This window comes from Perna viridis, chromosome 10 (genome assembly GCF_037379345.1).
Source record: "Perna viridis isolate PV_CMFRI_1.1 ecotype Kerala chromosome 10, ASM3737934v1, whole genome shotgun sequence".
In the NCBI taxonomy this organism is placed as follows: Eukaryota; Metazoa; Mollusca; class Bivalvia; order Mytilida; family Mytilidae; genus Perna; species Perna viridis.
The window spans coordinates 24,672,212-24,744,300 of NC_142454.1; the positions used below are offsets into that span (position 1 = coordinate 24,672,212).

Consider the following 72,089-nt stretch of genomic DNA (forward strand, 5'->3'; position numbering starts at 1 on the left):
TGACCAGTACTGCACTGCAAGTCTGCTAACTCCACATGCCATTCTGAGGATTGTGAGCTGACATATGTAGAATCATGCTGATATATAGTCCTCTGCAGGTTAAAGTTAAGGTAAAGTCCAGAGAAGCCATTGAATATTGTGAAATTAGCATAGAAGCCTATGGAAAGTGGAATTAGTGGTTTTTAGCCTAGGAGCTATAAAGGTATCTAAATATCACTATGAAGTTGATGAATGGGAGGGGTGCACGGTGGACCCTCCCAGCCCATGGACCACAGTAGAAACAACTATAAAGATCATTTCTTCAATTGCTGTGAATTCATGTCTTTCCAAATTAACGAAAATTAAAGTCAAGATGAGTTATGTTCGAAGAGCTTTGAAATCATTTGTTATTCAAATATTTCCCTCCCCTTCTTGTTTTAAAATCATTAAATAATAGAAATAATACATTGAACTTTACTTCGGAAATCGGACAACAACGTACCGCTAATGAACGAAAGTTTCATATGTCGTGGTTACGGTCCGTTACTCATGTAATTGCCGACACGTGCCGGGAAGACTTGAATGAATTTTGTTTAAATGAATTTAGTGTATCAAATACCTTTCCGCTCGCCCTGTCCATTTTCATTACTTTATTTTGCCATGACAAAAACATCTTTATGTCGGTCTTAGTGTGCTAAGACCGGTCTTGACAGTTTTTTAGCTGGACACATAATTACTTAAAACATGTTTATGTAGAAGTCTATAATTATATAGAAGAGAATGTTTATTTTAAAATGCAACCTGAATATAAAAATATCTACAGTCGCATCATTTTTTTTTATTTCAATGCCATGAAAACCGGTAGCGTTATATACACATTTAAAAGTAATCCGTACAAATAGTTACCACCTCTGGTAAAATCTCATTAATAAGTATTAAATGTTTTTTTTTCTACTGCACTCAAGTATAATAATATCTTTTTTTTTTCTTCAGCAAAAGCGACGAACCTTGATGGACAACTGTAGTATAAAATAAAATGAAACTGAAGAACATTTTATTAAAGCAAATGGTAATACCAATTCAATAAATATAAGAAGTCAATTACATCTTAACTCGGGTATGTAATCTTATATAATTTTCTTCAGTCCAAATCAGCTCTCCAATAATTCCTTAACTTTTAGTTTTATCCCTCCGTTACATCTTAAATTTGCAACCGTGGAAAGTTTTAGATAATACCACTAGTAAAAATGACATTCAAAAGCACAATCTTTAAAACCCTGAACGCAAGTTTGAGAGTAAAACATACGTATAAGGAACACAATATATTATACAAGACAATAACCAGAATAACGCTATTTATATATTTTAGTCATGAATGCTATCAGTTTAAGTCAATTTAATAATAAATGCTATTAGTTTAAGTCAATTTGTTAATAAATGCTATTAGTTAAAGTCAATTTAGCCAATTTAAGCAGGATGTACCTTTCACACATATATTTTATGCATCGTTTAATATGAAATACAACTTTGAGTACTATGATGAGCTAAAATAATAAATTAAAAAAAAACAGAATAAATACAAAAACAATGACAATGACTTTTCAGTAGCGTAAAAGAAACATATCAGCAATAATTTAATTTGTGTTCGAAACAAAAATTCATTAAAACATGCACCATGCACTTTATCCTAAAATACCAATGGCAAATACTGTTTTAAAATGTCTTCATGTTACTTTAACACCAAGAAAGATTTTAACTCTACCACTCGTGGACCTGAAAACGCAGTATATATATTAAGAGTTTTAAATATTAGTTTGTTCTGAAAATGACAATAAAAGGTATTCATTTTTGCTACATTATTGTTTTGTAAAAGCAAAATCTGATATGTCTTTAACACATGCCTTGTATATTTAACCCAATACTTAGCAGGGCCTAACGTAAAATAGCAACTGAACGTATTCCCATATGTTAGCTCAACCAGACCAAGAGGTCTATGTGAAATTGTATGCTTTTATTTGGTCGTCATAGTTGAGAATCATTGCCCTTAGAAGGCCTTAACTGATTTTTTTTCAGGTCTAGTAAACTTGTACATATCTTCAAACCATTATGATGGAACTTTCAAATGACGAAATGATCCCTAAAACAAGGTCTACTCTGGTTTTAAAATGGAGAGGATGTACATCATTTTGTATGAGGTTTATGTCTATGAAAGCCCGAAATGGGTCAAATATATATGACGACTCACTGTTAGAATCATGAAACTTGACATTCCAAATCACTGATTGTTTCGATTCAGATAACCTTTGAATCACTGAAAATGATCTATGTTACATGTACTAGCTCTGTCTACAAAAGTCTCAAGGATAAAAAAAAATGTACGAAAACGTCTTCTTTGAAGAACGTTTCTTACAAAAATACAATTGATTAACATTGCAGATACCTCTACCAATCACAAAATATTTGTATTGCTTAAAAGTTTTGTTTGATGTACTGACACAAAATTACATTACTATTCCATCATATAATTTTCAAAAAAGAAATTATGCCTAATAAAATCAAATATAATAATTTTCGAAATTAAAGAAACAGAAAAAATATTTCCTTCGTTTGTAACAAAACATTATAATCATAGTAAACTAAATATATAATAAAACTAAATATTTACACATTATATCTTATACCTTTGTACAGTTTTAACATCCTGAAAACGGAAGTTTTAAAATACATTTGGATGTAAATGTCCAACATGATCTTCTTCCACCTAAGTTTAAATTATGTAAAATCTGTAAAGTTCTTTTAAATTGATGTACACGATTAACTTAGTGTTTCTTTGATTGTTTGTTCTTCTTTGAGAACATGTCACCGACAGTCTTAAAACCGGTTTTAAAAAAATCCTTTATTTTAGAAGTAACGGAACCGTTTTCATCTTTCAATATCTCATCAGCAACTTCACCTGGTGCAATCGCATTTCGCGTGCTCCGAATTCGATCTTGGAAAATCTGGACAGAATCACCATACGTTGCTCTTTTTTTACATTTTTCCAACGCGTCGATTCTGTCTTCGAATCCTGATTTCTTTTCTCTCTTCTCGCTCTGTATCATTAATTCAATGTATTCGACTGTACTGAGAGGATCTGGCCGGAGTGCGATTTCTTTTAACCTATTGTTCAGTTTTGATATGACTTCCATCATTATCTGTACCTGGCCCTCGTTTCGTGAAACATCCTCAGCCATTTGGTCCAGCACTTGCTCCTGTGATAACGATTTCTGAGTGGCTTCTTCGTATTTTTTCTTCATATCATCGTACCTTTTTTTGACTTTCTTTTTCGACCATTTAATTATGTAAGGAGTATTGTGATGGTTTGTCCAATGACATGAATTTGGACATTGGTTGCATTTGCCTTCTCTGTTCATTGCACAGCATTTTGCTTTGTCGGTGTCATTGGCGTAAGCACAGTTTTCGTGGCAGGTGAAATTACAGGTCAGGCAGTTAGTTGTATATTGCCCTTTTCCTGTTAGATCGACCTTTTCTTGGTAATCCTCATCAACCTCGTACTCAAAGTCCTTGTTTGCTAGAATTGCCTGTGCATTCTGCGTAAATATCTGAATTTCTTTTTCGAGCGTATTAATTTGAGACAGTCCAACTTCTATTTCTTGGTGGAGATGCATGATAGTAGTTTCAAGCTTTTGCCTCTTCACAAGAACTTCAGTGGTCAATGAGAGACTCCTTGTTTGAAGATTACTTACATGATCAAAAAATGTCCTACAGCTCTGGACACCCATATCCCAAAAAAATGAAGATAGATTGTTAGGAGATTCCTGGGTGTTGTCAACAAAGAGAGCTGAATTATTAAACGTGAAATATGTGTCATAAGGTAATGGAACGCCATCTATTGCCTGTATTCCAGCTAAAACAGGTGGTCGTTGTCCATCGGCAAATGTGACCAAGGTACAGATGTTATCTTTTATGTCATTCCCGAATAAAGCCAATATAGACTCGAAAATATAACGCTGTGTTGCAGTCAGTCTTGCATCTGGTGCCTTTAAGATGAAGCAGACAGCATCAAGTGTTTGGACACCTTGCTCTCCTTTGGCGGTGAAAAGTTGTCTTATTTGATCTATGATAACTTGGTCTTGGTCAAGACCTCTTGTGTCTCCAAAACCGGGTGTGTCGATTAAATTAATTGTGTAGTTAATTCTGTCCGAAACATTGTTATGGATGGTATAACAAGTCACCCATTCAGTCTGTGAAAAAGCCTAAAAGAGTCAAAATAGTTTTCTTTCATGATTCTTTTAAATTACTATGGTTTATCTCATAATCCTGTGTAGCAGTTCATCCAATAAGAGTTACATAATAATTTCAGGTCTTAGTGGATTGATTTTAAGGTGCATGCATCGTTTCGTACTAATAATAACAATATCTAGAGCAAAAGGTAAATCAATAATTGTACATAAATAAACATCAATTATCTTGCTTTTTCTGAATTAGCTAAGCGAAAAATGATGCTATTAAAATTACTCAAAAATAGTTTCATTTATTCTGCCGTAAATAGAGTTTTACCTGGTTGCCTTCTTTTTCCTTTTCACATGCCTCAAGATTTATTAGAGTAAATCTGAATGGATCCTCCCACGTTACTCCCATGATGTAATTAGCCATACCGTTAATTAAAGTGCTTTTGCCGCATCCAGTTGCGCCTACTATCATAATGGTTCGCTCTGTTGGAAGCAAGTCACTAGCTGGTTTTCCTGCGAGAGAATACGACAAAGGTCAAGTTCGAATAAAAAAAAAACATTTTTCCTGATTTTAAATTCAATACGCCTGTAACATTGGTCTTTGATAGTCGTTTGAAGGCGTTTCAACTTACTCATTTAGATGGGCTACTTACAACAATACCTTTAAAGACGTTCCCGTAGGGCTAAAGTGAGATTTTGTTATCACATTTCAAATAGGAAACGGTACAAATGTACCATGTGAAATGTTCCTAAAAAGCAAAACTACTGTTTAAAGTCTCGAATTTTCAAAATTTAATTTACGGTAGAACATAAAAAATACCTTTTTTCTAGAGTTCCATATTTTACTCATCATTAATGTTTGGTAAACATACTTTTGAATCTAGATTTTTAAGAGAAACATGTCATAGACTTGATTTTGACAAAATTTTGTCTAAATTGGAGATCTTTTGTATTTATTATATAGGGAAATTACCATCGTTTAACACAACAAAAGCATTTCATCGAAATTCTTTGAACAAAACTTAATATCTATCATGAACTAACATTGTACAACATTATCTGACAAAAAGTAAATGATACTTTTGAATGTGCTAAGCATACTTCTTAAAGCTTATTTAAAACATAGATTTAAAATCCCTTAAAACAAGTTCAAAATTGCACCAAAAATAAACTAAAAATACTGTCATGAAGCTCACAAAGATAATACCCGCGTTTTAAATGGACTTAGATGTAACACGCTTGTAGGATTTTTTAACTTAAGAGTCATCAAGCAATAGCAATATATTTTCATTCATGCTTATCTACATATGATGCCAAACCTTTCCAGAAAGTATTATCAAAATCCCTTGCGCGGTTAAGGAGGACCTTTAAAGTCTTAACATATAAAGCCCTTAATTTTGATTATCAATTGTTGAAGTCCCCCGACAGTAATTATATTTCAAATGAGGCAACATCCCTTCAGCATCTGCACATGGACTGTTCATATCACAACTCATACGTTATGCCATAGCTTGCCGAAACTACGCACGCATACTTTTTGTATCGCGTTAGACTTATAACAAATAGGCTTCTTGGACAGAGTCATCACTACAGAAGTTTTATGGTCGTCAGCATGAACCTGTGGATAGCTACAGTGTATCCATCTACGCCATGAAATCTGATTTGTTCAACGTGTCATAGCTTTCCTTTCCTCTTTCCCCGGACATGACTTTTTATTAACAACTCGGCGGGTTTTTCTAGAAAAAAATAGGACGCTTACCCTACCGGTGCACCTGGTCCATGCTCCCAGTTTTTAGTTTTTAGTGAAGTCCGAGTTGCTCATTTGCTTTTTGTTACTTTGTATGAATGATTTTAGTTGCTTTATGTTCTTTGTAATGTATATCTGATCTTCGTCCCTGGATTACATTCTTTTGATTACCGCTATATTCTTGGTTCCCTTGATTACTCTTTCATGCACATCTACATATAATAACCAAATATTCCTATGCAATTTGTTCAAAATCCTTTGAGCGGTAATGGAAGAGTTCCACTGGCAACAAATGTGGACAGACGGACTTTCACAGGAGTAAGAAGTCCATTTTTACGCAGCCCTTTAATACCTAAAAACCGTAAGTGATATTCGAAAAGTAATTTAAAAAAATGCAGATAGGGATTTTCATGAGGGGTCTTATGAAAAAAATCAGGCCAGAGATAAGACGGCTGACTATTAAAAGTATGTCAGACTTAGCCTGATATTAATAATTGTTCTTTTGAATCCCTTTACTATTTGTAAAACAACACTATATTAGAAACCAATTTAAAACAGAATTTTCAGAATTGAATTAGATGTAAACCTTTTTATAAACTTTAAATCAACAATTTTACACTTGTTGATGCCTTTTTGCAGAACAGTGAAGTCATTTTCAAGCATTCCCAATCAGCAAGTACTGATATATCAAAGTTCATGACATTTGGTTCACTACAACAAAAAATATTGCATGGAAACGAATAAGGTATCAGTGACGACGACGAAACAACACCAACGAATGATATTACCACAATTGTTTTGTGGTCGTATAAATACTTACATTTAGGTAAGTCTTGCACAAATAGAGAAATAAGTATGAAAGTGTCTGATACCAATTTGAACATCTTTAAAGCAAACACTATATTTAAACTTGTTAATTAATATTTCATATAAATACGTTTCTGGATATTTATTTGCCAAATTGGTTAGTAATTAATTCACCTAGATTAAATTTCCTTGTTTTTGCTTTTTCATTTCTAGCAGTTACATTTTCTCGTATTGGGAGCCTATAAACGTTCGGAGGACCGATTTCAATTTTCTCTGCATTTCCCAAAATATGCCTTGCAGGTGACGGTTTGGTAGCAATCGGATTACTTTCTTTCGTGTAGGAACCTTCTGCTCCTCTTGCATCATCCATTATTCGAACTTTAAAGACATACGAAGTGTCAGGTTTAAGGCCAGTTATTGTCAGTTTTGGTTGTGTACAAGCATGTTTAGTTGTATAATGTTTCCATTTCCCATCTGGATGTTCTTTAAACATAATTTGATAATTTTCATTTTCATTCAGTCGCCTACTTGTCCGCCATTGAAGAACTAATTCATCGGATTTGCTCTCTGGTGCATAAGGTTGTCCCATATCGTCATCAAATGTTTCCTGTTTAATATTGTATAATAAAATGCACAATTAATTGATCTGCAACGTTAGAGTTCAGAAGTGCAATACGCCTGTACATTAATTGATTAGTTAATTAATTCCACCCAAAAACATTACAAGATACAACATTGCATTTTTATCGGAATAACACATGCCCCAATTTGTGCCTCTGTGCCAATTAAAACCTCCTTTTTGTCGAAAAGCGTAAGACATTACAATTCATGTGTATTTTTATCTGCTTTGGTCTTTTATGGACACCAATTTAAGCTTCAATGCTATAAAACACGTTAAAGTTACCTTAGCCGATGGTTTTTCAGAGGTTGTGTCGATTTTTTCAAGTTTAGGCTTGATATCCTGATTTTTTTTCGTCATTCTGAAAAGACAACCATTGAGTAAAATGTGCAAAGCTTTAAGTATTTCAATGTTTAAACTAAAAATATAAACAGAAAACGAAAAAGGACTTCAAAAACTTAAAATATTTTATTTGGAACAAGTATCCAAATCAGATAGGAGAAAGTCTTATGTTTCGACTATCATTTACCATTTGAAGTTCTAAGATGATTTTTGTCCAAGGATAACGCGCCACATGTTACCATGTAGACACATGTCCTACAACAATATAAAAGCAAAATACAAGCATTTTAAGCATGTATGAAAGAAAAACTTGTCGTTAGAAAAAAATTTTCAAAGCACTTTTTTTTAAACTATTAACATAATTCTGGCGCAAATCTTATACGTAACAAATACATTCCGTTTTCAATTGGTAATAGGTGATCTAATCTACATGTACATCAATGAAATGAAGGTAAAAAAAATAAAGTTATATGTGGTTTGAACATTTCGAACGTTAAACCTAACCAATCATGAAAAACAAGTATTAGAATGCTTTTTTGTCTGAATAAAATATATAAAACGCACAATATTTATATCTTTTTTGTTTTATGTATACATTAAGATTATATTCTCCAGTTGGATATTATATAACACAGTCTTCTTGCTATCGGAAAAGATGAAATTGAATAAAAAATAACACTAAAGATCATTTTATTTAATTCAATACATGTGTTTAAATATATAAACAACTGTCATCTACTTTGGTCACAATTTTGACAAATCGAATGTTATTTATCGTTTGGTAATTTGAATTGCACCTGTAGTGTTGGATTAAATACCCACATCATTACAATAGAAGAAGGAACATCTTAACATAGTAGAAATATTTTGGCAAAAAGAAATATTCATTGAAAAATGTCCCATTTAGATAGGTTATTATTTCAACCAGAATTCGACCTTTTTAGTTAGTCGTATAGTTTAGAAAAAACTGCCCATTGGCAATAATAGTGGCTACCACAAATTGTTATTGAAAAATCTTTAAACAAATGCAGCATATACCTTACATTGCTATAGTTGAAATATTTGCATAATAGGAAGCTAGATAAATGACCACTCCAGAAAAGAATTCACAAAAAATACTGTTATATCAATTTAATGCTAATTTATTATAGCAAACTATTATACATGAAGACGTTACAAGTAAACCACGAATAGTTTAATGATTAAATTTTATCAGCGTTTTACAATTCATCCGATCATTACCTTGGAAAAATTCAAACCTCGTCTGATTTCAGGTTAATTTAACTGCCACTGTTTAAGAATATTTTATAATATTTATCTATAATAATTATTGAAATGTTCTTTTTATTTTATATGAAATACTTCACTCTATGCATAAAAGGGCAATATACATGCAAATAGTGATGAAATATGTGACTGCAAAGAAACTGAGGCTTCTCAGTCATTTTAAAAATTCATTTTTTTAATTTATCAAGTCTGTAATTTACAAACTAAACATATTGCATCCATTTTTGTTTTACCTCAAGGTAATAACCTTACTTAACTTTTAAATTTTGATTTCTGAATATTCTTGCAAAAGCAGTCTTTTCGACTCACCTAATTTCCATTACGCTCGTAGAAATACATTCCGGACCGAATAAATAAAATGTGTTTGAAATATACAACAAGCAATGTAATTTAAACAGCGTCTAAGCGAAAAACAAATTCTGCACCTGTATAGCCGTGTTAACTTATTTATATTGTGATAATCATGAAGCTCATCAGAATCTCATAAAAGTTTAAAAGTCACATTAACAAATTATTGGTGGTAGCTGTCTTTTTCATTTGTAAAATAACTCGCATGTTTCTAACCAGTTTCTAGCTTGCTAATTTTCTTTCATATTCGAATATATTGTGAAAGTGTGTTAGTTTCCGATTTTCCGTTTTGGTTTTTTTTTTTTTGTTTCGATATTTCAAATATATTTCATGATAATTTTTTTAGCGGAAGAAGCGTTGAAACTTTTGACAGAAACCATGATTTCACGGGTTAATGACCTCTCTTTGTAGTACAGCTTTCGATTAGCTGTAATCAATCCAACATACAATAGAACTTGTGTCACTGGACACACAAGTAACTAATCTTGTATATAAGCGATGGCAAATTTTCAAACTGATAATACCATGCTTTATTATTTTGTCCAATATAGTTCTGGTATAAACTTCATATAGTGAAGCAATTTGAATATATCATGCTGAATAGCATGGGTTGAAAGGGGTTTTGATATTATTACAATTTTATAAATAATCAAATCGGCATTAATATTTGTAGCTTGAATTCAGGCGATTAGGAAATCAAATATCTTAAATCATCACTGTGAGTAAAGCCGTAGATACAAATAAGCAGAGGGCACATTTTATTGAAAACTTGCTATCATTATCATAGGAAAAAGGATTAAAGTGTGGTAACAAACTTTATTATCTACCGTATTTAAAACTTTGCGTTGGATTGACGCATATGGTATTTTCAAAACACCAAAAGGACATGTAGTTAATCTGAGTTTATGAAACAACCTTAACACAAAATAACAAAAATTACAATTCGACCAACTTTTAACTGCATGTGCAAAAGAGTAATCAAAGGAATCAAGGTTATGCGGTAATCAAATAATACCAAAACAAAATAACACAAAACAAACGAAAAGAAAGTGAACCTAGAAGTTCTAAAGAGCATAAACCGTTCACCTTCTTGTTCGATTAGCAACATTCTGTGTTTGTAATTGTGAGCATTTTTTGGTATCTTGGATGACAATTCCTGACGTTCATACCTAAATAACAATCATATAAACTCTTATTAAATTCTTAGGTGATTTATTTAAAAAGTAATAATATTTGAAGTAGCAAATAAATTTCAAGCTTTGGCATTACGTGTGAGTTGTGATATGAACACTCCAAACGCAGGTTTGAAGTTTTCATTTAAACATTTCCCTAATTTGATCCAATATATATATAGAAAGGTCTGAAAAATTCCCAACGATGTTAGAACAGTCAAATGTGCCATGCAAAGTTTTGGTCGTTCCCTCCGCGAATCTCGAACTCGTACCGCTGTGACATCTATGGCAACACCGCCTGCACTAAGTCCAGCGCCCTAGACCACTCGGCCAGCTAGGCTATAAAATATAGCTTTCGCTGGCCGGGTCATTCCTCCTCGTAGGATTAATCTAGGGCTGTAACTTTGTACACGATGTATGGTAGTACGGGACAGTTCATCTAGGTGTTATTATGTAGGATAGAGGATCAAATTAATGATGCATGTCACAACAAATCAATATTATACAATGTCTCAGAGGGAACGACCAAAAATTTGCTTCGCAAATTTGACAGTTCTAACATCGTTGGGAATTTTTCAGACCCTTCTACAAGTTTACGTTATCTTCCCTGTATCAATTTGATCCGATGGAGCAGTGTAGCGAATAGAGTCGTCACATTCTGAGACGTTGTATATATATATATATATATATATATATATATATATATATATATATATATATATATATATATATATATATATATATTCCTATTTTTTTATTTATTTTTTTTCATCTTTTCATTTACCTCCTATAATGCAACTAAAGTATCGGTTTTAACGCATCATCGTTGCACATAGTACGTCTAGACAACAAAGAAGCTTTGAGTGTTTTTGTTTAAGATAACTTGAAAATTAATTAAACTGTCAATATATTAATCTTTTAATCTCGGGTATTTTGATACATATCGAGTGGGTTGTCTTTGATACATAACCATTCAAGGTTAACAAATGTACATTGTAAACAATGACTAAAAATAGACAAAATCGGTCAAAATTGATATGATTTACTTTGTGGTTTACTTCAAGAAGGTTAAAAGTTTGTTTTAAAACTTCAGCACAAGGTCGAACGCTATTGATTTGTAGTGCATGATTACCAAGTTGTCATTGAAAACTCTTTGTGTACGTAATTTTTATTATGTTCAGGTTAGTGGAAAACACTTGAATATGATACAATAAACATGACACGCCAAACTATGTATCACATGCAGTATTTGCCATTGACTGGATTCTTGGGTGATATAGGTGTCTCGCGTTATAGCACATGCTACAGATTTCGACATGTTACATTCGGTATTTATTGTAACTGGGTATACAGTCATTTCATATTAATGAAGAGACAATTCCTACATGATTGACAATTACACATATATTGTAAAAAAAAGTATGTTGTATTTAAAGGAACCAACTCAAACAGATAATGCATTTCTGTCCGAACTAAAACTGAATAAAAAATAATGTTTACAATAAAACGAAATGAACATGTCAGAGGCTTCATCGACAGATATTGTTTAAAACTTTTGCTATGTAGAGTATTTGTTGCCAAATAGCACAAATTTCCGTAAATGATAAAACAAGATTTGATGGAAATATCAATGATTAATATCCGTGTTCTTGACAGGAAAGAAGCCATGGCCATCGCCACTATACGTCATCTAAGTAACATTATGTCTACATAGGTTGTCTCCTTCCTTTCATACAAAAATTTATTTGACTTCATCACACTGGAACCAACTGTATTCAATTCCTCTCACTCTACTACACTCCCCTCACAAAACAAGTCATAACTTGTGGAATTCACGAAATTTATTACACTGGGAATATTTGATATTACACTGCTATCTAAATAATAAAATGTATTTACTCTTCTTAATGAAATAACATGTATGAGTGTCAACTAGACTAAAAATCAAAATTGATTGATAAACACAGAAGAAAAAAACTGTTAGGAAATTGACTGCCACTTGCACTTAAGTAGGTAACACTTAAACTCCCGCTTGTCAAAAGTAGAAAAGGAGGTAATACTTGAACATAACTTGAACTAAGTACACCGACGAACTAAGTGATGTAATTATATGAAACGAGCACATTTTGTGTGACATGCATATTCTTTTATAAAAAAGGTTTATACAGAAATGCGTACATCATTAAAGCTATTCAAATCATATTTGAAACCTCTTAATGTATACATATGCGTAAAATTATAAATTAAATAATTGATGAGCTGACAAAATTAGCCGTCAGTTAAATAATCTAGCATTTATATCATTATTTAAATCAGTAGTTTTATTTCCCAAAAATGGGTTTAAACAACGGATGTATAGCGGTTTTTGTCTCGTAATCAAAGTGAAGATATATAGTGATAAGAATGCCCGTGCATACAAAGATGTAACATTCGCATCATGTGGATATCTTTTTATGGATTTTAAACTATTAAGACCACCGATTACCAACTTTTATTCAAATTAAAAACAGATATATGTAAAATTTCAATCTTTATTCATTCACTTGAGAATTATTCCATTTAAAAATAATACTTTTTTTATATAATGAAATTTTACATTTGAACTGTATTCTTTCTGGTCAAGTGATATCATTATATCTGTAGTATGGAAAATATTCAAAGGAAAGTAACTCATTTTACCCTATATCTGCTTGTTTAAAAGCTTCCATAATTACCCCCCTTTCATTGTGGTGATTATCACAGGCTGGCAAGAAAATAATGCTTCGTATTTCATGTTTAATCACTGTAATCATATGTATCTTATTTTAACCCACGATTGAATATTATCGGATGTATTGCGCCTACCTCCATTAATTGTTGTTTATTCCTAAAGTCATAAAATGACTTTTTCTTCCATGATTAGTCCTTCGTTTTATCATATTGGATTAGGTTATGTTAATTGTCAGCGCATAAAAAAGGGAATCATAAAATCAGTTTGCACAAAAACAAATAATAAATAAATGAATAAAAAATAAATAAAAATAAATAAAAATAAATAAATTAATAAATAAATTAATTAATTAATAAAATAAATAAAAACAACTCTTTCTTGTGGTTATGGAACATCTTATATTGGAAAGTCCACTACATCTGTAGTAGCAATGTTCATATCACAATGAAATTTCCTTAACGCACTTCGGATACTTGTGCCACAACAGTGCATTTGTTCAGATCATGATAATTATATAAAGCGCATTACACATGGAACAGACTATCTTTCAAAAATTAGTAAATATTTACCTATAAAAATAAGTTAATGCATATGTTTCAAACAACACTTCTTTATACAGTTCTTTGTACAGTTACATTACTTGATACCAATTTAAGGTCTTTTACATGTAATTTATCTAGCAAATCAACTTAGATAAGTAATTTCCAGAATTGGATTGTCATTTAGCTTTGTTTCTTTGTGCATATTTTCGTTTTCAAATTTTGTTGTGTGTCTGTTTTCCACGTTTATACTTTATTCCCTCAATACATGATATTTTTATTATCTATAGTAATGATATCTTGCATTTCTTTAAGATTACACTAAATTTATAAAATTTGCATTTAGCATTCCTTAATTTCACGACTAGATTATTGTGTTGTTATCGCTTCAAAATTTCATTAGGATAAGTACAATGACATTCAAATGATACTACATATCTTTTGCATACAAAATATGAAGAACGTGTTTCGAACTTTCGAATTATTTTACAGAGCAAACCGCACTCTAATTCTTAAAAAAACAAACCTTGATTCTTTCATAATGTGTGATTTTGAATAAAATATATTGCCTTACCTATCCCCTATCGACTTTGTTGTGTTAAAAAATCATTAAATAAAAAAGAAAGATGAGAAAAACTGTATTCATTGGATGTTTTGCTTGGTATTTCCCCACGATCAGAATTTTGAAGTCTGGTTTGTATGAAATGAATTTTTATGACGCCTGGATACTTAAATTCGCTTTTTGCCACAAATCTAACACACATAGACTGGTAATGCTTTCGTGTAAATCTTAAATGATTGGGAAATGCACAAACATGATCAAATATCAGATAGTTTTCTAAAATATACAAACATTTATTTGAATGAAATATAAAAGTTGCACAGCCTTTTTGAATACATGTTTCAAAAAACCGTCGAAAGGGTACATCATATATCAGTTATTAATATTAAAACTGCAAACATGAAACGTAATATTTATTTGAATTAAGTAGATTGTCAAAGAAACAGAAAACAACTTTTTTTTTTTTTTTTTTTTTTTTTAATTTTCGATTTTTGTTCTTTCTTTTAAGGTGTGTAAGAACACCATCTCGTATTTAAATCCTTTCCCACTCATGACATATGGTGTTCACTTCACTAAAGCCTTGTTTTCTTTCCAATGGGCATTGCCTGCTGATATTTCCTCTTAATTTCACTCTATTTTTGTTGAATGATCTCTGGTGTTCAGTTTTGACCATTTTTATAATGCGTAATATATACTATACATATGTACCTACAGTGAAAAATCTGCTTCAAGGCTAAATTTCGTTTTGATTCTCCATAAATCTTTAATCTCACTAAAATAAGTTAAAAATTGTAATTTTTTTGGAAGTTGTGGAAATACACCTTAAAACATTTTTTTAAAATCCCTGATATAGACATATTTAAAGCAATTGGTCTCTGATTAAACGGTCATTTCAAATGGATAATGTTAACCAATCAATTATAGATACAATAGAAACAGCAATTGCATTTTGTGAAATTATAAAACATGTTTGCTAATAATAGCCAATAAAGTTAATAAACTGTGATAACGATAATGGTAAAACAAATATATTGATGTATATATCATATACCTGGGACTGACCCCTCGAGATAGGTACAAATGTTACTCCGATCATGTTACGTAACCTGATGTGAATTGATGCAGATAATTATGTACATGTATAAATGACTTCATTCTGGTGTTATACTGAAAACAACATAAAAAAGAAATCAAAATTCTTAAACTATGTTAAATTGACATAATAAGTAAAAATATTTTGTTAAAAATGAAATAAAACACAATCAATGAAAGTTGTCATAATATAACCATTTTGACAAATAAAGGACACAAAAACATGAAATTGACAACTAATCTATTTGCTTATTATTTCCCCTTGACCAGAATATAACCCTTTTATATCCGTGTGCATGTGTATCCATATACTCGTAATGAATCAAAGAATTTAAATTATCTTTATTCAATACGTATGATGTTCACCAAAAATACAAAAAAGAGCTAAATTTTAACGTTCTAAAGTTTGACATTAATCCTGCCTTTAAGCTGTCCGAATAGATTGATCTAAAACCACTTTTAAACAGGAACTAACTAAAAACAAATATACGTTAAGACTGGTAAGATTACAAATTACATTTTTAAAACCTTAGAGATGCAATTATTGATGTCTGAATTGGAAGTTTGAACTACGTGTAAAAATAGTTGCAGGTACATCAATTTGCTCGGAAGCAAAATGGTATATGAAATATTATTATGTGTTGAAGGGAATCGTCTAATTTACTGAGTACAAATATCGAAAAATATATTAATATCTATTTACCAATTTTTTAAAGATATAAATGGATCAGATTCAATATATATGTTTTATTACTATAATTATCATTTGGATTTAATTAACCCCATGTGAAATATGTATAGGTTGATCATTAATATAACAGTGTAATGGTTTTATACATAATGTTACGTATCAATTTGGTTGCGGTGATAGTTACATATTGGCTTAATTTTAAATCATCGAAAACAAAACAAAACTATACATGTATAGACTTACCTAACAGAAACATATATGAATTGATGTTATTTTCTGAAAACATATTATGAAATTATAGAATTAACAGCCATTTTGATGTTTTTATCTGTCTTGCGTTCTGTTTAATTCTGATATTATTTGTTCATACTGATCAACGTATATGAAGATGCTGTTTTCCAGCACATAAACTTTGGGCGTTGAGCTATTGAAATAATTAATCATCATTTGCAATACAGAGTTCATATACACATTTAAAATGTAATGGGTTACAATACAAAAAAAAAGAAACTATTTAATGAATTCAATTTCTGATTAGTTTATACGCTATAACCTAATTTGGGTCCGTTTACGCTGAATAATCCGCACAAAATATGTGCAATGCATATACAAAGGACCGAACAGCTGGACGTTATTCTACTTGCGCGGCTTGTGCGTATATAGTCATTTTATATCAATGAAGAGACAACTACCGACATGGTTGCCAATTACACATATATTGTAAAAAAAAGTATGTACTTCTTAAAGGAACCAACTCGAAGAGATAATGCCTTTCTATCTGAACTAAAAACTTATCAAAGAATACTGTTTACAATTAAATGAAATGAACATGCCAGAGGCTGCATCGACAGATATTGTTTAAAAATTTTGTTACGTAGAGTAATGGTTGACAAAAAGCACACAATTCCGCAAATTATAAAAAAAGATAAGATGGTAATATCAATGACGAATACAGTACCTGTATGGGATAAACTTCCCATTTTATGGGGTATGGGCCAATGGGGCATGGGGAATAGGGAATGAGGGAAGGGGCATTGGAGAATGGGGAATGGAAAATGGGGAATGGGTCAATAGGTAATTTGGAGTTGGAAATGGGGTAAAAGAGGATAATGGGGCGAGGGATTGGTCAATCAAAAGAATTGTTCTGACTTTGTTCGCAAGCAACGTACATATCATAATTCTATGACAGCAATTAAAATAATTTTTAAACAAGATTGTTTTAGAGTAAGTTTTAATTATTTCAGGTGTCGCAGTTCATTATTTATTGACATTTGTTTTTATATAAACCGGAAGTACATTTGTTATTGATTGAAAATGTTTGCGCTCATATTAGTTCTATACGTAAATTTTTTTTTTTCAAAATTTATACTGAAGTAATTTTGTATTAGAGACACTCGTATGTTAATATTGACATATTAAACAAATCAACCAATAATAACAAGACCGTTTAAAAAAAAGAAAGAAATAAAATGTTTATTCCCCTGGCTTTTAATTGGCAGAAACATGTCGTTCGTTGCAACCTCCAAAAGGATAATAATATTGCCATTTTTAATATTTTATCCAAGAAATGTAGGCCATTATTGCAATTAAAACTGTCCGCATCCTAACAGTATGCAGAGATGTTTCATTGTTAAGTAATTGAACTGCTATCAATATGTCACAGCCAAACATATGATGTCTATTTTGACAATTTTAACTTTTTAAACCATAATGTAAGACCCTAAAGGAAATTTCAAGTGTGCGCATTCATTCAATTTCTAACAAAAAATATCTCATTTTCAAGAATTTGGTCTGAAATATATGTATCACAGCCATCAACATAATATTGATATATACAATTTTAACATTTTTTTACAACCTATATAGACTAATAGGTATATTCAAATTGTTGCCACTCATACACTTTGCAAAATATGTCTTTTTGAAGATTTTTGATTGTAATATGAGTGTTACTAATATTGCCATTTTAAATATTTTTGAACAATAATTTTGGACCACTATTGAAGTTAGAATTATTCGCACCCTTACAATCTGCAGAAATATGTCATTTTTGAGAAATTTAACTAAAATTAATGTGTCAAGGCTACACACATTATACTTTTTTTAAACTATTTTAACATTTTAAACAATAATATTAGGCCGTTAAGGTTATTTTAAGTGTTTGCATTCATTCAATGTGCAACAAAAACATCTTATTTTCAAAAATTTGGTCCGAAAATATGTATATTACAGCAATTAACATAATATTGATGTACACAATTTTAACATTTTTTACATTAGTTTTTAAACTAACAGGTATATTTAAATTGTTCCCACACATACACTTTTCAAGAATATTTCTTTTTGAAGATTTTTGTCTGAAATCTGAGTGTCGCAACCACCAATAGGATACAAATATTGCCCGTTTATATATTTTAAACAATGATTTTGGACCATTATTGAAATTAAAAATTATTGAAATTCACACCCTTACAATTTGCAGAAACATTTTTGAGAAATTTGATTGAAATAATGTATCACAGCCCATATATAATGCTTATCTTAAACAATTAGATAAAACCAGTAAGGATAGTTTAAGTGTAAGCACTCATTTAATTTGGAAAAATATCTCATGTTCAAGAGTTTGAAATATATGTATAACAACAATCAACAAAAACCTTATCTGGACAAATTAAATATGTTTAAGAATAATTTTAGAAATCAAATTCATTCACAACTTATACATATATCTATATTTTTAAGAATATTGTGCATGATTATTTCTCATGCAGCTCGAAGTGTTGATTATACATGTAAATAATGCAAATATCGGCGAGATTTTAAAATCAATATTGATTGCACAAAACTGTTTGCATCCTTATCCATTATATGTGTTTGATAAAACATTCACTCTACTTTTTTCTTTTCGGAATGGAGAAAGGCATTTGACAACGGGAAATAAGTCGATGGAATGGGGGACGGAGCAATCGGGAATGTGGCTATAGGGAATAAGGTAATGGGGTAATGGGGAATGGGGCTATGGGGAATAGGGCATGGGGCAATAAGGAATGGGGTATGATGCAATGGTGAATGGGGGATGGGGCAATGGGGTGTTGTGCAAGTGGGAAATTTATCCCATACAGGGACTGTATCCATGTCCTTGAGGGGAAAAAAAGTCATAGCCATTACCACTATACGTTACCTAAGTAACTAATGTCTCAATAGGTGGTCTCCTTCCTTTCATACAAAAACTTCTTGAACTTAATCACATTAGAACCAAACTCTATTATATAACTCCTACTCTACTACACTCCCTTTACAAAACAAGTCATACCACTCCTGTTTCTGATCCTACCTCATCATTTAGCAGACTTGTTGAATTATCGAAATTTATTACACTGGGAATATTTGATAAAACACTGCTATCTTAATAACCAAATGTATTTACTCTTCTTAATGAAATAACATATATGGGTGTCAACTAGACTAACAATCAAACTGATTGATAAACACACAAGCAACAAACTTTTATGAAATTATTTGACTGCCACTAACACTAAAACTCCCGCTTGTCAAAAGTAGAAAAGGGGAAATACTTGAACGATCTCCCTCAATTACACCACAGAACTAATTGATGTACTATACGAAACGAACACATTTTGTGTGATATGTATATGCTTTTCTAGAAATGCTTAAATCATTAAAGCGATTCAATCATAATCAGAAACCTCCAAATGTATACATATGCCTATAATTTTCACTTAAATAATTGATGAGCTGACAAAATTAGTCGTCAGTCAAATAATCTGGAATTTAGGGGATTTCAAACTATTACTATTAAGACAACCTATTACTGGAGAACTTTTATACAATTTAAAAACATATATATGTACAAATACAATCATTTATTTATTCACTTGATGATTTTTCCATATAAAAATCTTACTTTTTCATTACATTTGAAGTCTAAAAACTGTATTTTTCCGATCGCAATCAAGTGAAATCATTAGCTATCTGTAGTGTCGAAACTATTTAACGGAAAGTTACTCATTTTACCGCACGTTTGGTTTAAAATTCTCACAAATTACCTCCCTTATCTGGCCTTGATTATCAAATGCTGGCGAAAAAATGCTTCCTATTTCATGTTTTAATCGCTGTAATAATATGTATTTAATTTCAACCCAAGTTTTCGGTCCAAGATTAAAAACTATCAAATGTACTCTTCCTACTTCCATTAATCTCCGATTGTTATTTATTCCTTAGGTCATAAAATGACTTTTTCTTCCATGATTAGTCTTTCATTGTATCCGATAAATTGAACGATATTACTTATTAGACTTTGTAATATTAATTGTAGGGACATAAAAAAAGGAATCATACAATTAGTTTGTAAAATAAATGCAAAATACAACCCACTCTACTTTATCCACGTGATAATGGAACATCTTATGTTGTTAAGTCCACTACATCTGTAACAGAAACGTTCATATTTTCTGAAGTCACTTCAGAAACTTGTGCCACAACAGTGCATTCGTTCAAATCTGGATAAAAAGTGCATTACAGATGGGCCAGATTCTCTTTAAAAAACTACATATTTACCTATACAAATAGATTAATGCATATGTCTTTTAAACCATACTTTATAATAAGTACAAATACATAAAATTAATTATTTATTATTAATTATTAATTATCTAGCAGTTCAATTAAGAAAATGAAATGAAATGAAAGTTATTGCTTTAACCTATTCCTTATCAACGGTGTAGTGATACAATATATTTAATGAAAAAGGATGAGAAAAAATGTTTTCATTAAATTCTTTGCTTGTTATTTCCCCTCAACCAGAACATTAAACATTGGTTAATATGAAATGAATGTTATATGACGCCTTGGAATTCGCTATTTGCCAAAATTCTAACACACTTTGACTAGTAAGGTAAATCTAAGACACTTTGACAATGCCTAAAACATCAAGCATTATATAATTTTCTAAAAGAACTATATAAAAACATTTATAATGATCAAATATAAAGGTCTCTTTCAATACATGTTTGAAAAAAGACGACTAAACATTACAAAAAATGCCCACGATAAACACCAAATCATGTATAGTAAAATGTATTTGAATATGAAGATTGTCTCGGACGGAAATGACAAAAATAAAGATGAACCCAACACTCGCTAAATTTATTGGAAAACTATTAGGAAACAACAGTTTTTGTTCTGTTTTATTCTTTTTTGGTGTATGTAAAAATAGTATTCTGCACATGGATCCTGTCTTACCTATTACATGGGGTGAGTCACTTGATATTATCCTTGTTTTCTACCGTGGAGCTTTGCCTATTTATATTTTCTCTCTATTTCACTCTAACTGTGTTCTTCAGTCTACTGTGCTCCAGTTTCGTCCACCTTTATAATGCGTAATTGATACTATACATGTGTACCTACAGTAATATATCTGCTTCAAGGCTATATTTTATCATTGATCTCATCAAAACGAATTTTATGTATAGTTGCTTATAAATGTTAAAACAAAAGAAAAATAAAAAAAAAAAGAAAGAAATAAAAACATTTTGTAGTCCCTGACATAGAAATATTTAAATAAAGTGGTATATGATTTAAAAATCATGTCAATTTAATAATTGTACGACTAATGTTAACAATCCATTTTCGATACATTAAACATTTGTGAAATAAAAAAACATGTTTGCTACAAATCAACAATAAATTCCATCAACTATTTAATGACAATTATAGCATAAACCAGGCGACAGACCCTTCGAAATAAGTACAATTTTTTATCCGACAAGGTTACTTGCGAACAGATGTATAAATTATTTAAATGTATGAGATTGTTTAAATTTTGTCTTATACTGCAGACAACCTAACATATAAAGCAAAGTTCTTGAAATATATGTTAAAACGACACGTGTCAAAATATTCGGTTAAAAGTGAAATAAAACACATTCAATAAAATTTGTCATAATATAACCATTTTAACAAAAAGGACACACAAAATGAAATTTACAACTAATATATTTGCTTATTATTTCCCCTCGACCAGAATTTTACCCTTTTAAATCCATATAAATGTGTATCCATATACTCCTTACGAATCAAATAAATTGAATTATCTTTATTCCACACGTATGATGTTCACCAAAAATACATAATTAGTTAAATCTTAACGTTCCAAAGATTGACATTTATCCGGCCTTAAAGATGCCTGAAAAAAATTGAACTAAAACCACATTTTAACAACAACTAACCAGGAACAAATATACGTGGAGGCTTGTATTACACCGATCTTGCACTTCATGCTGCAACGTAAAGGAGCCCATTTAATTGCTTCTGAAAAAAAAATCACATTCTTAAAACCTTTAAGGAGCAATTATTGATAACTGTAGCGCTTGATTTGAACTACCTGTATACATAAATATAGATACATCAGTTCGTTCGGAAGCTACATGGTATATGAAATATTAATTTACTCAGTACAAATATTCGAAAACATATTAATATATTATTACCTCTCTTTGAAGTTTAGAAATGGATGAAAAAATTATACTTTTATAATAATAAGTTTTATTCAGATGACCTAACACTAGTTTAAATATTTATAGGTTTATCTTTAATATAGCAGTGCAAATGTGTTATACCTTTTGTAACGTGTAACACAGGTTGAAGTGATAGTAACGGAACAGTTTAAATTTATATATTATATGAAATAAAACAAAAAAATACACTATACATGTATATACTTATCTAACGGCAAATCCATCTTTATTATCTAAAAGTATATTATGCATCTATGAAATAAACAGTCATCATCATTGTTTCTGTTGAGTTTAACGTTCTGTTGAGTTCTGATATAATTTGATTATATTGATCAATGGGTATGAAGATGTGTTTTGCCTGCACACAGTCTTTGGGAGTTGAGCTATTGAGATCATTAATCATCAGTTGTTACACAGTGTTCACATATTAATTTACAATGTAACGGGTTACAATAAATAAGGAAAGCAATTATTTCTTGATATGTAAAATCTGATTACGTTTCGTATTCGTTCTAAATGCGCTCTTCCTCTTTGCACATTAATTTCTTTATCACCTATTCCCATAGCCCAAGTATTTATACAATTATATCATTGCCCCATGTACAAATTATGTCTGGATGCATTCTTTAGCAAGCTAATACAGAATAAACAACTTTAAATCATCAACAAATGCAAGTGTTGTTGTTACCAAAATATTTGAAATGCACATTCAAAGGACTGAACAGCTGGACGTTATTCAGTTCCAGACATCAGATTAGAACTTTCTCCCTCTATGAAAATCTACATTTGATGTGATGGCTTCCTGTAATTTAATTTACTTGAAATGCATTTATCAGTAAAGGCAATGTTATGCTTACCAGAAATGAGAACATGCAAACGGACAGACAGAACGATTTACTGAGTGATTATAACAACACCGCAAACTCAACTTGTGCGGTTTATACCATGACACGAAACATTAATAACACGTTGGTTTTTGTGACCTCACCTCTTTCTGAAATAATCTTAAAGGAAAAAGATGCATTGTGTGTATAAGTCTACGTCTGGAATCAACACTTTCATCTAAGTAGACCTAAGTATAACTTATACCAAATATAATCAATTTACCTTTCATTTTTTAAGATTCAAATATAAACCAAACAATCTGAAATTGTGATACATTTTTTGCATGTAAGAAACAGTATATTTGATTTTTTTTTTTTTTTTTTTTTTTTTTTTTTTTTTTTTTTTTTTTTTTTTTTTTTTTTTGTTCAAGATAACATGCAAATTACAAAAAAAATGTCAATAGATATTTACCTTTTAATCTCGGGTTATTGTTACACATCGAGTTAGTCTTTGATAGTCAAGGTTGAAAATGTGCACTGTAAACAATGCCTAAAAATAGACAAAATCGGTCGAGATTTAAACTTTGCACTATTGATACAGTGTATGATTTACTTGTGGTTTACTTCAAGGGGGTTTAAAGTTTTAAAATTTCAGCACAAGGTCGAATACAATTGATTGTTTAGGAAGTTGTCATTTAAAACTATTTTTTGGTCATTTTTTTATTATGGTAAGTATAATGGAAATGAAGCCCAACATGGGTTGAACGGTGACATCCCATTTATGCAACGTTTGAAAATTGCTTGTTCCCATTTATTCAACTTGAGTTTTGGGTTAATTAAGGTGTTGTTTATTTAGCACTAAATAGATGTCGTCAGAAAAAATGACAAGAAAGAAGTTCCTGTATATCATTCCAACATAATAGGAAAATATGCTGAAATTGCTTAAAATTTCAAAATTTTTGATATTTTTGAAAAGAAAAAATAGAATGAAACCTGAGTATTTTATGAAAATCAAAGTGTATAATCATTCATATAATATATCATAAAAAATGAATCAGTTGTTATTATCAACCAGATAACTTATTTATTATAAAATGATGAATTGGGCCAAATTAAATATGTAATTGCCTTTAATAATGACATTAAAATCTAAATGAAAAATGGCAACTTTCAATTATTTCACCCATCCAAACACACAAACCAATATATTTAAGTGCTGAAAGTGTCATACTATAGAACAGTGTTTTAAATTCAAAACATAAATGGTCATCTTATTTGACGCAGGTTGTACTATCACTATTGCCATACAACTTGGAAGTGCAATTCCTAACCAAAATCATACAAGCCCATCATATGTTATTCGAACCCTACTATAAATATTGGCATACTACTTGAAAAACCACTTTCCTAACAAAATCAAATATGCTGATCACATGATTCTGAATGTATTCTTAACAAATCCATACTGCGTCAGTTAACTCTATACTACATAAAACATAAATGCTTATTACATCTGACTGTACCATACTTTTAACAATACCATACTACTTTAAATAGCATTACGAAGGCATTGCATCCATTATGGAGTGTTGTCATAAATTGGCTTACTACTGAGACTAGTAATTTCTACTAAAACATACTATCTAATGTGGAATGTACTCTTCACATGGCTTTATTCAGTATTACTTTCCAAATCAAAACATATATGATCGTCAAATCTGAAATGGACTGTACTCTGAACATAGCCATACTACTTGAAACAGCTTTTTCCCACATAAATATATATGCTCATTATATTTGATCCATTTGTACTTAAATCAAACATGCTCATCACATCTAGTTTGACCCTATTGATAACATTGTCATACTAAGTGAAATAGCACTTTCCCACCGAAAACATCACATCTTATGTGGACAATACCCATCATATGGCCAAATCACTTGAAATAGCACTTAACTTTTAAACACATACGTGATTCTCGCATCAGTGTCCGACTTCTCTCTCAATATAGCCAAAGAACTTGAAATAGCACTTTCCTAACCCCAAAATATTAATAGTCATTAGATTTTCTCCGACTCCTACTGCTGACATGGGCATATAACTAAAAATGGTACTTTCCCACCAATTAATACATATTCATTTATGTTCTTATATCTGATCTGTACTGATATAGCCAACCATACCTAATGCACTCTCAACATTGAGTGACAACGTAAGAACGGGTTTTCATACAAAACGTATACTTGTTCATTCCATCTTTTTCGTATGTGCTCATAATATGTCGGTACTATATGAACTAGCGCTTTCCTACCCAAAACATTCAGACTCATCACATCACATTTGTACCGTATTCTTAGCATAGCCATAATACCTATCACAGCATTTTCATACTCAAAATATACATGTTCATCTTATTTGACGCGGACTGTACTACAACTATTGCCATACTACTTCAAAGTGCAATTCCTAACCAAAATCATACATACCCATCCTATGTTATTCACACCCTACTATTTATATAGCCATACCACTTGAAAAAGCACTTTCCTACCAAAGTCAAACATGCTCATTACATCTGATTGTACTATACTCTTAACATAACCATACTACTTTAAATAGCACGTACGAAGGCATTGCATCCATTACGGAGTGTTGTCATCAATTGGCTTACTACTGAGACTAGTAATTTCTATTAAAAAGAAACTATCTGATGTGAATTGTACTCTTCATATGGCCATAATACTTGCAGTGTCACTTTCCAAACCAAAACATCTACACTCTTCACATCTGAAATAGACTGTACTCTGAACATAGCCATACTACTTGAAACAGCATTTTCCTGACAAAATTTTACATGCCAATTACGTCAGACGCCAGCAGCACTCCTAATATATAGCAAAACTACTTGAAACAGCACTTTCTCACATAAATATATATGCTAATTATATTTGATCCATTTGTACCTAAATCATACATGCTCATCACATCTATTTCGAACCCTATTGATAACATTGTCATACTATGTGAAATAGCACTTTCCCACCGAAAACATCACATCTGATGTGGACAGTACCCATCATATGGCCAAATCACTTGAAATAGCACTTAACTATCAAATACATATGTGATTCTCGCATCAGTTGCCGACTTCTCTCTCAATATAGCCAAAGAACTTGAAATAGCACTTTCCTACCCCAAAATATTCATAGTCATTAGATTTTCTCCGACTCCTACTGCTGACATGGGCATATAACTAAAAATAGAATTTTTCTACCAATTTCATACACATTAATACATGTTTTTATATCTGATCTGTACTGTGCTCTTAATATAGCCAACCATACCTAATGTACTCTAATTAATGAGTGACAACGTAAGAACGGGTTTTCATACAAAAAGTATACTTGTTCATTCCAACTGTTTCGTATTTGCTCATAATGTGTCGGTACTATATGAACTAGCGCTTTCCTACCCAAAACATTCAGACTCATCACATCACATTTGTACCGTATTCTTAGCATAGCCATAATACCTATTATAGCATTTCCCTACTCAAAATATACATGTTCATCTTATTTGTCGCGGTCTATACTATAACTATTGCCATACTACTTCAAAGTGCAATTTCTAACCAAAATCATACATTCCCATCATATGTTATTCAAACCCTACTATTGATATAGTCATACCATTTGAAAAAGCACTTTCGTACCAAAATCAAACATACTCATTACATCTGATTGTACCATACTCTTAACATGACGATACTACTTGAAATGGCAAGTACGAATTATCATCACATCTAATACGGAGTGTGGTTATAAATTGGCTTACTACTGAGACTAGTAATATCCATTAAAAAGAAACTATCTGATTTGATTTGTACTCTTCATATGGCCGTAATATTTGCAGTGTCACTTTCCAAACCAAAACATCTACACTCTTCACATCTGAAATAGACTGTACTCTGAACATAGCCATACTACTTGAAACAGCATTTTCCTGACAAAATTTTACATGCCCATCACATCAAACGCCAGCAGCACTCCTAATATATAGCAAAACTACTTGAAACAGCACTTTCCCAGATAAATATATATGCTCATTATATTTCATCCATTTGTACCTAAATCATACATGCTCATCACATCTATTTCGAACCCTATTGATAACATTGTCATACTATGTGAAATAGCACTTTCCCACCGAAAACATCACATCTGATGTGGACAGTACCCATCATATGGCCAAATCACTTGTAATAGCACTTACCTATCAAACACACGTGTGATTCTCGCATCAGTTACCGACGTCTCTCTCAAAATACCCAAAAAACTTGAAATAGCACCTTCCTACCCCAAAATATTCATAATCATTACATTTTTCTCCGACTCCTATTGCTGACATGAGCATATAACTAAAAAAATACTTTTCTACCAATTTCATACATATTCTACATATTCTTACATCTGATTTGTACTGTGCTCTTAATATAGCCAACCATACGTGCTGTACTATAAACATTGAGTGAAAACGTCAAATAGCACCTGTATACCAAAATTATACTTGTTCATCACAACTGCTTCGCATGTGCTCATGATATATCAGTACTAGATGAACTTTATTACCCGATACTTACAGACTCATTCCATCCAATTTCTACCGTATTCTTAACAAAGCTTAACAAAGCCATAATATCTATAACAGCATTTTCCTACTCAAAATATACATGTTTATCTTATTTGACGCGGAGTGTACTATAAATATTGCCATACTACTTGAAAAAGCAATTCCTAAACAAAATCATGCATACCCATTATATGTTGTTCAAACCTTAATATTGATATAGCAAGACCATCACATCAGACGCCAGCAGTTCTCTTAATATCGCAAAGCTACATGAAACAGAACTTTCCCACCAAAACATATATGCTCACTGTATTTGATACATTTGTAACCAAATCATACATGCTAATCCCATCTTTTTTCGAACTTTATTGATATCGTTGTCATACAATGTGAAATAACACTTTTACACCGAAAACATCACATCTGATATAGACTACCTTTGATTTGGCCATTCCTCATTACAAAATACTTATGTGATTATCCTGTTAGCTTCTGACTTTTCTTCTGTTATTCCTAAAATATTTGAAATAGCACATAGTCATTGCATATTTTTTCCGACCCTGCTGCTGATATGGACATATAACTGAAAAGAGCACGTTCCTACCAAATTCATACATGTTTTTCACATCTGACTTGTACTATGCTCTTAATATAGCCAACCATATCTAAGGTACTTCTACAATTGAGTGACAATGTAAAATAGCACTTTCATACCAAAATTATACTTTTTCATCACATCTGTTTCGTATTGTGCTCTTAATATATCACTACTATATGAACTAGCGCTTTCCTACCCAAACATACAGGATAATCACCTCACATTTCTACCGTACTCTTAATGAAGCCATAATACTTATAATAGCATTTTCCTACTCAAAATATACATGTTTATCTTATTTAACGCGGATTTTTCTATAACTATATTACTTGAAAGGGCAATTCCTAACCAAAATCATGCATACCCATCATATGTTGTTCAAACCCTACTATTACATGTATTAATATAGCAATACCACTTGAAAAAACACTCTCCTCACAAAATTGTACATGCCCATTACATCGAAAGTACACAGTACACATAACGAAACTTATTTTAAATTGCAATATAAGATACATATATACAGAAAGGTCTGAAAATTCCCAACGATGTTAGAACTGTCAAATTTGCGATGCAAATTTTTGGTCGTTCCCTCCGCGGGACTCGAACTTGTACCGCTGTGACATCTATGGCAACACCGCCTGCACAAAGTCCAGCGCCCTAGACCACTCGGCCAGCTAGGCTATATAAAAATATAGCTTTCGCTTGCCGGGTCATTCCTCCACGTAGGATTAATCTAGGGCTGTAACTTAGGACACGATGTATGGTAGTACGGAAACAGTTCATTTAGATGTTATTATGTAGGATAGAGGATCAAATAATGATGCATGTCACAACAAATCAATATTATACAACGTCTCAGAATGTGACGACTCTATTTGCTACACTGCTCCATCGGATCAAATTGATACAGGGAAGATATGTAAACGTATAGAAAGGTCTGAAAAATTCCCAACGATGTTAGAACTGTCAAATTTGCGATGCAAATTTTTGGTCGTTCCCTCCGCGGGACTCGAACTTGTACCGCTGTGACATCTATGGCAACACCGCCTGCACAAAGTCCGGCGCCCTTGATAATCTAGGTTGATTTGATCATTACAATGGTTGTTTATAGATATTTTAGAACATTATCCGATAATTTAATAATGTCTGTGCATCTCCCAATCATTTAAGATTTACCTTAAAGTATTGCCAGTCTATAAACGTTAGATTGTTTGGCAGAAAGTTAATTTAAATTTCCAGGCGTCATATGACATTTATTTCATTCAAACAATTATTCATTTTTTTCTGGTCGAGTTCAAATAACAAGCAATTTTTTTTTTCATATTTTATTTCTATTTAATGCTTTTTTCGCACAACAATATTGTTAGGGAATAGGATAAGGCAATAATACGTTGTTTATATATTTTTCTTGTAAAGGATATAAAATATTACTTGAACGTCATTGTATTTATACTAATGTATAATTTCAAGCGATAACACATGATCCAATTTTCATAATATTAATATTATTTACTGTAACTGTACTTGTTATAAAGTATTGTTTGAAACATATGCATTAACCAATATTATAGGTAAATAATTACTATTTTTTGAAAGACAATTTGACCTATGTGTAACGCGCTTCATATAATAATCATAGTTTGAGCAAGTGCACTGTCGTGGCACAAGTTTCTGAGGTTAGTTCAAGTGATCTCATTTTAACATGAACTTTGCAGTTACAGATATAGTGGACTTAACAATATAAGATGTTCCATTATTACCTAGGGGAAGGGAGGGAGTGTTTTTTGCTTTTTTGCAAAGGAATTTTACGAATTTTTAATGTGTTCACAATTAATATTACCTGGTCCAATAAGTAATATCGATCAAATCTACAGGATACAATGAAAGACTAACCATAGAAGAAAAAGTCATTTTATTACCAATCAAATAAACAACAATCAGAGATTAATGGAGGTAGGAACAATAGATTTGATAGAATTCAATCATGGACCCAACTCGTTGGTTAAAATGAAATACATATAATGACAGTGATTAAAACATGAAACAGAAAACATTATTTTCTCGCCAACATGTGAAAATGAACACCATCTAAGAAAGGTTATTTGGAAGGCTTTTAAATTACCAGATATTGGGAAAATGAGTCACTCTCCTTTGCATATTTTCAATACAACAAAGATAATTATATCACTTGATTCCAAAGAATATATTTCTTAGAGTTCAAATATAAAACTTGATCCTTGCATTATTTAAAAATATGATTTTTAAATGGTCAAATTCTCAAGTGAATAAATAAATGATTGAAATTGTACACATATCTGTTTTTCAATTGAATAAAATTTCTCTGGTAATAGGTGGTCTTAATATATTAACATCCCTAAAAGTATAATTCACATGATGCGAATGTTACATTTATGTACGCACGGAGGGTAGAACGGACGGACGTGCATTCTTATCACTATATACCTACACTATGATTATTAGATAAAAAACTCTATACACCCGTTGTTTAAACCCATCTTTAGGAATTAAAACTATCCATTCAAAATTATCTAAATAATATATAATTTAATTGACGACTAATTTGGTCAGCTCATCAATTGTTTAACTTAAAATTGTACGCATATGTATACGTTCAGTTCAGAGGTTTCTGATATGATTTGAATAGCTTTAATGATTTAAGCATATCTGTATAAACATTTCGATAAAAGCATATACATGTCACACAAAATGTGTTCGTTTCGTATTGTTACATCACTTAATGCGGTGGTGAACTTGAGAGATATCGCTCAAGTATTTCCTCCTTTTCTACTTTTGACAAGCGGGAGTTTTAGTGTTACCTACTTAATTGCAAGTGGCAGTCAAATAATGTCCTAAGATTTTTTTGCTCGTGTGTTTATCAATAAGTTAGTCTAGTTGACACCCATACATGTAGTTTTAATAAGAAGTGTAAATGCATTTTATTATTTAGATAGCAGTTATATCAAATATTTCAAGTGCAATAAATTTCGATAATTCAGGGTATAGAATACAGTTAGGTTCTAATATGATGAAATCCAAAGAAGTGATATTTCCATCAATTATGCGCCTTTTGTCAATGATTAATCCACATAACAAAAGTTTTAAACAATATATGTCGATGAAACCTCTGCCATGTTCATTTCATTTTATTGTAAACACTATTTTGATAAGTTTTTAGTTAAGAAAGAAAGGCATTATCGCTTTGAGTTGGTTCCTTTAAGAATAACTTCCTTTTTACAATATATGTATAATTTTTTTTCAATCATGTAGGAAGTTGTTTCTTAATTTATATAAACTGACTGTATACGCAGTTACAATAAATACTGAAAATAACATGACGAAATTTGTACCAGGTGCTATCAACGTGAGACACCTATATCAGCCAAGAATCCGGTTGGGTTGATGGTAATTACTGCATGTGATACATAGTTTGATATGTCATGTTTATTATTATATTCAAGTGTGTTCCGTATAGGGGTTCGATATAGATGTGTATGTGATTAAGGTCTAAAGGTGTGATATAAGATAAACGTTATAGGGTGAAAACAGTTACTTGCAATGTTTGTTTAGAAAAGCATATATTTTAATCCAAAGACGAAACGATATCTCAATAAATACGAGTTCGAGCAGCGGACTATATATTCATGAATAATATTTGTATATTTAACATTACATCGTAATATTAGTGTTTCATCATTTACCTCCAACAGGATCAGGCTCAAGATTTTCCAAGCTATTCAATGTTTCAAACACTGGATAAATTGGATGGAAACATATTCACTTTTATTCATAACAGCAAATATCATTGTAGATAAAATTGAAATTCTATGGTTAAGTAACAGACTATCGTATTGCGTTAACAATCAATATCTTCACGGATATCAATAATATTCATTTTTTTGAAGAAAATGATCTTTTTTTTAGAAATCCACGGAATAGTTGAATTGGGTTTGTGATACTCATATTTGTATGTACAGCAAGATGTATGTTTTAAAATGTTGGAACCGACATTTTTCATAAAGAACACAATCATGAAAAAGGATAATGTATAAAACTATAAGTAAAGGAACTTGGGTTTTTGTCATTCTTGTGTGAAACAATAGACTGGCACTCCCTGTAATTTGATGAACAGTTCAACCGGTTCATTCCCATTTGTCTAACTATTGGAAAATTCAGGTACATTGTAATACAGGTAAAAAATAAAAGTTCGATAAATGAGATCAAAGGTAATTAAGAACAAAGGGTTCTTAATTAGAGCCTGTGTTAGATGACTTTTAAAATATGACTACTCTTCAATAAAGCCTCGATATATTTCCGAAAACTACCGTCTGTATTTCTTATATATGAGGCCATTTTAGTTTTGATTTTTGATTTTGATCTTTTTTATCAGTATTATTTTTCCTTTTAATACATGAAAGTAATACTTTTGTATGATGATATTAAGCTGTTTTTATTTGTATATTACGGTAAAGTTGTATATTTTTTTATTTGTTCAGTAACTCCAATGTTGCGATCTTGGTAAAGTTCCGTCTCTTTGTTATATTGTATATTGTTTTTACTCTGGGTTACTATACCTTGTTCAATTCGCAATTGTTAAATATCGCTTTTGTTGTTGGACTGATAGAATAGGCGACAAAATCATCTTGAAAGAGTAATCAAGGGAACCAAGCTTATAGCGGTAATCAAAAGAATGTAATCCAGGGACAAAGACCAGACATGGAAAACGGACACACACAACAAAAAACATAAAGTAACTAAAATCATACATACAAAGTAACTCAGACTCCACTAAAAACTCGGAACATGGACCATGTGCACCGGTAGGGTAAGCGTCCTCTGCTTTTCTAGAAACTCCTGCCAAGTTGCTCATAAAAAGTCTAGTCCGGGGTAGACAAACGAGGAAAGGTAACCTATGACCCGTTGAATAAATCCGTTTTCATTTTGCTGATGGATACATCATAACGATCCATTTCATGATGACGACCCATTAAACTTCTGTAGTGATGACTTCAATCCTGTAACAACATAACCCTGTTCCAGAAGCCTATTTGTTAGACTTCTAGAGCGATACAAAAAGTCTGCGTAGCTTCGGCAAGCTCTGGGATAACGTATGAGTTGTAATATGAGCACTCTATACGCAGGTGCTAAAGGGATGTTGCCACAGACGAAAGGAAAGTTGATAATTCTGAATGAAAAGTCATCACGTTTGTCGTAAAGTTTGGTCAATAGTTTTCATTTACCATCGATTTCTAAGTGTAGGTCAAGATATGAGGCTGACTTCACAATGTCTGTATCCTTTATCTCAAGTTCTTTTGGGTAGATGCGATGTATCAAATCCCCGAACTTAGGATTGTTTACAGATAATACGTCATCTATATAGCGGAAACTGAAATTGAAGGATCTAGCCAAACGATATTCTTTCTTTCTGATCAAATCAGCTATAATGTCATCCACAGCAGTAAAGAAACAGGTCAGCAAGTAAAGGAGCACAATGTGTTCCCATTGGATTGCCGACAGTTTGTTGAAAAACACGTCCACCACACTGGACAAATATGTTGTCGATTAAAAATTACAGCATTTTGTAAACATCTTTCTCTGTATATTTGGAAGATGATTTGGAATTATTTCTTACAAAGTATGAGGAATCTCTACCAAGAACTATATATTTGTATCTAGATGTACCATCTCTTTTGGGAAAACAATTTTAACTGAGTATGGGGAATATAAGTATAAAGTGTTGAAAAATCATAGGTTTTAATGCTATTATATTCAGATAATAGTCTTGAACTGATTGTCTCCAAATGATCTTTCGAATTTTGCAGGATCCACATTGAATTAATACCACTACGGGAGTAACAAGTATTGTGGTAGGACTTCAGACCCTGTTTGACAGTTGTGAGTATAGAAGTTAAAAGTTTTGAAAGAGGTTTGGTGGTACATTTTGCAGATCCAGCTATGAAACGTTGTTTGTATGGATTCTTGTGAAGTTTAGGAATCCAGTACATAGACGGTAAATCACAATCATTTATAGTTTCCCACAATCACTTCTTTGGAGCCAGTGGTAGCAGTATAGGTCTTATCGCTGATATTATTGTCTACGTCAACCTCTGATAATAAACATTGGATATAAAACGTTTTGCAGAGAAAAACAATGTTGTTTGGGGCTTTGTCTGTTGGTACGACAACATATTTATCATGTATAGTAGACAATGTTTTTGCTACATTAGGGTCTTTGAAAACTGATGTAGCCTTGGCACTCATTGACCTACTTAAAACTTTCATTCGTTTCAAAATTAAAGACCTCAACGCCTTTAACCACTCTGACAGAGAATCAATGTCTTCTCGTTTCATCCATTTTCTTGCATAGTCCTCGACGGCATCCATAAGAACTTTAAAGTTATAATTCCAAATTATGGAGCGTGTTTCACGGTACTTGGGACCTTTAGAAAGGATATTACGTAAAGATTCGTTTTCGATAATGGTTAAATCTCCCGTAACGACGTGACCAGAAGGACTATATTTGAATGGAGAGCTTTTGCAAGAACAGTTAGGTGGTTTAGCCTTGAAGTCCTCAATCTCGAGGTGCTACAATAGCCTTTTATAATTGAAAATTTTGGATGAAATGGATGAAGTATAGGTATATGACATAATTGGTATGGATTTGTCTTTGAAATATGGGGGAATATTGTTGGTAACGTTTTTGTGATGGAGGATGTCAGCCAAATTAATTCACACAAACTGGTTTAAAGAGTCTGTGGAAACCAATATCCAAAATGATGGCAACAAGTCTGTATAATGATGAGGTGGGGACAGAAATAGGAGTGTCAAGACTTGTTTTGTAAAGGGAGTGTAGTAGAGTGAAAGGTATAGAATAAAGTTTGGTTCTAATGTGATGAAGTCCAAGAGGTTTTTGTATAAAAGGAAGGAGACCATCTATGGAGACATCATGTAACTTAGGTGACGTATAGTGGCGATGGCCATGACTCCTTTCCCGCCTTGGAATTTTGTCAAATAAATTCATCACATTCATGCTATTGTTATATATTGAAAGGTTCAATCCATGTCCATGTTGGGCTTTCTGTGACTCATTACTTTGAACGTAATAAAATAATACAGGTGAATATGAGCGTTTTAAATGACAATTATGTAATCATAAACGACCACTCAATGGCGTAAAAACTTGAAGTACACATCTAAGTTGTGAGCAGTTTAAATGTTGACCGAATTGTTTATTTTTAGACGTTGTCTACAGCGCACACTTTCTCATGACATTGAATTGATGTGTAATTAGTTTCAATCAATACATTATGTGTCTGAAGAGCCTCAAACTATAAGGTAAGTATTAAGTTATGTTTAAATATGCATGCTAAAAAGGAACACAATCAAAAGCTATTTTGTGTAAATATGTTAAGATCGATATTTTACAATGCAATACAACGGATTATAAGGCGAGACTTGTTTATAACGTCTCACACATATATATAATAGCAGTGATTCGGCAGTGAAATAAACTTAAACGAGTTGTATGTGACTCATATCACAATGTTAATTCATCACCTCAATGTTTTGATTGTTATATTAATTAATTATCATATTAACAAGAAAATTGCATTAGTGTTATATTTCCTTCGAAAAGAAAAGAAAACACATAATTTGAGTATGGTATGATCAATGGTTTCCAACAATAAAGGGAGGACCTTGGGGCCTTTAAAATGTGTGAAGGATTCCGATGTATATTGTTGATTTGGTATACACAGCACCTGATATGAACACATCAAATATGAAGGGATACATGTATTAGGGATAACAAATTGAACAAAGTGGACAAGACAGCCGGAAATGGGCCAATGAATAGATCAGAAACATAATGTCAGTATACAGTACTTACATTGACTTGCCTCTAAATAAAAAAAAACGCATTTCAATAACGGTTAAAATCACATTATGTAATTCGTGATTACTTTGTATGGGATGATGGCAAGTAAATAGGGAGGGGGTAAAATTGGTCAAAAAGAAAACGCCCATGGGGATGAAGCAAATGCGATGTAAACATAATGGTTATTGTAAATTGCAGTAGTGCATGTACATTAATAGTATAAATGTCACGACAAGTTTTGTCATGTTTTTAGTAGAGATGATACAGTTATCCTTGAATATATTGCAACTCAGATATGTGGTTGATTCCAATGAAATGCATAAGCAAAACAAGGCATCAACTTTTCACTGAAACATTACCGATGGATATACTTCATTACACGTGATAATTCTTAATCACTATAACTAATTTATCACTTTCATTACAGATATATTGAATCTTTATTGAGCACTTTGAGTTACAGATAATCCAACTTGTAGTAAATACCAAATCCGAAATTGTGATAATTAGTAGTTTTTGTAGTGGACAAATCACAAAGACACTGCAGAAAGGTAAAGCCACAATTTAAAACTATTCACTCCTTCAGTACAAGAATCGTACAAAAATATTACTAGAAGTGCTTTATGAAAATGTTTGTTTTGTATTCAGAAACAATACAATTGGTATCTTTACAGAGCAGCAACGTATACATTATCGGTACTTAAACGGTCTTCACCTATGCTTGTTTCCGGATAGCATTAGGTGCTATTTGAAGATTATTATTCCTTAATTATTTTAAGACAATCTGGAGAAAGAGAAGTCAAGGAAACCAAGGTTATATCGGTAATCAAAAGAATGCTATCCAGCGACAAAGACCAGACATGCAAAACAGACATACACAACACAGAACATAGTAACTAAAATCATACATACAAAGTAAAAAAAGCAAATGAGCAACTCGGACTCCACTAAAACTGGGCGCATGGACCATGTGCACCGATAGGGTAAGCGTCCTCTGCGTTTCTAGAAACACCCGCCGAGTAACTCATAAAAAGTCAAGTCCGGGGTAGACAAACAGGGGAAGGAAAACTATGACCCGTTGAATAGATCAGTTTTCATGGTGCAGGTAGATACACCATAGCGAACCACGAGTTCATGATGACGACCATAAAATTTCTGTAGTGATGACTTCAATCTTGTAGCAACATAAACCTCTTCTAGAAGCATATTTGTTAGAGTTCTAGCGCGATACAAAAAAGTCCGCGTAGTTTCGGCAAGCTCTTGGATAACGTATGAGTTGTAATATGAGCACTTTATACACAGATGCTAAAGGGATGTTGCCACAGATGAAAGGAAAGATGACAATTTTGAATGAAAAGTCATCACGTTTGTCGTAAAGTTTGGTCAATAGTTTTCCTTTACAATATAATTCTAAGTGTAGGTCAAGATTTGAGGCTGACTTCACAGTGTCTGTAGTATCCTTTATCTGAAGTTATTTTGGATAGATGCGATGTATCAAATTCCCGAAATTAGGATTGTTTAAAGATAATAAGTCATCTATATAGCGGAAATTAAAGGATCTAGCTAAACGATATGCTTTCTTTCGGATCAGATCAGCAATAAAGTGAGCCTCATAAGAGTGAAGGGAAAGGTCAGCAAGTAAGGGAGCACAATTTGTTCCCATTGGAATGCCTACCGTTTGTTTGAAAACACGTCCACCACACTGGACAAATACGCTGTCGATTAAAATTCTAATAGAGAAAAAAAGTATAATGCTAATCAATAAAATCAATTATATTCATATAATCATAATCTAATCAGAATCTTTGTGACAGTTTATTTTTACGAACAACCAAGTATTGTCCTAAAATTTATGTAATGGAGGAATTTAATTTTCATAGATGGCAGGCATGTACCATGCACATAAGCTTCAAATGTTATTTTTCATGTGTTTGTTTTATTGCTTCAAGACTTAAATGAAGTTGGCTTCTTGAACTTTATAAATTTAAGCATTGACCTGTTTAAATGATTCACTCGTGAGTGTCATATTTGGGAAATTAAGATTATCAGGAAGTTTATATCAAAGAGTAATATTCTAGTCAAGTGGAAGTAACAAACCCATACACCTGTAAATTCATTGTCAATATTCATTGAACACTTTACTTTCCAGCAGATTTATTTCATATTGCTATTGTGAATATTTAATGACAAATTTGAAAGGTAAGGATTTTATACCTTTTTTGACGACTTTCGTGATCTTATAGTGTCGTACGATATAATGTAAGAAACTCTATCAGAGACAGTTGATACATTGGGCTCACTTAGAATGCAGAAAAGAACATAGTTAAGGTATTTAGTATATATTTTCTTATTATCTCAATCAGGTTGCGTTTACAGGTTCTCGTTAAATTTGTTCAAAGGTTAACGAATCACCCCCAATATTATATGCTATTCATTTTCAAAATTATTCTACCGAAATATATCTGTTCTAGCCAAGATTGTAATCAAGCTTATATTTGCGAACTTTTTATTTTCAAGCACAACAAATAATGGCCGCGAACAATTCTGCATAATAACTATATAAAAATGTAGGTACTTTAAATGCAAATATATGCTCTGAAAAAACAATTCATGCAAATACTGTTCCTGAAGAAATCATTTTAATCAATGGACTATTGACTTAGAATATTAATTTGCGAATACTTGCCATAATAAATACATAAAACTTCCGCATTTGAAAGGTCACATAACTGAAAGTCATACATCAAATGGCAAAAACAATGGATGGATATGACTTTAGATTTTCCTTAGCTCATAAGGTAGTAACCAAGGGTCATTTCAAGTAAATTATCCGAAATAATGATTGATTGTTGGTGTGTAACGTCCGAGCAGCAATATTTTAACTATGTCCAGACAATCCGATTTAAAGGAGTAAAAAAAATAATCATGGTTGATATTTCTATCAACTATGATAATTATTTTTTGTATTTTCTATATTTTAAAAAAATACATGCATATCTGCTTTTCTTATGTTCATATTCAGTTTTTCCAGTTTTTATATCACACGTTTTTTGAGATAAGTGACTCAATGCACTGTTTATTTCTACCTGTGATTGTCAGAAATGTATTAAACGATCATTCATTATCTTAACACGTTAACTTTATAACAAAATTTTATGATTCTGTTTTACAAGTGTGAATTCTGATGCCAGGTATCGGTAATGTATTTTTTTTCCAGTTTCGATACCTGGCCATCTGCATCATATGTAAGAAATGAAATATATATAATTGTTATTCCAACAATGTGCATTACATCGAGTTTATTACAAATCAGTGGTTAATGTTTTGGTCAAGGGGAAGTAACAAGTAAATAGTTGAGTTGTCAATTTTCAATGATAATTTTTTTTATTCAATATCTAAATTATGACTTTCTTGGTTTAAAGTAAGTTCAGAAATCAATAATATACTAGGACATAAACAGTTTGTACAAGGAAAATTAAGATGCTCTTGGAATACTTAATCGAAAATGTTATCCCGAATATTATTGACTCTTCTCAATCTATACAACGAGATTAGTTCTTTCGCACACCTTTTATCAACTCTTTTTTTATTCAATTGCTCTATTACATATGTGTTAAACAATGTGATAAAATCAAGGTAGTATAATGCAGTACAACTGTTTACAAACAATGGGTCAGGGTTCAAATCCCTGCAAAAGAGAAATGGTACATTATTTAAACATTTTGAGCATCTATCCTACATTCAATCATTAAAATGAATATTGATATGAAAAACAAATTCATTTTAGTACGTCAAATTGTTAAAGATGAGAATCAATTCAATACAAAATGTATACGAATTTTATACATGTACTACAATTTTCACAAAAATCATATCATATAGTCACAATTAGACGAAACAACGTAAATATAAATATTATAAAAAAAAGAAGTTAGGGTGCGGTTTGCTCTGTAAAATAATTTGAAGTTCGAAACAGGTTGTTCATATTTTGTTTGTAAAAGATATGTAATATGATTGGAAGGTCATTGTACTTATCCTAATGTAAGTTTTGAAGCGATAACACATTATTCTAGTTGTGAAATTAAGGAAAGCTAAAGGCATTTTTTTTTAATAAATTTAGTGGAGTCCTTAAGTAATACAAGATATCATTACTATATATATTTAGAGGAGTCTTGAATTAATACGATATATATATATATATATATATATATATATATATATAACCCTAAAATGGTACAAGTCATCATGCAAAACCAATATACCAAATGTTTACAGATTCCCTCATATAGAAGCTGACAAATCTGTTTAGAAAAATGTCCATTACGTACCGCCTGAAAAATTACCAAAGTTGATCGAAGAACAGGAAGTAAATGAGCAAGAAACCTGAAAAGGGAAGACATGGTAAAAGTCATCATGAAAAAGTTATGAGCTCATTATCTAAGCATCAGCTTCCATAGAAGCTGCGAAACCTGTTACGAAAAATGTAACAAAAGGACGATAAGGTGATTGCGATATAGCCCCTAAACAATTCAAAGATTACCCTTAGTTTCATTTAAGTAGGTCCATATGGGATCAATCTTTGATATTATGATAACATCAGTGAACACTTGCAGTGTTAATAATACAATTACATAGACCTTTTTGGGCCCTTCATGAAATAGTTGCAGTACAACCCTCTCCCCTTAATCATCCAGACCTTCCTTTGGTGGTGTAGCACCTTATGATACAATTTAAAATTTTTAAAAAGATCAGTTTAATTCAGGACCCCTAATTCCATTCCAACTCTCTTTTTGTGGACTGACACATTGTGGTAAAACAGAACCGTTCTTATTTACTCATGTTACTGTCCGTCAAAACATTAAAAAATGCATCTATTTTGCACCTTTTAGGCTCCTCATTCCAAAACAAACTATATGTCATAAACCTAAAATCAATCTACGCCTTCCTTTGGTTGTATGGCACCTTGTCGTTCAATGTAAAATCTATTTACTTGAGGTAGTTATTGTCCAGATAATATCAGGAACTCATCAAGTTGTTTTTATGGACAGTAGTTATGATTTGATAGAAGAGTATAGTAATTTTCAAGATAAAGACGATTTAGAAACAGTTGTTACCTCTTTTGTCACCAAATTTATTAATCAAGCCAAAAATGATATTGATGTAAAGTTCAGTGAGAAAAGAAACAAACAAACAAAAGTTACCGAGGAACCCACTGCTGAAAATGAAAAGCTGAGAGAGTCAATGGCAGAACAAAATAAAACTATTGGGTAACTTAAAATAGAAGTTGCTAGTAACAAAACTACAGACACACTTTGGATGGCTTAATACAATCAGCAGTATAGCAGACAATTTAATGTTAAAGTAATGAACTACAAAGAAAATCCAACTGAAAGCACTAACGACTTGTTTATTAATGAGATAGCCTAGTACAATATAATGAAAGAAAGAAAGGAGCCTACCACTGGAAAAGACCTTTAACTTAGTTGATGATGTTAAAAGCATAATATGAATTTGATTTCTTAACATAGAGATGAGAAAGGTTGTGGACAGTGCATGGCACTTTAGTTGTGCAGTTTATACAAAGATTTAGTCACCGGGAAAACGCATGATATTTGATATTTTCAAAATGGCTGCCTTAGGTCACAATCCGGGACATTGCATTATCTCAACAACATGAATAGCTACAAATCTGAAAATAGGTCTGTTAAAAAAGATGAATAGGCATAACAATACAATATTAAAATAGGCAACTTACACAGTTGCCCGGGGCGACATTCGCTATTGCTCGCAATGGCAATTCTAGTTAAATCGTCGAACACGAAGTCGAAGGCGGTGACTTATTTTTTTTTTTACTGTGTTTTTTCTTATTATTATTATTATTTTAATTCTCCTGTCATAAAAATTGTAGAAAGTGTCAGCCCTTTTTCTCAAAAGTGGCTGGTTCGATTGAGATGAAACTTTCCAGGAAGTTAGAACTACTCTTCAAAGGGTGCAGAACTTCAAAAAATAAATTTCCAGCTGCCGCCATTTTTTCAAAATGCCCGCCCGAATAAAGGTACCAATTTTTTACACCGGAAATTGGAACATCGAATATCTAAAAACTGTTGATCAGACTTTGAACAAACTTGGTATATATATTCAGCTCAGTGGACCAAACAAAATTCTGAAAAAAAAATGGCGGTTGAAAATTTTAATTTGTCCGATTTTGATTAAAAATTTAAAATCTAGGTTCTTAAATTCGTCCCGGTTAAAAATCTGCCGCTCAATCGATAATTTGAACTACGTATCGACCACAATTTTCAAATGGCCGCCACCGCCCTAAAAAATCAAAGTTGTTCGGTTTCGATTATATCCAGCTTCTTTACGCAGCCCCCATTAGTAATAAAGAGATTAATTGACGACATCGTTCTCAAAAGACAGACAAGATAAAGGGGGGAACTTCAAGACGTTTCGAGGAAACATAAATTTTAGCTTTACATTTCTTTTATTTTTAACAAAACACAACATGTTGAAAAATAGTTTAAATGTCTTAAAATTAAGAGAAATTTAATTTGGTTTCGTTCCAATAAAAATTTTGAAATGTACATGTACCGATTACACATTGTTTTACATTTCAAACCTGTGATCAGGTTGGTCATCGATCATTGGTTATCGATCTGTCAGCGATCATGCAGTCAGCGACCATTCACTCAGTGGTCATCCTTAATCATAAAGTTGCGCTGGTCTGTTCAGTGACTGTACCAGAATTTCAAGTACCAAAATTGTACAGCACATGTTAGTTACTATATCAATTATTGGAACGAGTGTTCATTAAATGATCCATTATCGTAAATTCAACCACCTGAATCCCAAATGACAATTTACATGACTAAAAAGGAATCTAAATCTAGAGCGAACCTGAATGCAAAACAAGAGTGTCATAAAACTTACCTTTTCTTAAGTGTGTCCATATCTGTCGATATTTTATGGTCTCTGTATTTCTTCATAGTTTGATGTTTCCTTGCACAAACGTTGCAGAGTGGGTTTTGTTCACCACAGTCAATACAAAAGCTAGATGCGGAGTTTTCTCGCCCTAATGATGTACATATAGCACACGGAATAGCCTCGTTGCTTAGCTCAAAAATGGTGTGGTCCCTATTTTCTTCTTGTACGTTGTGAAATTCTAGGCAAACGTCACACATATTCTCGTCACAGTCTTCACAGTAGTGAATAGCAGCTGATATTTTTTCATCATACTCACATGGTTCACACAATGGATAATCTTTTGTTTCGGTAGGTGCCTGTGGATCTACAACAAAACATGATAATAATATTTGTCCAGCAAATTTACGCATAATGACATTTTAATATGATAACAATATCACTTCCATGTCATATTATAATAATTATTTGACGAAAGTGTTGACGCTTTCCCTGAAAACTTTTGAATGGTACTTTAAATAAAAATGAAAAAAATAAGTTACCAAGATTTGACTATTTAAGATTATGGATTGTTTACAGATTAAAATTACCCTCGAATCTTTTAATTACGGGCTGTCCATATTCCTTCTGGTCCTCGCTTTCATTCGATTTTCTTGAGGTGGTTGACCTTAAAGTTATAATGAAATGTATTACGCATAACTGTTTTATTTGGTTTATTTTATATAAGAAATTGAATTGAATATAATTACTTATAAATTTGAATATATAAAGGAAAACTCATTATTATAGTTTTCTTTTTTAATTTGCAAATACCGGGATTTAGGGAATTTTTTGTTTGAGTGTATTTCAAGTCTGTCATACAGGTGAACAATCATTTTGCTCTAATTTTTTTTGTTTTGTTTTGTTTTGACAAAAAAATTTCAAAAACATCTACCTTATAAGGTGTGCCGTCATATCATCCGACAGCTCATGATTCCTGGTCATTTTCATTGCCTTGTGGTCCTCAGCACATACATCGCAAATAGGGACATTACAATCTTTACAACACACAGAGGCATCACCTTCGCAGTTGTCACATTTAATAGATTTGCCATGCGTTCGTAACTCAGTCAAAGTATGTAGCCTATTGAAATATTCAGATGTTGCATTTTAGATCTAAATTAAATTTCTAATTATTTTAGATATGGAGTAAGTCTAGAAAACCATACGGCAAAGATAAAACTAGAACGAGAAAAAAATATCAAATTGTAGAAATCGAGTATACTTATCACTGGATAAGACTACACAAAAGTACAAACATTTAAGCAAAACAAAAATACAATATTAAAGAGTATATTAGTTATATTTAAATGGACGTAACTGTATTGTGATTCATCGCCATCTTTAACGGTGGCAAATATCCGTTTCATGTAACTGGCTCCACTTATGCGTTTTAAGTAAACTCAAAGTGCAATTGTCAATCAACGATTATTGCATCCATTACAGTAATCTCCTACGTTTGCAATACAAAATAAGACTTAAATCTTGTGAAAGGAATATGAATCATATGCCATTTTATACATAATTTTTTTTTATTGAAATTAATAATCTATGTAAATTGTCTTACAAACCTGTTTTTCCTCGGCACCAAATGTGCGTCTTTACAGATCTGACAGAGATATTCATCGCATTCTTCACACTTGTGAGTAGCATCGCGTTCTTTTTTGTTGTATTTACAAGGCTCGCACATCATTACCTGTGTAACTGTTTTAAGCATATTTTGAATTTCTTCTAGAATATGATTGGCAGAGAATTTCATTGACAGATGTTTCGTTGTACAGGTTGTACACATCAGTTCTGTACATTCCTTACAGAACTTTACCGCCGCTGTATCTTTTACTTTGAACTTGCATGGTTCGCATCGCGGGACTTCAATTGAAACATCAGAGTCTCCTGAATTAAAGATACACTGTGAAAATTCGTTTATTTCTTGATACCAATTATTGTGGTTTAGGGGTAAATAGTCCGTATATTTTTCAATTCGTGGATTTAAAACTGCAACATACAGATGCATGGGAGTTTTTCTTTTTGTTGCTTTACAAAAATTGATACCCCACAAATTATGCATCTTTCGCAGAAGTAGATATTAAGTGAGTATAAATGCAAATATTACCTCAATTTTATATTCATCTGCACCCTACGTCATAATCATTATTCAACTATGTTTTGTATAAATGATTTTTTTGAAAGGCCATTCTCTGACAAAACTAATACTAATATAATTTTAAATGCTTAAAACTGTTTTGTTATAAAGTCAAATACATGTAGATACGTTGTATTAAGCATATGAACATCAAGTCCTTAGCGAATTTAAATATGTTTAGTGCTTGTTTCTAAAATGTTGCAACTATTAGAATTCAAATTTAATAAAAGTGTTCAAAAGCAATGTACTCATTTACATTGCATTATGATTCTAATTTAAAGTAAGCTACTTTTTTTGCGATAAACAGACACCTCTCTCCGAATAAAAGACTGTTTCCTCTCTTATAAGGGTAAAGACTACATAAACAGTGAAAACAATAGTTACCCTCCTCTTCAGATCCTTTTCTATCATGTGAATTTCTGTAAAGCAATTTAAGATATGATTACGTCGTGTTTTATAACAAATAAGCAACTTCATGGATGTTTTGATATTTACTAAATAATACACCGCCCATTCTGTCAGACTTAATTTGAAAATCTACACAAATTTAAAAACTTGGAATTAAAGGAACAACTAATACACCTTCTTCAAGACTGAATTTGTACATAGACTATCAAGACATTTAAAATCGAAACTTTATGACAAACGTAATTATTTTCAGTTTTCAATATTGTAAAAACCCTCTTTTCAAGGGGAATGTGCCAGCATCTCCACTGTATGAAGTATATATTTGAAAGTTGCCCTGTTATTGTCGAGCCTGTGATCTGTACCCTGACTCTTTGTAGAACACCGCCTCTATGATCTCTGGGTACATGGCCTGCTCACCTCGAGTGCGAGAGGTTGTGGGTATGATCCCTGGCCGGGTCAGGTCAGGAGTTCTAAATTGTTACTGAATTATCTTCCGACAAGCACTTGGTAAAAATAGAGATAGATTTGCAATAGGTTTGCTCAAAGTCCGACTAATGTGTCCTGTTGGGCTGACAGGCCTAAATGTGAGCTACTGTGCTTCCGTGATATAGCTCAATTAAATTCCGGTTCAGCATTTTGGACTAGTTCTTTCTCAACAAGAATAACTGGAGAAGAACTTAAGATATCCAATAAACATGATACATCTTTTCAGAAACAGATAACGAATAAACTACAACATTTATAGTGGTAAACATTTGGTAATGTTGGTAATTTGTAAAAAAAAATCCTCTTGATCTGTTCTGATTATATCATACTACATCACCGAGGGACGGACAGACGGTTGGATGGAAACACACTTCAGTGAAACAGATGAGTTCTACATATTTTGTTACAAAGTGCAAAATAAATGGAATAAAGACCAAAACTCATACTTCAATTTAACTTTAAGTGCTGAACTGACTTGACAAGCATCGTTCTAAAATTATAAATTATATGTACCTACCTTAGTACAAAGGTTGCGGTGTCAAACATTATGTTATGATTTCTCGTCATTTTCATCGCTTTATGTTGATCCGCACAGACAACACAGAGAAGCTCTGGCTCTTCACAGTCTTCGCAGAAACCGGCTGCTGGAACTTTCTTGTCACTCTCTTTACACGGTTCACAAAACAGTTCTTCGCCAATTGGTAGCATGTTGTGGTTTTTGTTCCGTCTTTGAGATAGGTGGGCAGTTTTGCATTCACAGCACGGAAACTCCTCACATTCTTTGCAGGCAAATTTTGCTTCAGACATTCTTTGTTTGTATTGGCATGGATCGCAATGTTTGGATAGATTAATGAATTCTGAAAGTTTCACATCAATGATATCGTGACATTTGGTCGCCTTCTGGGTTTTATGACTCGTTGTACAAACTTCACAGTACTTTTCAGCGCAATTCTTACAATAGGATAAAGCAGGTATGCCTGGTTTTCCGCTATTACTGCATGGCTCACATTCATGTTTAATGTTACTTTCGTCCGTCTCTACATATATAAATATCCAATAAGACGAGACATAATGAAATTTATTTACTTTTCATATGAAATATTTCAGATTTTTTATTAAATAATTTTTGGTTTACTATATTTTCTCTCCTCTGTTTTCTAGAAACACCCGCCGAATTGCTCATCAAAAGTCAAGTCCGGGGTAGACAAACGAGGAAAGGAAAACTATGACCCATTGAATAAATCAGTTTTCATGGTGCAGATGGATACACCATAACGATCCACCGAGTTCATGGTGACGACCATAAAACTTCTGTAGTGATGACTTCAATCTTGTACCATCATAACCCTGTCCCAGAAGCATATTTGTTAGAGTTCTAGCGCGATACAAAAAGTCTGCGTAGTTTCGGCAAGCTCTGGCATAACGTATGAATTGTGATATGAACACTCCATACGCAGGAACCGAAGGAATGTTGCCACAGATGAAAAGAAAGTTGACAATTCTGAATGAAAAGTCATCACGTTTGTCGTAAAGTTTGTTCAATAGTTTTCCTTTACTATCGATTTCTAAGTGTAGGTCAAGATATGAGGCTGACTTCACAGTGTCTGTAGTATCCTTTATCTCAAGTTCTTTTGGGTAGATGCGATGTATCAAATCCCCGAAATTAGGATTGTTTAAAGATAATATGTCATCTATATAGCGGAAACTGAGATTGAAGGATCTAGCCAAACGATAGTCTTTCTTTCTGATCAGATCAGCTAGATGTTTTACTTACCCATCCCAGATTCATCTGTTATTTCTATTTCTTGTGAATCATGGTCCATTTTTATAGATTTGTTTACATTTCAATTCTTTCCAATGTGTAAAGAAGCTGAAAATTTAGAAATACTGACTTAAATTAAAGGTTTTAGACAACGTTCATTGGAATAAATATTCAGTGGTGGGGAGCAGGATTATAAAGCACCTGCTAAAACGGTTGATGTAGGTGATTATTATTTCACTTACCCATTCCCGGTAATTCTGTAATTTCTGTTTCCTGAATATCATCGTCCATTTTCTATTGATTTACACTTCTCTACCTTCCTGTGTGAATTGAAGAGGCAATTTATGAAAATGGACTTTTTTACATATATCACTTTTTTTGTTTGTGTAAATATGTTGACCATAACTGTTGTGTAATGACCAAATAAACTGTCGTTTATTACAATGTCCTGCGATAGAAAGTACCGTGAACAAAACAGATATAGATGCAAATGTATGCAAAATATTGCAGCTTGATCGTAACAATAAACAATTACAACAAACCTGCAATTTAAAAAAAAAAATACAAACAAACAAATCGCAAGGGTGTCTGTCATATTCTGTCATAATTACCGTTGACAAAGAATTTGAATAATGCGTCATTGATTTTTAAGAAAAGTTTCCCAGAAAATAAAAAAAAACGCAATACTTCTCCCAATACATTTTATCATGGACGTGGAAACATGTAGTATCTGTTATATTGATTTTTTTAAATATGTTGTATATGATATAATTTATGTCTTTTATTCTCAAAAAATATGTTTATAAAACGTCCGAATATTACCTACACTGATCGTGAAGGAGGTGGTTAAGACTTTTGTGAATCGTTGATCATGTTTAGCATGCAACTATAAACGACATAATGGCTTCCGGAAGTCAGTAAACCTGTGTTGTTTTACAGCGACAAATTTGATCCAGCACAAGTAGTTCGTCTTAAAACGCCTTTTTTACTACATAACATTAAGTATATTAATATATACAACGTCTCAGAATGTGACGACTCTATTCGCTACACTACTCCATCGGATCAAATTGATACAGGGAAGATAACGTAAACTTATAGAAGGGTCTGAAAAATTCCCAACGAAGTTAGAACTGTCAAATTTGCGAAGCAAATTTTTGGTCGTTACCTCCGCGGGACTCGAACTCGTACCGCTGTGACATCTATGGCAACACCGCCTGCACTAAGTCCAGCGCCCTAGACCACTCGGCCAGCTAGGCTATATTTAGTATCGCTCCATTTCTTTCCGATATGTTTCATCTCGGTAACATTTTAAAAAGGCATAATTGTAAAGTGTCCTTTGCCACATATACCCAGATGGAAACTTACTGGTGTATTCCTGTATGCAGGATGTATTATTTGTTCCTTATGAACACGTACCCGTTCACAAAGACTATTTCCTAACTGTCCGATATAATTTTCGTGGCAACCGGGACATGTGATACAATTAATTAGATTTGTCGTCTTGCAAGTCATATCTGCATTTACTTTAAAACGCGTTCCATCTCTAAATGTTTTTGTTGTGCCTACTTCTAAATATATATAGTTTTTTTTACCGCAAACACCACATCTAGAATCTCCACATGATTTTATCGAAAATTCATTTTGTTGAGATTCAAATCTAGCTCTGGATAGATGCTTCTAAGATTTTTCGGTTGACTCCGACTATAAATTAAATTCCCTTTCTGTACCAATTTTTTCATCAATTCACTTTGATGTAAAAGTGGAAGATTTGATTTGATGGTATTAAATACGTTTGGTAACCTAGGATCGTGTGTACTAACGAACAGTATTGCTTTTGTATCAGTTTAAAAGAATTAATGGCTATTTATAAATCTATATTTAGATTGTTTATTTATACAATTTATTTTTTTACTTTCGTTTCCTATTTTTAACGTCACTATGTTGTTCTATTATAAGGTAACGTCACAAGAACGTTACCAAGTTATTATATGTATTCATTCACCTGAAGATCTGCGCAAGCAGTGAAATTACTTGTGAACTATGTGAAATACAAAATGAAATATCTAGTCGCGTTGGAATTTTATTCGACAACTATATATATATATATATATATATATATATATATATATATATATATATATATATATATATATATATATATGAACTGTCCCGTACTACCATACATTGTGTACTAAGTTACAGCCCTAGATTAATCCTACGAGGAGAAATGACCAGGCCAGCGAAAGCTATATTTTATATAGCCTAGCTGGTCGAGTGGTCTAGGGCGCTGGGCTTTGTGCAGGCGGTGTGTGCCATTGTCACAGCGGTACGAGTTCGAGTCCCGCGGAGGGAACGACCAAAAATTTGCATCGCAAATTTGACAGTTCTAACATTGTTGGGAATTTTTCAGACCTTTCTATACGTTTACAGATCTTCCCTGTATCAATTTGATCCCATAGAGCTGTGTAGCGAATAGAGTCGTCACATTCTGAGACGTTGTATAATATTGATTTGTTGTGACATGCATCATTAATTTGATCCTCTATCCTACATATTAACATCTAAATGAACTGTCCCGTACTACCATACATCGTGTACTAAGTTACAGCCCTAGATTAATCCTACGAGGAGGAATGACCAACCCAGCCAAAGCTATATTTTATATAGCCTAGCTGGTCGAGTGGTTCAGGGCGCTGGACTCTGTGCAGGCGGTATTGCTATAGATGTCACAGCGGTACGAGTTCGAGTCACGCGGAGGGAACGACCAATAATTTGCTTCGCAAATTAGACAGTTCTATCATTGTTGGGAATATTTCAAACCTTTCTATACGTTTACATATCTTCCCTGTATCAATTTGATCCGATAGAGCAGTGTAGCGAATAGAGTCGTCACATTCTGAGACGTTGTATAATATTGATTTGTTGTGACATGCATCATTAATTCGATCCTCTATCCTACATAGTAACATCTAAATGTACTGTCCCGTACTACCATACATCGTGTACTAAGTTACAGCCCTAGATTAATCCTACGAGGAGGAATGACCAGGCCAGCGAAAGCTATATTTTAGTATATAGCCTAGCTGGCCGAGTGGTCTAGGGCGCTGGACTTTGTGCAGGCGGTGTTGCCGTAGATGTCACAGCGGTACGAGTTCGAGTCCCGCGGAGTGAACGACCAAAAATTTGCATCGCAAATTTGACAGTTCTAACATCGTTGGGAATTTTTCAGAGCTGTCTATATATATATATATATATATATATATATATATATATACATTCAGTACTTGAACTGATCCGTGCACCAGAAATTCGATCGATCACCAATCAGTTTCCTGTCGGTCATCGATCCGTGAAACCGATTCATTTAACTGGTGATCGCATCACGTGACCCCAGAGCGGTCATTGCATTCTATGGTTTTTGTTGTTTACATTGTCAATTTTACACATATTTATATAATGTAATATATTTAAACATCAATTTATACTTTTACTTTACATTACTTTTATTCAAAACAGTTCCTATGTCATTTTACATAACAAAACTGCGATCACCATTTCTAACCATCGTAGCTCGATGTGATCATAACCACAATTCAGTGTATTAGCATCGCACTTCCGCGCAACCATCGTACCTTTGCGTCCCATTGCTGTCCCGAGTCTTACAAATATATTACCTTGTCTCGTTTACAAACTTGCCCATATATTTAACCAATACATTGAGACAGAGTTGAATGCTAGGTCCGCAATCTAAGAATAAAAATACATGGTTGTATTCAGTCCCAATTTGTTTTCCCTGAGCGTGAAAAAGTGATTTTTATTACCCCTTTTGGGTACTCAAATCCAACATGGTTCAAATCACCAGCCCATAAATTTATCCCCATGACACGAAAACAAATATTTAAAGCTAGACATTTTACGTACAAAAATCCTTCGTTTTATTTTTAACAAATAAAATGTTTATATGCTTAATTCATAAATATTCATGTCTCGAATTTATTGTAAAAAACAGCACTTGGTAAAATTTTAACAAATCCATATACTCAACGATGATTTTTTTCTCAGTTATTCATTTAAACCTATTTTCAACCAGTAATGTTAATGTCTGTATACAATTGATCATGCAATACCAAAAGGAAAAGATCCTCTCTATACCAAACAAAAACAATAAACAAGCCAAAACGTACACACACAATAAAAAGTAAAAATTCTAGAAGTCCTTAAGATTGTACACCTAACATTGTCGTTGTATCTAAAAAAAAAAGATGGTTCACCTAGGTACAAATATATAGTTCTCGGTAGAGATGTCACCTACTTTGTAAACAAAATCCTAATCATCTTCCAAATATACAGAAGATGTTTTCAAAATGCTGGCATTTTTGATCGACAACTTGTCCGGTGTGATGGACACATTTTTCAACAAACGGTCGGCATTCCAATGAGAACAACTTGTGATCCTCCACCTGTTGACCTATTCCTTTACTCTTATGAGGCTGACTTTATAGCTTTTCTTTTCCGAGAGAAAGAATATCGTTCAGCTAGATCCTTTAATCTCAGTTTACGATATATAAATGACGTATTATCGTTAAACAATCCTAGTTTCGGGGATTTGATACATCGCATCTACCCCCAAAGAACTTGACATAAAGGATACTACAGACACTGTGAAGTCAGTCTCCCCCTGCACTTCGACCAAACGTTACGACAAACGTGATGACTTGTCACTCAGAATTGTCAATTTTCCTTTCATTTGCGGCAAAATCCCTTCAGCACCTACGTATGGATTTTTCATAACACAACTTACACGTTATGCTAGGGCTTGCCGTAACCACGCCGAATATATGTTTCGCGCTAGACTTCTTACACTTAGACTTATGGAAAGGGTTATGTAGCTACACAGTCGAAGTCATCACTACAAAGGTTTTATGGTCGTCATCATGAACTCGTGGATCGTGACGATGTTTCCATCTGAATCATGAAAACTAATTTGTTCAGTGAGTCATAGTTTTCCTTTCCTCTTTCGTCTACCCTGGACTTTTTGGTGTTTTTATGAGCAATTCGGCGGGTGTTTCTAGAAAAGCAGAGGACACTTACTATACCGGCGCTCCTGGTCCATGCTATTGTTTAATGGAGTCCGAGTTGCTCATTTACTTTTGTTGCTTTGCGTGATTGCTTCAGTTGTTTTATGTTCTTTGTTTTGTTTGTCTGTTTCCAATGTCTGGTCTTTGTCCCTTGGTTTCATTCTTCTGATTTTCAATCGAATACTGGTGAACTTGAATATTCTTTCATACTTCACAGCTATGCAATAATGATGTCATTTTTTCTATCTACCGCTATAACCTTGGTTTCCTTGATTACTCTTTCCAAATTGATTGCGTTTAATGTCCATGATAAGCCTGAAATACAGGTGTCCTTGACTCAGTAGAGAATAGAAATGATGGGATTTGGAGGTTGGATATTTATCATTATCAGTTTATTCGGGGATTATATAAAACATAATATTAAAGTCCATGTTTTATTGGGGAAAACATGATGCAAAATTAATATTAAAATTACATAAACACATTACCTTTTACATATTGAAATATACCTTCCGAATCGGATTTAACCCCCTTTAAGATAAAAAATTTAAGGCTCCTCTCCTGCATCCAAATACATCCCATTCATTTTTAAACATTTTTATGCCACCTAGCAGTTAAAAGTACATAGTTTATAAGAATTATAAGAATTATTGCTGGGTCACTGTACTTTTACAGAAATATTGTATAAAACATATTATAACCAAGTGCCAAAGATACTTGTTTTGAATTCTGCATGATTATGTGCGTTTAACTGACAATGATATTTTAATAACTGTCAAATTTGCAAAACAGATTTTTGGTCGTACTTCCGCGGAATCGAACTTGTACCGCTGTGACATCTTTGACAACACCGCCTGCACAAAGTCCAGCGCCCTAGACAACTCGGCCAACTAGGCTATATAACTTAATATAACTTTTGTTTGCCGAGTCATTCCTCCTCGTAGGAATAATCTAGGGTTGTAACTTAAAACGCGATGTATGGTAGTAGGGAACAGTTATTCTAGGTGTTGTTATGTAGGAGAATGGATCAAATTAACGGTTCATGCCACAACAAATCAATATCACACAAACGTTTCAGAACGTGGCAACTCTATTCGCTACACTGCTTCATCTATAATGTAAACTTATAGAGGGGTCTGAAAAATTCCCAACGATGTTGGAAACTGTCAAATTTGCGAAACAAGTTTATGACATCTATGGCAGCACTGACGAATGGTTTAGGGCGCTGGACTTTGTGCATGTGGTGTTGCCATAGATGCCACAGCGGTTACATTATCTTCCCTGTATCAATTCGATCCGATGGACCAGTGTGATGGATAGAGTCGTCACATTCAAACCAGTAATTCCTTTTTAATGCAAAAATGTGAGACAAATCGATAGTTAAAAGAAACTGATATTGATCTGGTCGACTTTTTGACTACATTGAATAGACACTTGCTTGACCATAGCGATATAAATACAGTGTACAAAATGTGTCTACATTGTTTTAAGTTGATCAATACAAAACTTAAGAGACTTGTTAAAGGGGTCTTAAATCTCTTTTGCGTTTTATCTCTGGGGCGATCACATAACTCGAGTCTTGGGTCACATGGTTCTGTCAGCACATAGGTTCAATATAATTGACAATTAAATGACACTTAGCTTAGCCAAAATCTGATTAAAATCATATTAAACCTATGTATGCTGAGATTTAATATGCCAACCCAGGCAATGTATAACAGATATATAATTATTATTATAAGTATATATATTAACCTAAGGGTAAAGTTTGGTTGCATGAACTGTTTGACTAATAGATGTACTTCTAACAAAAATATAAACGATATAAAAACATTTTATAAGTTATACATAATTAAGTCCCCATATAATTAGATTTGCTTTCTCAGTATTGTCTAATTAATATGTGATGAAAGCATTTCTCTGATTAATCAGGGTTTTTTTTAATTTAAGTGGTTCTTCCGCTTTAACCAAATATACCTTTCACGGAACTACATAGCTAATCAGATATCAGAAAAGACTATTGAAATTTCGACATTTCTTCACTCTCTTGTTCTTTGTTTTAGATATCTACATTGTTTGGCAAACTTATCATTTTTTATAGAATTTTAAATTATGCATCAAAATTATAAAATGCTTTTAATTATTTTAAATATACATAAAATTCAAAAACAACTTACCTGTTGCCGCTGAAGTGATATTATCAAAAACGTGCACGGTACTGAAAATGATTGAAAATGCTCGACTATATATATATTTAGCTATATATAGCGACAATGCAATTGTTACTTAAAATAGAAAACACGGATTCACAGAAATATATATTTATGCAACTGAAGTAAGGCCTTCAAAGGGAAATATTTCGGTGTCATATTGATTATAAATATACAATATTTCATTCTTCTTTCTAACTGAGACCTATTGATGGTTTGGTCTTTGCTAGCAGCGGAAAGAAGAACGGTGATATACTTGTATGTTAAGTCATTATGATAATAAAGTTCTGATGTAAGAAAATATCATGAACGATTTTCGTATTTAATAGTTCAATTACATATTTAAACGGAAGATATTGATTTTTCTTAAGATGAAAAAACATTATCACAAATATTATTTAGGAACTCAATATGTGTATTCAAAAGCCAAACGTCTAAGCGACCGTACGCGTTCTATGAGATTTTGGAGCCATTTCTAATCTGCTTATGCAGTTAAAGATTTCCTTTGGGAGAGGAGTGCGTTTGCTTGTTTTTTTTTTTTTTTTTTTTTTTTTTTTTTGTTGTTGTTGTTATGTTTATGGTTTATGTTTTTTTCAAGTAAGAACTCTCAGAATACTGAGCGTGTAGGTGAAACAAGCAAGCTAGCAATGTTTAATATATCGTAGAACACGAATTTTAATATGCAAGAAACATCTTCAGTGCACATTTGATATTATTGTTAATCTTCACTTTCTGAACAACAGAACTTCTATGAATGTGAGTATAAAAAAAACAAATACTGATGCGTAAATGGTTTTAATCCTTAGGCAATAATCAAAGTGACATCTGCAAGGGTAACAATATTGCGTAATACGCTTATTGAAGATTTTAAACAAGGAGGATTGACCATTGCTCACATGGAGTCGATTTGAAGAATGTTTGGTAACTTTTCAAACTTTTTCCTGATCATAATTTAACCAAATAATTACATATGAATTCAATTTAAAAAGTATTGTTGTGCATAATACAAATGTAAAAATTCGGCAACTGATGACGCTGGCTTGGTTTCACAAACATATTAAATATTTGTGCGTGGTAACTAACAACAAATGTCTTACAAAAATGAAAAACAACAACTTCTGATAATTTATAGGTAAAGAAGACGCAAAATAAAGATAAAATTTTTGTTGCTTCTGCTACATATCTAATCAAATCAAACATATTTTTAGCAGGAATGCAAATGGAAAAAAAACAAGGTAAAAAGAAGCGGTTAATATGTGACACATCAAGTCAACGTCATATACGATTTCCTTTTTCAGTTATTGGACCAATATGCTATAAGTTTCTTCTTTGAATGACAGCATTCATTTATCATATGAGTGGTAGCCTGTTTAAACCAGACGTACCATTCAACGAACTTAACATCTCGTTTAATATCATGGAAGCTCATAAACACTGTGGTATTTCTACTGGTATACCTCATTTATGGGAATTACAGCTTTTCTACTTTCCCTTTCCTTATTGCCATATTCTTCATCCCAATTTGGCCCGTTTGGACGGGTAATGTATGATACAAAATTGCTAATTATTACAATCACTTACCTAATACGACAGTCGGCATGACAAATTGAAAAGAAATGTGTTGGTTTTTCAAAATGCATGTATTAAATGTATATGACCCAATACCACGAAGCTCAATTCCCCATTGAATAAGAAGTAAAGTACAATTATTATTTACCCTATACAGGAACTGTACTAGGTACAAGTTTTTTTTTAACTTTTCGCTTTTTTTCTTTTGAATTTAACAGATTTTAACATTGAAAATAATACGTCAAATAATATATCAAAGTAGGTAAAGAAGTTAAGAGACAATTTGTTTTAATTCAAATGACTAATCTGCAAGCTGTAGTTAAACTGGTGTATAAAGGCTTCCATATTTCTACGTTGAATTCGATTTTTCGGAAAATCACGACTATATTTATTTAGTTTTATAAAGCTACATTGTAATATGTTACTTAAAATAGAAAAGAGGGATTTACAGAAAATAATGTATGCCATCGTACTCTCGTCTTACATGGACTGTCTATAAAATAAGGCCTTTAAAGGAAAATATTTCGGTGTCATAAATATGTGTCACATACCATAAGAAAGATCAAATAAATTAATTTATGAAAAGAAAAAAAAAACAAAAACATAAAATATAAAACATAAGATATAAATTGATTGAGGATTAAAAACAAGTCGACAGTAAAACAAACCATAAATCTCTATTGTCGTTAATTTCTATAAAACCATCAACCTATTGCATGCGGAGGCTCGTTTGACAAGGTAAATTTACATTCGTGTTTAAGAGTAGTCAAAGGAACCAAGGTTATAATGGTAATAAAACAAATGCTATCCAGGGACATAGACCAGACATGGAAAACAGACATACACAACAAAGAACATAAAGTAACTAAAATCATACATATAAAGTTCCAAAAGCAAATGAGCAACTCGGACTCCACTAAAAACTGGGAGCATGGACCAGGTGCACCGGTAGGGTAAGCGTCCTCTGTTTTCTAGAAACACCCGCCGAGTTGCTCATCAATAGTAAAGTCCGGGGTAGACAAACGAAGAAAGGAAAATTATGACCCATTGATTAATCAGTTTTCATACGATCCACAAGTTCATGTTGACGACCATAAAACTTCTGTAGTGATGTCTTCAATCTTGTAGCAACATAACCCTGTTCCAGAACCATATTTGTTAGAGTTCTAGCGTGGTATGAACACTTCATACGCAGGTGCTGAAAGGATGTTGCCACAGATGAAAGAGAAGTTGACAATTTTGAATGAAAAGTCATCACGTTTGTCGTAAAGTGTGGTCAATAGTTTTCCTTCATCATCGATTTCTAAGTGTAGGTCAAGATATGAGGCTGACTTCGGAGTGTCTGTAGTATCCTTTATCGCAAGTTCTTTGGGGTAGATGCGATGTATCAAATCCCCGATATTAGGATTGTTTAAAGATAATACGTCATCTATATAACTGAAACTGAGATTAAAGGATCTAGCCAAAAGAAAAACGACTTTACGAAATCTGTATACTACAAACAAAATAGGTTTCTCACAATAAGGATATATTTTAATCAAGGCACAGTACTCTGAACCGTAACTTCAAAGGCATATTTAAAGGATATTAGGTTACTTTAAAAGCTATTTTATCATCATAATAGCACAACACATCCACTGACTTTCATAAGTTCAATGATATATTTCTAGGTGTTACCAAGTTGCTTATTGTTATAATCATTTGTTTAATGCTAAAATTAGCAGGAAAGATCTACATGAATATGTTTGTTATCAATATTCGACTAACAATTTCTCACAAAGCCTATTCTTCATTGTCAAATTCCTAATTAGATGAAAAGTGAAAAAGTACCTTTATTCAGGCGCTGTACAAGTTTTTTTATGGTTTTAATTTTTGTTTGCTTTAATTTTTGTCAAACTTAATTGACACTGGATATTGCGCTTAAAGGGACTAATATCTCCGCAGCCTATTGAACCGTGTAAATTTGGCAACCAATATGGACATACGATTTATATTGGACATTTGTTTTGGTGGGTAGACTACACACTTTTGACACACAATTTGCTGCCATTTCCAAAACACCCAATTCCAAACAGCCATCGGTAATATTTTCTGTTGACAAGCAATAATAAAATATGACTAATTCTCGTCAATATGCATTCTTCAAGTATAAATTTAACATTCCTATATTGGGGAAAACACATCAGACCGATTTTTGCCGAAAAATGCCGAATTTCTACATGCGATTTATTCTAATTTTTGTCACACATTTCGACAATAAGGACATCTTTATATGGTAATCTACCATCCCATCAAGTTTTATAATATCTTGCAAGTCGTTAAGGAAGAGTTGCGAACAACGCATGAGAACAGGTTTTACTGAAAAAAAATGATGCTGTAAGTTCAATAGCCGTTCTTTCTACATTTTTTCCTAAATATGAATTCCTGACAATATGGACATCTCCGTATAGTTACAATACAAACCATAAATTTGCGTAAACAATTCTGCAAACTGATAAGAAAATGGAAAAGACAGACAGATACACGGATAAAGATATTGAGAAACCAATCTACCCCGAACTTTGTTTGCGGAGGGTATAACAAATTAAATATAGAAGTAAGTCAAGAAGTCAGAAGACAAATTTTCAATACATGAACGTTTAAAATATTCTAAATTCAAATTACTAAAATGCTAGCATATGTTCTTCTCCTGTAGTGAAATAGTTAAACGAAGGATTCAATATCTCTACGGTGAAGGTCGAATTTTCGGGAAATCACGACTATATTTATCCAGTTTTATATAGCACTACAGCAATATGGTACTGAAAATAGAAAAAGGGATTTCCAGAAAAATTGGTGTCTTGAGGCCTTCCAGGGAAACACTTTATTATATATAGTTCAGTATTCAAGATCAACACACAACGTGTGTCTATAGCACAATGTTCATATCTTTGTTACTGTCGGTAAAATTTTATACGTCACAGGTATTCACCTGATTAGTTAGTGAGTTGTGTTCACAGACCATTTACTTCCATACACACTCAGTTTATTTAAGGCACTGAAGAAGGTCATTTGTTGACTGAAAATTTTGCCCATTATATACTTTATTATAGTGTGTTAACATCTTTATCGGTATCGTTGTACAATCCTTAGACTTATATAATTATTTTTGTTTGTGCTGCATCGTCATGACTAGACGATCCGACACCCATTAAGTTTGCTTGTTGGCAGATTCCTGTAGACTTTATATAATTTGTTGAACTGCCTATATTGTGTTTTTACGTGATCCCAGTAGACTTTACATTTTCCATCTCTATCCGTTATGAATTGTGACGAATAGTTTAAGAAATTAAGGATAATTAAACAAAAGCAATTGAGAACTAGTCACTATTTATCAAATTTTACTCAATATATCCAACAAGATGTCATTCCTAAGGGTCTTCACATCAAGCTCTTGCCTCAAACACCAGGCAGGGCTTCCGGCACCCTATCTCGTAGATGAGATCAGACACTTTTCAATTGTTCAAAACGCCTACTGATCCTACTGAAGAAACACTGCGAAGAACATCTTAAGAAACTAACTACAGAATTTAATCGGTTGATAGACTCATCGAAGAAAGAACTCACAGTCTCTGATCATGACTTTATTATTAAGCGTCTTGATGACATCACAAAAACTCAAAATCAGGCCCTTCATGACAAACAGAAACGTAAATTCCAACGTGATGGCATGTCACCAACAACATTCACACCATGTGAAAAACAAGGCAAAAGACGCAACAGACATTTTAAACGAAGAAACAAACCTGACAGTCAACCATCCAACACTGTCATTAATCTTTCATCACACAACCTAACTGAAGATGAAACATCATTATTAGCTAAGGGTCTCAATTTTTGCCCAGTTCCAGGTCCTGTAAATGAAACCATCCTGATAGAGGAACTTCGCCAGAAGTTTGAGAATCAAAGAGTACTTTGGCTCAAATAAGAGTGAGGGTCAAAATGAGTGTGATTCAGACGATGAAAAAAACTATCGGTTTATAAAGAAAAGTGAGTGGGTCCCTGAAAAGAGCAAATATTTAACTTTGGAATCATTTATTGATAATGTAAAATCTGACTTAATAAGAAATGCAAGGGTCAACGTAGAGAGTCGCGATAATTTAACAATAGGGGAACGTGCTGCACTTAAAGGTCTAAGGACCAATGACAATATCATAATAAAAGCTGCAGACAAAGGCAGCGCTGTAGTGATCATGGAAAAATCCGCCTACATTAATGAGGCCGAGCGTCAACTTAAAGAAGACCGTTTTTATATCAAATTAACAAGAGACCCCACTCAATCCTTTGCGGACGAAATAAACACTGTGTTAAACAAAATGTACGATAATAACCACATTGACATTAAAACTCTTGAATTTCTCAAACCTGAAAATCCTAAACCTGGTCGATTCTACCTACTCCCCAAAATTTACAAAGTTAACAACCCAGGTAGACCTATAGTCTCTGCTAACGGCCATCCAACAGATAAAATTTCGGAATTCGTGGACTTTCATCTACGTCCACATGTTGATAAACTTCCATCATTTATAAAAGATACGACTGATTACTTACAGAAGATGCAGGCTCTGAATCCCCTTCCACCAAACATCACTCTGGTCAATATGGACGTTACATCTCTCTATACCAACATTCCTCACTCTGATGGTATCGAGGCTTCCAGGGAAGTATGGGACTCTCGGGGGGTCAAAGTTCCACCTACTGACTGCCTAGTCACTTTGCTCACTATGGTTTTAAAAAAGAACAATTTTACTTTTAATGGAGACCATTACTTACAAATAAATAGCACAGCTATGGGTACCAAAATGGCTCCGTCTTATGCTAACATTTTCATGGGAAAATTTGAAAAAGAACTACTTGAATCCACTATAGAAAAAGCCTCTGTCCTGGTATAGGTTTATTGACGACGTGGATATGAAGTGTACACATGACGAAGAAGAACTAAACAATTTTATCGCTCGTGCCAACAATCAACATCTTTCAATTAAGTTCACTCACGAAACATCTGCTACTAGCATATCGTTCCTCGATATCTCCAGCACCTCATCGGGGGGAGAGCTCTCCACGGACCTATACTCAAAACCAACTGACACACATCAATTTATTATGCCTAAGAGCTGTCATCCATCTCACCTGACTTAGAGTATACCATTCAGTCAAGCTCTTAGGCTAAGACGCATTTGTTCAAATGACGAATCCTAAAAGAAATGTCTAGGTCAACTGAAGAATAATTTAAGACGAAGGGGATATAGATACAAGACCATCAATGAAGGGTTCCAAAAAATTCACAATAAGAAGTAGTCTGTTACAATACAAGGCAAAGAAAAAATGTAAAAGAACCCCTTGTGTTCTAACATACCACCCCTGCACTGAATATAAGGAAAACAATAAGTGAACCTGATAAATTTTGACGTGGTTTATGTAGCGTAAACCAATAAGTTTCTTATTTTTTTCTGAATATGAGATTATTCATACGTCTGTTTCTTTAAGAACTTAGTATGTTTGACTATACCAGAGAGACCACGGCGTATATGGTTAGTTACCAAAACTAAATTTTGAGTGCAATCCAAAGGAAGTCTTGAGATTAACTTTGTTTATAGACAAACCATATGTCATCATTTTTTAATTACAGTCTGTCATTATCAAACGTAATTTTTGATGATGTTATGTAAATGTAATCTTTGTTTGTTCTTAATTTTGAAAGCAAAATCACGGAAAACTACATGTATTCTTAAGTTAAGTGTGATACTACCCAGAAAAGGCATAGGAAAGTATGCTCTATGGACTATCTGTTTTAACGTAAGGCCATCCTAAATATAACATGATTTCCTAGTTCTTTGAATAACCATAGAAGAAAAAGCTATTTTGTTTAATTCTTCGAAATTAGGTTAATATATAGACACATGGAACTTTTTAAACAAAGTACGATAATTTTGTTATGTATAAATAGAAAGCCCTCAAAGAAGATAAAAAGGTATATATCAATATCTAATCGGGCGCTGGCGATTCCGTTGTACATGTGGGAAAATAATACGCTTGGTTGGATTTGGTTTGTTTTGTTTTGCTTTTGTTTTGTTTTTGTTTTTGTTTTTATTTGTACTTACCTATAACATGCGATTAATGAAGCTAATATAAATATGGAATGAAATTATCATTGGAGAAATCACTTGAGTTTATCAATGATGGTCAGAGAAATATTTTAGAACCAATCATTTATTATATAGATAGCAGTGTTTTATCGAATATAAAGTTCGATAATTCACACTCTGTGAAATTAATTCGGTAATTTCACTTTCGGACTTTCACAACTTTGATATTGATATTAATGTTCTTCGGCTTTCGTGATAATTTTTGGTTATTCACTCTTTCCAATTAATTAGACTATTATTATTACCTCTAAAATGATTTCTTAATTGGAAAAAAGACTGAATACACCGTATTAATCACATTGTTTGACTTCGTTTCTTTAGCTGGATTCAGTTCAGCTCATGAACTGATTTCAAGCAATCAAGACCACACATCTGGATTGCTAGCTTCAATTATGCACCAACCAAATGTCTATAAGCAGACTTGAATATACACGTTTTAATGGAGTTCACGTTGCTCATTTAGTTCTGTTACTTTGTATGTATGATTTTAGTTACTTCATGTTCTTTGTTGTGTATATCTGTTTTCCATGTCTGTTCTTTGTTGTTTGTTTTTTTTTTCGGATATACAAACCATCAATCCTAAAGTTGTCTATGTTAATATGTTTTCCATCCCTGATTCGTGACAGAATATTTACGGAACAGATTGTCAGACTCAGGAAGCGGGTAAGGCTTATATACAGCTTTTGTTGTGTCTTCTCAAAATGCATATAAGTGTTTAATAGTTATGCTTTATCGGATCGTCTGAATGGGGTGCAATTCTGACTTCTTCATTTAACGTTATAACATTCTACGCCTTATTTACACTCATTTATTTAAGTATTTGATCCTTATTGAAGGTTTTGAAATATGACATAAATCTGGTCAATCGATATCTAATAATAGATTTGTTTTGTAAAGAACGCAAACGTGGAAGAAAGCACAAGGTAAACATTGCCTCAGTATGCGTAACTGCTTCGAGAAGTTTCTGTGTCTGTGAATAAAAGTTATTTATTTCAATTATTTTGTTTATATTTCTGGAATAACTCTTCCGACATATCAATGTCAGAAAAAAAGAGAAAGATAACGGGTTCAAATGAAACATACTGTAAGAAAAGTATATAAGGCTGAAAAATTATCGGCGACAATGGACAATAAGATAAAGTGCAGTATTATGAACATGGTGTGAAAAAGACGTGCATACAGTTTAAGAAAACGCAAAAAAATGGTGTTGCGAAAGCGATATTTTGACGATTTTTTCTATTAAATGCGTGTATATAAATATTTATTGACTGCATGATTTAAATCTTTTGAAATTTATGAACAAATTATTTATGCATTTACCTTTAATAGGGAAAAAAGCAAAATATAAGCTGATTATCATGACAACATGTATAGCGCTTCATCTAAGTTATTGCTTTATAGTTACTAGAACACACCACCGAAAGCGAGCGCATTTAGAGCTTGGCCGAAAGCATGAAATATTATTTTTAACACTTCCAGGGACCGAATGAATGTTACCGATACCGATACCTGTAGCTCATATATCCAAAAATTTCTGTCATCAAGTTTGGAATTTAGGGGTGTTTGTAAATATACCAAAATTCACTGATAAGACGGAACGGAGGTATTGTCTATGACTTTAAAGTCCATCCGGTGACGGAAACAGTATCCGGACGCCCTTTTTTCGTCTCCCACAAAATACCAAAAACGGAAGAATTAAAAGCGATGATGACAAATGCGACTAGGCATGGTACATTGCAAAAACTTTTTCATTGGTTTTGGAAAATAAACATATTAAAATGCTAAATGGTTGGAGTACAATATATTTAATTTCTATGTAATAAAGTATTTTTGACCTATTCGATACGATTTAATTGCTCATATTATGAAAGAATGTTATTTTGATGTAAAAAAAAGAATGTCAATATTTGTTGAATATAGATCATTGGGAACGATTTTTTCAGGGTTATGTTGCTACAAGATTGAAGTCATCACTACAGAAGTTTTATGGTCGTCATCATGAACTCGTGGATCGTTATGGTGTATCCATCAGCACCATGAAAACTGATTTATTCAACGGGTCATAGTTTTCCTTTCCTCGTTTGTCTTCCCCGGACTTGACTTTTTATGATCAACTAGGCGGGTGTTTCTAGAACAGCAGAGGACGCTTATCCTACCGATGCACCTGGTCCATGCTCCCAGTTTTTAGTGGAGTCCGAGTTGCTCATTTACTTTTGTTACTTTGTATGTATGATTTTAATTACTTTATGTTCTTTGTTGAGCATGTCTGTTTTACCTGTCTGGTCTTTGTCCCTGGATTACATTCTTTTGATTATCGCTATAACCATGGTTTTCTTGATTACTCTTTGAATATTGGTTCTGTGTAAACTTTAATTGAAATAAATATACGTGAGTAGAATTAATCAAAAACGTTTTTGTTGGGGGATTATATACAATGTGACAATATTTGAATACATTCTATAGACTTGCAATGCTTCGTTTCGGGAAAAAATGAAAGATGTATTTTCAGTAAAAAGTATAAGAATACCTGCAATATATAACAAAATTAAATTGTACAATTTTAAAAAGTCTGAACATGCTATTTTTAAAACCCTGAAAAAATAGAAACAAAGCAGAAAGGACAAAAAAAAATTGAAATACAGAAACAAGTGAGCAAGGTTTTTAAGGATGCTTTCTGCAATAACGAGATATGACGCATCCATTCAGACATCACTTACTATACCTGCAATAATTAAGTAAATTCAGTTCTTTCATCATGTTTGGATTATGTCGTTGTATGGGATTAACAATCATTATTATCTGAAAATTACACCGAGTATAGTTGATATTACGAAAAGAAAACATGAACATTTCAAGCTAGTAAGCCTATTTTCTCATTAGTTGTTAGTGCAATATCAAAGCAAAACAACAATTATGCTATATTCATAAATGTATTTAACAACTTAGCTCATTTGCTTTTCAACCAACCCGAGCGTAACGATTCGAAAGTACTTGTAAGTCGTATATTTCTAATTATTCACGTATACAAACGGTTTCCCTTAATACATCTCAATAACAACTTGTCAAGATTCATTGTTGTATTGTAGATTATTATGAAACGTGTTTTGCTTGACATAATTATACTTGTACATAATCATTTGATCATGTATGTTTATCTCGTTTTAGATTGTTTTCCTTATTGGTTTATTACCATTGATTACATAACTGTATGTCTTTTTACTGCTTATCTCCAAAAGCAGTATACATTATTTGTTACTAAAAGAATGGAAATCCTGATAAAAAAATATGTTGTTTTTGGTACAGATTCGCAATACTTTAGACAATAACCATTCCAAATTATATTCAAAATTTATCGAAGAAGATGCAGTCAAAATGCTGGAATTTCTTATCAAATCATTTGTTCAGTGTGGTTGGCGTGTTTTCCAACATACTGTCTGCATTCCATTAGATATAAATTATGCTCCGCTACTTGCTGACCCATTCCTCTATGAAGCTTACTTTATATTTCATCTGATCCAGTCCAACACAAAAAAGATCGTTTATTCAGAACCTTTGATCTCTGTTGCCGCTTTATATATGACATATTGTCATTAAACACTCCTTGGTTTGAGGGTTATGTACATAGATTATACCAGAAATTGAGATTAAGGACACTACAGTTACTATGAAGTCGGCCTCATACCTCATTCCAGACCTTGCCGTCACTACGCAGATTTTTGTACTATGGTAGACTTCGTACAATTAGGCTTCTGGAACAGGGTTATGTTGCAACATATGATTAAAGTCATCACTACAGAATTTTAATAGTCGTCATCATTAACTCGCGGATTGCTGTAGTAAACCCATCTGCACCATGAGAATCGATTTGTTCACCGTGTCATAGTTTTTCTTTTCTCTTTGTCTATCCCGGACGTTACATTTATTGAGCAACTAAGCGGTCTTTTTTCTAGAGAAGTGGAGCACGTTTACCATTCCGGTGAACCAATCTAGTTCATGCTCCCAGTTTTTAGTGAATTCCGGGTTGCTCATTTAATTGTGTAATCTTTGTACCTGATCATTTGTTCAATTTATGATCTTTGTTGTGTGTGTGTTTTTCCTTGGAATGTATTCTTTTGATTTCTGCTCAAATTTTAGTTTTTGGTTCCCTTGATAACGTCTTCATTATTAACAGAAAAAAATGATATGCAGAAAATAATCCATCTATTTATATATCTAAGTTAACGCTTTTATAAATTTACATTAGGCTACATGTTATTTTGAGTCGTTTTACTGAGCCTTCCAAATCATCAGTAAAAAGTTCAGAACTTGTGAAATATCGCTTTCTAAATTTGATTTACCATTAATTTTATTTCAAACATAAACAGATGAAATTTCTCTCTAACCGCTAAATTTAATTTAAAAAACTTACATACATTTTTTAACATATGATATCATTACGAACCTCCTTTATTATTTTCCATCTGAATGATATTTTTTTATTATTCTTGGTGCAAAATATGGACAAAGTCATTGTATGACAACTATCTTCTAATCCACATCTTTTTTCTTGAATTTTTATTACATGATGCCATTGTACATCTTCCGCTATGTTTTTCATTTAAATTATTTTTAGGTTGCCTATAAGGTTTCTATGGAAGGGAGTGGGGATAGGGTGTCACCAAATGAGCTTTGCTAACAGTGTATGTTTTAAAATCAATTATTTGATTTAGATCGGTACCATCTTTACGGAATTTTGTGTCTCTAGAGTTGAAAGGAACAAACGTTTGTCATTACTGCTTACTTAAAGTTTACCTCGTGATCTACTTTTCTACTCTGGTTTCCAAGACCCCTTTGCAGATACGTTTTTTGCCATTGAGGTAATTTTGTGTTTCGGTTATAAATATATTTGCTGGTATCAATTCCGTTCATACGCTGGAAGAGAGGGAATTCGGAGTTTTGCAAATGGCCTTTTAAAAAGAAACATTGAATACTTTTTTAAACTGATCTGACATAATTATATTTCTATGGGTTATTTTTGGTTATAATAGGTCAAATATTCTACGGATTTTATCATATTTTTTTTTGTAATATCTGAATTTAGAAAGAAATGAATACTTCAACATTATATATCTTATGCCAGTCGCCATTTTTGAATTTATTATGACATTGCTGTTAAATATCATATATTTTGTTTACTTTGTAAATTTGTAAAATAAAAGATACGCTGATATTTCAGAGAGTATATCAAGCTTATCTCGAACATACTTATGTTGAATAACCAGTGTTTTAAACCGCAGAAGAAAGATATCATGATTTGTCTAAAACTAATTTGCCTGATTTAATGTAAGATATAGGAACTACGTTTCGATAAACATAACAAACCTTGTTATTTTATATAGAGACCACTTAAACCAAACTTATTGATAAATTGACATTTTAAAACCCACAATTACGTACGTTACTTTCTGTCTAATCTTCTGTGAGGATCAATACCATGAGCATCGCATTTTTGCACTAGTAAATGTTACTACTTCATAATGTTGAACCAATTGTATTGATTCCTAAATCTTTCTTGTATTCTATCTTTTTTAGAAGAGCATGTATCAATTAAATAATTATTTATACTTTATCAATGAATCAATTAAAAACAAAATGAATCAGTTATGTAATTTCGTATTATATTCAATAGATTTCTTTATTTTAGTTTTTAGGTCTTTATAATTGATGATGAAATACGTATTATTTCACTAGGTAAATTTGGATCAGCAAAAAGGCATACCGGCAATACAATTTTATGTGAAGAGAGGTCTTTTTCCGACCCAGACGGTATAGTTTCGCTTTTTACCCTTTGACCTTAAGTATGCTTTTCTATGGAAAGACAAGTCAACTGTTTCCCGATTGGCCAAATACTGAAAACTAAGTGGCGTTCGAAAAAACTGTACAGAAAATTTTTTTCTTGAAAGAAATGTAGAAACTTAGAAGTAAAAGGAACAAAATTTTACTGCGTCGGCTATTTTTTTTTAACGATAATCAGTTGCCAAATGAGGTGACAATGGAAGAAGTTGTTAAATATGTCAGTCTTACAGCTCCGGTTGTGAATTGCATTTTGCTAATCCTGCAGATTGGGAGATTATTACCATGAGAAAAAATTCCGTAAAAGAGTTTCTTTCTATGTTTAGAGAACAAGCCAAGACGAATTGTATGACAATTTTGTTTCCAAAGATTGACACTTTAGATGACGTGAAAAAGTCCGAGCAAGAGCGCTTCAAATCCTATTTTGATGTTATCGATATGTGTGGAAAATGTTGTATTGGCATCAATAACAGAACGCAAGACAAAAAGGAGAAAAAAACAAGTCAATCGTTGACATGATAAATGAGATGATTCATAAAAATGCTTGCAATTATATCTGAACGAAGAGGAAAATAACGGATGCAATTAAGAAACAACGGGAAGAACTTAAAAGAGTCAGAGAACGTCAGGATGTAATCAATAGAATGATTAAAAAGAAGATAGAATGGGAAAAGAAAAAAAACTGGAGAGGGAATTGCAAAAAAAAAAAGAAATATGAGAAGAAAACGAAATTAACCAAAAACTCCAGAGGAGAGAATTAGGTGGGATCTTATAAAAACAGCAGATTGCAGAGCCGTACGTCATTACTAAACTTGCTGGTGGAGTCTTGGAATTTGTTAACTTTAATTGGTTTAAAGTAGAAATGATACAATACTCATTTACAAAAATAATTCAATCTGATAATAATGCTTAAAGATAATGTTTGCTATTATTTTTTTGTGGTTTCGTGGAAGACTTTTAAATGACTCAATCATTCATTTTCCCTTATACAACAATAGCTTAAATGAAATAGCTAATTCTTAAAATAAATGTTGCAAATTGTCTTTGTTTAAACATTTTGGTCTGATTGTGAAGGTCTTTCGTGAAAGTGACGAAAAATTTTTTGATGAAGGCAGCTATACCTAAAGAACTGGTAGAAATTTAAGCCTCTGGTTTCAATGGGTTGTCAGGTAAATAAAATTATTTAGTATATTTAATACAAGAAAAATAAAGGCTAGAAAAGAATATATTATATTTAATGTTCAAGGAGTTCGCGAAGGCGAAATGTGTCTTAATTGTATATATGATTTATAATTTATGAAAATATTTTTTTTTCCAAAAACAAATAGAAATGGACATTCCCTTGAAAATCTTACTAAAGACCTTGGGTTGACAGCAATGATTCCTAGTCCAGTTTTGCTGTTTAGGGGATAGTTTACTAGCCAACTTAAAACATTGTGGAATTTTATTTCTTTAATAACTATAATTTTTGTACAACATGCAATATTTTTTAGGTGTATTTCATCTTAATACATAACGTTTTATTATATACATCTCTTGCAAAGTGAGTGTTATTTAATCATAGGGATTTCCGTCTTTCCTTCCGTTAATTACTCACTCCTCCTACACCAAAATATCGACAAAATATACCAAAACGTCTGCAGTGGGATGATTCGGCAAAGTCTAATAAAACTTATAAGCTGATATGTAAACTCCAGTCGCAGCTGCTGAATGGGTGTTTTTTTTTTTTTTAAATGAATGGCGATTTAAGCAAGAACAGGAAAAGGGGTTGGCTTTAAAGTCCTCATTTGGGTTCATTTTGAAGTTGAAAATTGTGTATGCACTAAGTTATAAACAGTATAGATTTGGGTGTTTCCTGCAATACCATTTGATTTTATTTCTAACATTTTTTACCAAGCACTTAAAATTATAAAACTTAAATCTTGACTTTGAAATTCTTTTTTTCGAGGACAAAACAAACTTTTAGATTTGTTATAGATTTTAAAACAAACATTAGTACAATAATTGATTCTATTGTAGACCTTATTAAACAATTGTGAATAATAAGCAAATAAAATGCGTAACGTTTCGAATTTATCTAGCAATTATGACTCACCATCGCCTATCTCTTCAACCCATCATATAGTCAATAGAAATTCAAACTAATATTTATTGAAACACATCTGTCTTTACTTTGATTTTTTATGTTATCAGTCAAAATAAGAGAGGCTATCACGGGACTACCGTAATACACTACAAAATATTCGTAAATTTAATTTTAATTTCAGATGTAAAAAAAGAGTACTATTACAAATTAGTTTTATTATTTTTTTTTATTACCAATTTATTTAATTACTTATTTATTTAATTACAAGGTTCATCATTTATATAAATATAAGAAATATTTCTTTCTTAAGAAAGTCATTTTTCTTCTTAATTCAATTGTGAATTTGTTTCGAATCATCTTTCGGTATTTCTGATATTTGGTTATCAACTTTGAAGCCAATGCAGCAATAAGATGGACATGTACTGGGACGCGTCTTCCTAATATATTTTTAAACTGAAAGACAAATAAAATACCAATTTCACACGTCATCGTATTATATTCCCGCGTTACAGCGTATAGAGGGAAATTTTCGTATTTAGTGATCGAGTAGGCCAAATAGTATATTGATCACGTGACAAGTACGGTTTGTCAGTTTCTTGCCACAACTATACCAGGTCATACGTTTCCAATTCATGTTACATGTAGAACATGTGGCTGTTATCATTTTTTGATTTTCTATTATATGAATTTTTCTTTCTATTTGTTATCATTACTGTCAGAGTGATTCTCTTGAGACGGTTATCGCATTGGGTTCT

At 32.4% G+C, this 72,089-nt stretch overlaps 2 protein-coding genes and 2 long non-coding RNA genes across 12 annotated transcripts; 2 read left to right on the top strand and 2 right to left on the bottom strand.

The window, feature by feature from the left end:
- Positions 1 to 1,016: 1,016 nt before the first annotated feature.
- On the bottom strand, positions 1,017 to 57,336 carry LOC148605079 (uncharacterized). 7 transcript variants are annotated; one of them, XM_088548603.1, is made up of 15 exons: positions 57,244 to 57,323; positions 55,630 to 55,670; positions 52,049 to 52,121; positions 48,614 to 48,691; positions 48,384 to 48,479; positions 47,127 to 47,646; positions 46,100 to 46,134; positions 45,144 to 45,465; positions 44,468 to 44,656; positions 44,124 to 44,200; positions 43,543 to 43,900; positions 7,670 to 7,745; positions 6,940 to 7,372; positions 4,540 to 4,724; positions 1,017 to 4,235 (listed from the first exon to the last, which is right to left on the bottom strand). In XM_088548603.1, exons 5-15 carry the CDS (start codon positions 48,430 to 48,432, stop codon positions 2,799 to 2,801), a joined length of 3,681 nt encoding a protein of 1,226 aa, XP_088404729.1. In that variant the 5' UTR covers positions 48,433 to 48,479; positions 48,614 to 48,691; positions 52,049 to 52,121; positions 55,630 to 55,670; positions 57,244 to 57,323; the 3' UTR covers positions 1,017 to 2,798. The 7 variants fall into 7 exon arrangements, with proteins under 7 accessions (XP_088404729.1, XP_088404732.1, XP_088404731.1 ...); XM_088548606.1 differs by lacking the exon at positions 48,384 to 48,479 and having other exon boundaries at positions 57,244 to 57,324; XM_088548605.1 differs by lacking the exon at positions 48,614 to 48,691.
- Positions 14,799 to 23,931, bottom strand: LOC148605080 (uncharacterized). 3 transcript variants are annotated; one of them, XR_015915888.1, is made up of 5 exons: positions 23,652 to 23,931; positions 22,868 to 22,896; positions 22,376 to 22,426; positions 21,390 to 21,515; positions 14,799 to 16,403 (listed from the first exon to the last, which is right to left on the bottom strand). It is a non-coding gene; the product is annotated as an uncharacterized LOC148605080 (long non-coding RNA). The 3 variants fall into 3 exon arrangements; XR_015915887.1 differs by having other exon boundaries at positions 14,799 to 20,575; XR_015915886.1 differs by having other exon boundaries at positions 14,799 to 20,647; positions 23,652 to 23,928.
- Positions 35,873 to 39,723, top strand: LOC148605081 (uncharacterized). The gene is made up of 2 exons (XR_015915889.1): positions 35,873 to 36,071; positions 37,040 to 39,723. It is a non-coding gene; the product is annotated as an uncharacterized LOC148605081 (long non-coding RNA).
- Positions 57,337 to 61,463: 4,127 nt separating the features above from the next.
- On the top strand, positions 61,464 to 68,091 carry LOC148605082 (uncharacterized). The gene is made up of 2 exons (XM_088547544.1): positions 61,464 to 61,934; positions 68,029 to 68,091. Exons 1-2 carry the CDS (start codon positions 61,464 to 61,466, stop codon positions 68,089 to 68,091), a joined length of 534 nt encoding a protein of 177 aa, XP_088403670.1.
- The last annotated feature ends 3,998 nt before the right edge of the window (positions 68,092 to 72,089 follow it).

Excerpts from the sequence above, each read along its gene's own strand:
- LOC148605079 (XM_088548607.1), bottom strand. The coding sequence starts at position 48,662 with ATGGACGATGATATTCAGGAAACAGAAATTACAGAATTACCGGGAATG. Across the intron at positions 46,135-47,126 it reads ACCGCAACCTTTGTACTAAG|AAATTCACATGATAGAAAAG; the intron begins GTAGGTACATAT and ends ATTGCTTTACAG. Across the intron at positions 4,725-6,939 it reads AACAAGGAAATTTAATCTAG|GAAAACCAGCTAGTGACTTG; the intron begins GTGAATTAATTA and ends ATTCTCTCGCAG.
- LOC148605082 (XM_088547544.1), top strand. The coding sequence starts at position 61,464 with ATGGAAAAATCCGCCTACATTAATGAGGCCGAGCGTCAACTTAAAGAA. Across the intron at positions 61,935-68,028 it reads GTATCGAGGCTTCCAGGGAA|GTTGCCTATAAGGTTTCTAT; the intron begins GTATGGGACTCT and ends AATTATTTTTAG.